This window comes from Mytilus galloprovincialis, chromosome 2, assembly GCF_965363235.1.
Source record: "Mytilus galloprovincialis chromosome 2, xbMytGall1.hap1.1, whole genome shotgun sequence".
NCBI classification, from domain to species: domain Eukaryota; kingdom Metazoa; phylum Mollusca; class Bivalvia; order Mytilida; family Mytilidae; genus Mytilus; species Mytilus galloprovincialis.
Genome location: NC_134839.1, coordinates 104,223,100 through 104,279,437, shown reverse-complemented (window position 1 = coordinate 104,279,437; position 56,338 = coordinate 104,223,100). Strand labels below are relative to the sequence as shown.

The 56,338-nt window shown below is 31.7% G+C and overlaps 1 protein-coding gene and 1 long non-coding RNA gene across 5 annotated transcripts; one reads left to right on the top strand and one right to left on the bottom strand.

Moving 5' to 3' along the window:
- Positions 1-4,391: 4,391 nt before the first annotated feature.
- On the bottom strand, positions 4,392-31,569 carry LOC143065218 (inositol hexakisphosphate kinase 1-like). 4 transcript variants are annotated; one of them, XM_076238650.1, is made up of 6 exons: positions 31,484-31,569; positions 15,712-15,895; positions 14,129-14,345; positions 12,810-12,901; positions 6,109-6,284; positions 4,392-5,694 (listed from the first exon to the last, which is right to left on the bottom strand). In XM_076238650.1, exons 2-6 carry the CDS (start codon positions 15,890-15,892, stop codon positions 5,308-5,310), a joined length of 1,053 nt encoding a protein of 350 aa, XP_076094765.1. In that variant the 5' UTR covers positions 15,893-15,895; positions 31,484-31,569; the 3' UTR covers positions 4,392-5,307. The 4 variants fall into 4 exon arrangements, with proteins under 4 accessions (XP_076094765.1, XP_076094764.1, XP_076094762.1 ...); XM_076238649.1 differs by lacking the exon at positions 31,484-31,569 and adding an exon at positions 29,719-29,800; XM_076238647.1 differs by lacking the exon at positions 31,484-31,569 and adding an exon at positions 21,260-21,542.
- An 18,939-nt stretch (positions 31,570-50,508) lies between these two features.
- LOC143065217 (uncharacterized) lies at positions 50,509-51,754 on the top strand. The gene is made up of 2 exons (XR_012975423.1): positions 50,509-50,684; positions 51,392-51,754. It is a non-coding gene; the product is annotated as an uncharacterized LOC143065217 (long non-coding RNA).
- Positions 51,755-56,338: the final 4,584 nt, after the last annotated feature.

The window sequence follows — 56,338 nt, the reverse complement described above, 5'->3', positions numbered from 1 at the left end:
TATCCCTGTTAAATTACCACTGAATACCCACGGAGAATATTCAGTAAAATTAACAAATAAAAATCATTGGTTAAAATATCTGAATACATTAATACTTGTAACAAATAGTCTCAGTGACAATGCAGCAATACAGCTTCTTTTCAACCTCTGTCGACGGTAAGTAATAATATTTTTTTTACTCTTTGAACTTGCAAGCTGCAATATGGTGCTGAATAAAAAGTGAGGCGACAGAAATCAAAAGGGAACTTCAAAATCAATTCGAAATTAGACTGACACCGCCATAGCAAATAATCTCAAAGATGAACATCAACCCCACAAAAAGCCGGGTATGATCTCAAATATCTGCTTCACAAGTTAAAAGATAAAGAGGAGACGCACATTATACTTCAAATAGTAGCATTGTAAATAAAACTTGTTATGACGGAAAAAATGTAAGAAAAATCTTCTATAGGTTACAGTACGGACTTCAACAAATTAGCAAATTCTCGAGGAACTTGTGGTTCTCGATGTTCGTCAAATTCGTACTTCAAGTTGTTTGATCTTTTAACTTGTTTGATCGAGCGTCACTGATGTGTCGCTTGTTGCTTAATTTTCACAATAATGGTGTGATCGATATCCTGTTAAACAATAAACACCACCTAGACATGCAGTAGAGTGTCTCCCCGTGCTTCAGGTTTATGCTCTTATAATATACTAGATTATGTTATTTCTCGCTACATTGAAGACCTGTTGGTGACCCTCTGCTGTTGTTTTTTATTTGGTCGGGTTGTTGTCTCTTTGACACATTCCCCATTTCCATTCTCAATTTTATTTTTTACAGAGTTTGTCTTTAGTGCCGTGTGGAGGCAGTAGAGTGCCTCCCCGTGCTTCAGGTTTATGCTCTTATAATATACTAGATTATGTTATTTCTCGCTACATTGAAGACCTGTTTGTGACCCTCTGCTGTTGTTTTTTATTTGGTCGGGTTGTTGTCTCTTTGACACATTCCCCATTTCCATTATCAATTTTATGTATATGTTCGCTTACCCATGAGCAACGAGGCAAACTGTTAGCCGGAAAAACAATATTTAAACTAGAGATAGGGAAATTATTTGATCTCAAAAACTTCCAGCATAATCAGGAACAAAAATGTTTCTGGTTAATGCGCATACATATATACGTGTAATAATATCAAGTTCATATCTATGAGAAAAAATAAAACAAGATAATACTATATTATGAATCATTTATTTTGCATTTTAGTTTCAAAAATATAATTGGTCTAAATACATTGAAACATAATTGGTCTTATATTGAACATTACAATGTAATTGCACTTTTTGACTTAATAAAAATAAAATAACACTATCTTATAAAAATAACAATGCATTTCATAACTAGAACATATGGTTATCTTTTTATGTATAAAATATATAATTTCTAATTACTTATTTGGAATCTCCCTCCCTAAAAACATATTGTGCACTTAAACTTACATATCACAAATGTTTAGATAAAACAATATTAGAGAATATATAAAAATATGTATGATTAGTAATATCAACAATTACTGATGTCATTTTGAAACGTTATAAATGTAACGTTTTGTGTCTAATCCCCTATGCTACCATTGCAAATGTAATATGTTTAAAGTAAGCAATACAAAAAAATATTGCAGAAACATACAAAGATGTTATCTTTAAATTTAACTTAATAGTTTTGTGTTTACCTTTTTTATTATTACAGAAGCTTTATATTGGTGCAACAAAAAAATCTAAAAACAGTTGTTGGCATGACACGGGTTATGTTCTTCTCATATATGTTATGATGGTATGATACTAAACCCCTAACGGGAAGGATTGTGCCTGATGTTCATATGATGAAATCATAATCTTTCAGTCAGTTTAATTGAAGTCTGGAGCTGGCATGTCAGTTAACTGCTAGTAGTCTGTTGTTATTTATGTATTATTGTCATTTTGTTTATTTTCTTTGGTTACATCTTCTGAAATCAGACTCGGACTTCTCTTGAACTGAATTTTAATGTGCGTATTGTTATGCGTTTACTTTTCTACATTGGTTAGAGGTATAGGGGGAGGGTTGAGATCTCACAAACATGTTTAACCCCGCCGCATTTTTGCGTCTGTCCCAAGTCAGGAGCCTCTGGCCTTTGTTAGTCTTGTATTATTTTAATTTTAGTTTCTTGTGTACAATTTGGAAATTAGTATGGCGTTCATTATCACTGGACTAGTATATATTTGTTAAGGGGCCAGCTGAAGGACGCCTCCGGGTGCGGGAATTTCTCGTTACATTGAAGACCTGTTGGTGACCCTCTTCTGTTGTTTTGTATTTGGTCGGGTTGTTTGTTGTCTCTTTGACACATTCCCCATTTCCATTCTCAATTTTACTTCATAATTTGTAAAGGACCACTCGATTAATGAGAAAACTTCTGTGAGATAAGATTATGTGACCGTAAAGTGTAGAGTTTCGTAAAATCGAAGGAATCATAAACAAAATGACAGAACTTCAAAAAGATGGACGCTAGGTAATATAACAGAACTCATAGTTTACTTTCATATAGAACTGAATGCGTTAAATGTATGTAAATAAAATATTTCGTTAACATTATTAAGATATAAAAAATATCACAAACATTTGGGCATTTGAATAAGAAAAAAATAAGTCGTAGAACATTATTATATTGCATTTTGTTACAAACACATATTAAATTACAATAATGATCATTAATGATTTTGAAAATAGCAACAAATCAGTATCGTCACTGATCGAGAAAATAAACTTACTTTACACTATAAAAATATTCTTTCTTCATTACTGATTCTGGATACTTCTCCTAAACGAGAGAATACAAATTCAATAGTATTCCGTTTCATTTCAAAGATAAATAAGGTTGTTTATTCCACTATCAGACACTTATGGAAGACGTTTAATACAGCAATTCTTATAACATATGCAACAATGGTTTACTTGCGTTTCTGTTAAAAGCGAGGCAACTCTACAGGAAGAGTGATATTTTAAATAATATATGACAAATGCATAAATTTTTAAATTGACAATTAATCTGCAGTGTAAAACAAGGTTAAAGTATTAGCTTTGCATGTATAACTTTCACAATAATACAAGATAAATATTCTGAAAATAAAAAAAAATAAAAATTAACAAATATATATAATTTTATAACAATACGAAAAATAATAATAAAAAAAAAGAAAATCATAATAAAACTGGTTATAAAATATAAATTATAAAATACTGAATCCCTAAATTTATTGAGTGAACTTCAACGTAGATATTTTTTACAATTAATGTTAAACATTGTGTAAAAGACAAGAAATAACAGGAAACAATGATTTTCTCATTAGAGTAAAATTTCAAGGTAAAAAGTGTTCCCTCTCTCTAAAACCATTTCCAACTAGTCCTCGAAAGATACTGGTAAAGATTATTTTTTTTTATCAATTTGCAAGTCTAAATTGACATTACTCGACTAAAATTATAAGTAAACAGTAACTTTATCTTCAAACATCAAAAAACAGAAACTTCTAATTTACTTAGGACTTCCTAACACCAGGAGTAGATCAACTTAGCAGAACTTGCGTCCTCTATGCTCTTCAACTCTGTTCTTTATATGGCCTTTTATAACTTTTATGGTCAAGGGTCACGCGCGTCCGGCGTACACAATTTTAATCCTAGTATCTATGATGAGTTTATTTCCAGTTACGATTTATAGAAGTGTCATTTATTTTTTAACTTCTTTTGGCTACATTTGTTAGAAATATCTCCAAATAATCATTATTGGATCAATTATCTTAACAAAGATAATCTTGGAATGGTTCAGTTACTTTAAAGCAATTTCATCTCCAAAGTGTTTAACCAGTCAGGACTATGATCGCAAACTGTTTTCATGATGCTCGGTCGAAAAGTTATCCCTTGAAAAGTTTGCATTCATATGCATTAATAGTTGAAATATACATTGAGGAGTTTGGTCTATTTTATGCTTATAGATTTATATTTGTTTTGGCTATTGAAGGTACAAAAGAATAATAATTGCTACACTATCCTAATTTATTGAGAAAGTACAAAAATAAATATAAAATGAGATCCATCTTTGAATAGATTGTCAAATGTCCTTAGAATGAGAAGTCCTTAAAATTTTAACAAACTAGATATCGATTGAATATGTATAATAACAAAAATGTAAAATCAAAGAAATAATACAAAGACCACATACTTTTCATCAGAGGCGGATTTAGAGGGGGGGCCCAGGGGGCCCGGGCCCCCCCTTTTTGGGAAAAAAAATGGTTGCTTATATAGGGAATCACTGAAGCGTGACTGGAGCGGGCCCCCTCTTAGCGCAGTCAGTGGGCCCCCACTTATGAAAATTTCTAGATCCGCCAGTGTTCATTAAAATGAAAGTTCATAACTTTTACCTATTTTTTACAATTTTAAAACTAACCATTGAATCATGACTGTTCTTGTATAGCATAACTATACTCTTGAGACATTTAAGGAATGACTGTAATATTTTTTCTGTCTATGAAGAAATAACATAAAAAATTTGGTGCACACTGAATAACGCGTGTAACATTTTAACATGTTATTTCGAAAAGACAGAAAAAATATTACAGTCATTTCTTATAATTTAATTCTAAATTCCATTTTAAACTGTAGAAAACCATGAAAAAACGTTGATGACGTCACGGTCACATGACTAAATAATGTCTATGGGCTCATAACAAAATAACGTCAGCCAATCAGAAGACGCGTTACATCCAAAATTAAATTATTATTTCATTGATAATATTTCAGAACACCATATGGTAAAATCTATCATAACTAGTTTGTCATTAAGTTGATAAACATAAAAACTTAAAATACAAATATATAAAAATATCAAAGTGGCAGAGTATTTCATTCTTTTTTAAACTTACGTCATTGGTCATAAAGCTAATGTAAATTTGTGCACATTTTTTTCCACATAAGCACACACGTACAGTTGAATATCTTAAAACAAATTTCACTCATAAAATTATGGATTAAAAGGAGGATTGCCGTTATATATCAATATAAGTATTATTAATGTATTGAGAAAACTTAAAACGCGTGAACATTGAAAACATTTATCAGCGGATATTATTCTAATTTAATTGTTTGTTTTTGGGTGGGCAAAAAGTTGGGAAGGGTGCTGGGTAATCAAGTTGATACATGCATATCCTTCATATTTTGAGACAAGCCTCATCAGCAAACCTTACAGAAAACATTGTCAGAAACCCATACGTATGTCTCGCAGCATTCACTGCAGGTAAGATTGATCTATGTTAAGAAACCTTGTATTATACTAATTATACTAGATAAACCAAATAAAAGGTCTGCATTACATTCCTTGTGGTGCTCATCTAAAGAAGAATCTTCTGCAACTACTGCATTGGCAAAATCAATTAGTCGAGCATCTATCTTACCATCTGCACTACTGTCATAGATAAGGAGAAGTGACACAGACATAAAACTGAACACAGTCTGTTCGGACATTGCTGTATGTATATGTTGAAGTTTTTCCACAATGTTTAGCATTTCCTTCCTTCTTTCCGTAATACCATCGTGAAAATACTGTTTTAAATTCAACTGTGCACCCTCATCGTCTAACGCTCTTCCTATGTATTTATCCTGTGATATGTATTCGCCAGTGTTTTTCTGGAAAAGCTGTTAATAATATACACAAGAGGTTAATATGCATACATCAAATTAATCATAGTATAACATTTTCAAGCAAAGAAACAAGAACGGCACATATCTTGTTGAGAACTTTTTTAAATCCACCTCTTTGGTTATACAAGTGGGAGGGTTATACAGCTGTTACATCATATTATTCCAAATATGCCCGTACTAAGTAGGGAATATCACAGTTGTTTTTTCAGTTGTGCCGTTGAATGATTAAGTTTGCTTTAGTCAGATTTCATCGATCCCCTCCCCCTTTTTTGAATTATACCTTGAATTTCAATACTTATATGTTAAACGTATTTTATTTAGGTGTCATCTTGATTGATTGTTGCTATTGCATATGACGTTCAATGGGGACATACCTGCATGATAAATAAAAGACAAATGTTGTTTTACCTGCATTCCACAGATTCGAAATCCTAATGAGGCAGATGTTGAATTTGCACATCTACTTTCTAACAGCTGACGTTTGGCCTCTGTACAATCAAATGCTCTCTGTTTACGGCCCAACTTCATATCTAATATACACGGATTGTTAAAATCAGCAAGCAAGTTCTCCAACACAATAAACTCTAGTCGTTAGTTAAGGATTTTTTGTATACGTTTTTAAATATGGTTTTCAGTTAGCGTTAAAGAATATTGTAAATGTTAAGTTTATTCTATACCACAGGTTGCATTTTATATTTCATTATTTGGTTGTCTTGGTTGCATTGTTTAAATTTTTTGGGGTCTACTTTGCGGTTACTGCAAGATCGACGATTCTGGTGTTTTTGCTGAGATGGCGCTTTTGTTCGTTTATGCATTGTATCTAATTCTATAATTTAACAAACGTCTTTCGTAATAACCTTATATGGCACACAGGGCCAATGTGAGCTGTTTTCCTCCCATGGCGTTTGTCGCCCGCTTCTATGACAAAAACCTTCTTATTTCTCCTCTGAAACTACTTGATCAATTGCAACAAAACTTAACCGCAATTAACCTTTGGGCATGTTGTTTAAGTTAGTGCCCTTTGAGACGATTTAAATTATACTTGCGTTTTTGGCTAATACACTTAAAACTATAACTATTAATGAAAAGTCTTCATAATATAAAATCTAATAGCGACTGCAAGATCCTACAAGTGTAATGTTATGTCCATCAGTTGAAATAAAAATCCAATTACTCACAATTACACTGTACACGGTCATGTTCTTGAACATGTGGACAAGGCAAAATACCTAGGCGTGACAATACAATCAGACCTAAAATGGCACAAACTCATAAACACCATCTGTAATAAGGCGAACAGTACACTAGGTTTTCTAAGAAGGAACCTTAACACCAGTTCCACCTCAGTAAAGGAACAGGCATATAAATCTTTAGTCAGACCATCACTAGAATATGCCTGTTCAGTATGGCATCCTTACTTTACTGAGGATATAAATAAAGTAGAAAAGGTACAACGAAGGGCTGCTAGGTTTGTCACTAACCGATATAGAAACACATAAAGTGTTAGTGACATGATTGATCACTTAAAATGGAGAGACCTAGTATACAGAAGAACTGATGTACGCCTTGTCATGTTCTATAAAATTACATTCCATCTCATCGCCATCACAAAAACAGACAGTCTCATATCAGATTCCATCCTGCAGAACACAAATACGCCAACAATCATTCTTTCCACGAACAATTAAAAACTGGAACAGCCTTCCTCTGAGTATTGTTATGAGCAACTCTATAGAGTCGTCCAAACAGCCATATCAACCTACACCTACAGCCAGTAAATTCATCATGTCGTGTAAATAGTTTTATCTTAAGAGATAAATAAATAAAATAAAAATATGCACTTCCACTTAGTAAATATGTTATAAACAATTTTTGTTTTTAATCAAAAAATGTTAAATTTTTTACTGTATATATGTCTCCACAAAGCAATGCGCAGTACAAGTGACATAAACTTCAACGTGTTGAAGGCAGTCACTAAATAGTAGAAGTAATAAAAATGATCACCAAACAAACCAGATGCTCCGCAGGGCGCAGCTTTATACGACCGCAGAGGTTGAACCCTGAACGGTTGGGGCAAGTATGGACACAACATTCAAGCTGGATTTAGCTCTAAATTTGGATTGTGATTAAATAGTTGACACAGCATAGGTTTCTGACACAGAATGAATGTGGTCTAATGAACTCAAAATACTTTTTTTTCCTTTGAGCAATTCACTATGCTGTTGAATATTAATCCTCTCAAAAAAATGTTTGAAGAAATTTTCTTTTTATTTATGAAATCTGAAATGAGAAAAATTTAACCCCTCCCCCCCATTTTTCCCCCTTTTTCCAAAACTAAGTACATTTTTTTCCCTTTTTCCAAAACTGATCTCAATTCAAATTTCTAATGGAGTTTGCAACAATAACTACTCATTTAAATACATCATAAAATATTAAAATGTAACAAAAGGTGCTTGTTATCACTGAATGGTAAAGATTGTTTTAATTTATCAGTTGGTAGTAAAAGTGAATATACATTGTATATTGTATAAAACAATGATTTAAGTTGATTCAACTACTATTCTGGACAAAGAAAGATAACTCCAATCAATTGAAAATTTCTTGCTATTGCACAATAATGTGCAATTAGATATTTCTTGCTATTGCGCAATACTGTGCAATTAAAAATATTTGCTATTGCACAATACTGTGCAATTGAAGATTTCTTGCTATTGCGCAATACTGTGCAATTGAAAATTTCTTGCTATTGCACAATACTGTGCAATTGAAGATTTCTTGCTATTGCTGAATACTGAGCAATTGAAAATTTCTTGCTATTGCACAATACTTAATATAATAATTTTGGATCCTGATTTGAACCAACTTGAAAACTGGGCCCATAATCAAAAATCTAAGTACTACATATTTAGATTCAGCATATCAAAAAAGCTCAAGAATTCAATTTTTGTTAAAATCAAACTTAGTTTAATTTTGGACCCTTTGGACTTTAATGTAGACCAATTTGAAAACGGGACTAAAAATTAAGAATCTACATACACAGTAAGATTTGGCATATCAAAGAACCCCAATTATTCAATTTTTGATGAAATCAAACAAAGTTTAATTTGGACCCGATTTGGACCAACTTGAAAACTGGGCCAATAATCAAAAATCTAAGTACATTTTTAGATTCAGCATATCAAAGAACCCCAAGGATTCAATTTTTGTCAAAATCAAACTAAGTTTAATTTTGGACCCTTTGGACCTTAATGTAGGCCAATTTGAAAACGGGACCAAAAATTAAGAATCTACATACACAGTTAGATTCGGCATATCAAAGAACCCCATAATTCAATTTTTGATGAAATCAAACTAAGTTCAATTTTGGGCCCTTTGGGCCCCTTATTCCTAAACTGTTGGGACCAAAACTCCCAAAATCAAACCCAACCTTCCTTTAGTGGTCATAAACCTTGTGTTTAAATTTCAAAGATTTCTATTTACTTAAACTAAAGTTATGGTGCGAAAACCAAGAATAATGCTAGCTTGGGCCCCTTTTTGGCCCCTATTTCCTAAACTGTTCAGACCTCAACTCCCAAAATCAATACCAACCTTCCTTTTGTGGTCATAAACTTTGTGTTTAAATTTCATTGATTTCTATTTACTTAAACTAAAGTTATTGTGCGAAAACCAAGAATAATGCTTATTTGGGCCCCTTTTTGGTCCCTAATTCCTAAACTGTTAGAACCAAAACTTCCAAAATCAATCCCAACCTTCCTTTTGTGGTCATAAACCTTGTGTCAAAATTTCATAGATTTCTATTTACTTAAACTTAAGTTATTGTGCGAAAACCAAGAAAATGCTTATTTGGGCCCTTTTTGGCCCCTAATTCCTAAAATGTTGGGATCAAAACTCCCAAAATCAATCCCAACCTTCCTTTATCTTTTGGTCATAAACCTTGTGTTAAGATTTCATAGATTTCTATTCACTTTTACTAAAGTTAGAGTGCGAAAACTAAAAGTATTCGGACGACGACGACGACGACGCAGACGACGACGCCAACGTGATAGCAATATACGACGAAAAATTAAAATTTTTGCGGTCGTATAAAAAGCTAGGTTCACACTGCCGATCAGATCAACTCGATCAAGCCAAATTACATGATCCGGAGACTGGTCTGACTCAATCGACAAGAATGTTCGGGATAGTCTACCATGCTCGTTATCGATCTGATTTTCTACCCGAGAGTTTTTGACATGTCAAAAACATTCGAGTAAGCCTTAGGATCGAGAAGCAAGACACTCGAGAAGAGAACGAGAACTGGTCGAGTAGCAGTCGAATTGATCGGAAAAGGATCATGTAAAGATCGAGTTTGGTCCGAATATAAAATTTTACCGATCAGTTCTCGATCATTTCGACCGAGTTCCGATCATTTCCAGATTAACTCGACCAATGCCCGATCGCTTCCAGATCACTTCGACTTGTATATTTATTTTATCCCAGACCAAATCGACCAATACCCGATCCCTTCGCGACCACATTCGACCACTCTTCGATCTCTACTCGGCCTTCATGAGAACACATGACTGCTACACGATTCTCTAAAAGTGTGTGCAGATCTGATTAACTCTTATAACTCTGCTTCCGCAAAAATATATTGACAACATTATTTTTAACTGTACAAAAATTCCTCCATGTACAGTACGTGTCTTTACTTTTGAAAAGAGGTATCATTTTAAAAGAGAGGCAAAAGACACTAAAGGAACAACCAAACGCAAAGGTCGAAAACAAACCGACAAAGCCACCTAGTGAAAAACGGTAATCGACGAGAGGACAAACAGCAGTCCACATAACATAGAAAACTAAAAACTTAGCAATACGTAACCCAACAAAACCTGAGATAATCTCAGATGCTCCGGAAGGGAAGAAAATCTTGCAATTTTGGCACCAGCGGATTGTTCAAATATTAAAATAATTGGGCAATAATATTCATTGTTATACTTCTGATGACTAAGTTATCTTTCAAAGTTGGTTTATAAGAACATCAAGATTATATTTTACCGGTTTTATGGGCTATTTTCTGTTTTGTCTGTCCGTTTTTTCCATTTGTCCAGAAATGTTTGTAGCATAAAAAAAGAACATGTGGTACAATTGCCAATGAGACACCGTTTGTCCAGAAATGTTTGTAGCATAAAAAAGGAACATGTGGTACAATTGCCAATGAGACAGCTCTTCACAGATCACCAAATGACACAGAAATTATTAATAACAACGATAGGGGTCACCTTACAGTCACTTTTTTCTTCGAACTTTTTGACGTAATTTCACACAAAAATGAGACGAAAGACAAATACTTTTTTAGTTGGTGCGAATTTCTTTCTAACATTAACAAAACAAACTGTTCAGCGAGCACACGTTTTACCATGTGTTTCTAACATATTTATGCAAGTTTAAAACTTTACACTCGCTGCAAATGCGTCTACAGTTTGTCGTTCGTCGTTTGTTAGTTCAAACGATGCATGTCTTTCTAACTTTAACATTCAATCAATTAATTTAACGTGTTCTTGCTTGTCATAACTCAAAACAGTGTCTAAAATTACTCAAAATTTCAATCCCCTCCAACCAAACGATGCATTTGTTTCTACGACTGTAACGTTTAACAAACTATAGAAAACGGCATATAACATTTACCTAACTTTGGTTGCACTATTTATCTCTTTATAGATATATGTAAAGTTGTAAACTGTTTCAGAAAAGGGTCAAATTGTGGGGAAATATATGACATCTTTGCCCTCTTTTTGCAATATCTTTTGGCAAATACATACAGGTTGTTGCCATACAGCAAAAGTAAAATAAATATCTTTAACCATTCAACTACTGGATATCAAATCTATGAAAAATATTGATTACATACTTATGCACATATATTTGACCAACAGTACGCTTTATTTGTAAGAAAGCAAGTAAATTGGGAGGGTAAAGTTTATGTATATTTCTAACATAAGTACTAATCCAGCGCCAAATCTCATTTTGTGGTAACATTTCCAAAAAAGAGCAATAAAACTACCATTACATGTCAGTGTCCACTATGAGGAAGTTTTTATAAGCATTAGATTCCTCTTTGTTGAGTAAGTGCAAGTCTCTCATACTGCCCACATAGTGGTCGTCGTGTCAGCCACTGCCTCACATAGATTTTTTGGCGCCCGTTGCTATCTACACCATCTTGTTTGCTTCTTTGTTCTCTTCAAGCTCCGTCATAGCTATTAACCTGTCTCTCTGAGCTCTTACCACCTTGCCCATATATACGATCAGGTCGATCTGGTCTGGTCCAGACAGGCTGAATCGTGAATAGTTGATTTGGTCTAGCTAATCGAGTAAAGATCGTGAATTGATCGGAATTATCGAATAAGTATTCATTGTGTTGTTGGGATGGAGTCGTGTTGGAGTCATTAAAGAGTCGTGAATGATCGAGTTAAGGTCGTGTACAGTCGGATGGGGGTCGGGTAGAAGTCGTAAACAGGCCCGATCAAGAATTAGGTTGAGCTTGGTCGTGGAAATTTGGACAATCGGGATCATCGAGTTGATCTGATCGGCAGTGTGAACCTAGCTTAAGACAACATAGCCGAGATCTTTAGTCGATTTCAGAAAAGAGTTTATATCCAAGGATGATTTTTACCTTTTTTTTCGTTTTTAGCGGAAACCATAGCAGATAAACGTCAAAAACTGTAAAATACAAAAAATATTCAACAGAATAGGATCTATTAACAAGAAAAATAACCGGAATCACCAGTCGATTCCGTATAAATCGCAACTCTTTTTATAGGAGCTATTGCCCTTCAATGACGATTAGGTTTTGTTTGATATAATCTTGAAATCCGAACATGTTTAATATGTCCGCTTTGAAACCATAATTTATGGCGGCTATGTTTAATTTAGATATCTAACACATTTATGCTTCTTAAGGAAGCCCCTCGCATACATAAGGAGTTACATGTTTGCATTAATAATATAATCTGCGTATCATCTCCAATGAAGCATGACCGCCATGATTAAACCTTTTTTAGTGGTGATTTCTGTGCGATAGTTGATAATGTTTTGATGGAAAGTAGTCTTAAATACATATGCAAGGATACGTTGTGAACAACTGGTTGACCACAATGCGTATTGCTGCATGGTTCTTTTAAGGCACTGGTTACTCCAATCACTAGTATGACATGTTTTGCAACTGAAATAGACAGAAGTATCAACTATTTGTTTCATTAATACTAAAAAATACAACAACAAAAAACAACACATTAATACTAAATTTAATTCCAACGACATCATTAAATAATTTAGTATACTCATGAAAAGAGTCTGTTACCAAATTTACATAAACAAGAACACATGGCTTTCACATCTTTCACTTTAAAATGTAAGATTTGTTTCGGCGTATAAGATCTGAAAAATCCAATAAAGGGTCATGTTGAATGACCTTATGTATACGCTGGTGTGTATCTTTTAAATGTACCTCTATGTTTTATCATGGAAGTAATATTTAGATATTACTTCCATGGTTTTATATACGTGTATGTCTATATTTTATATATATGTACACAGTTGTTAATTTCTGTTTATTTTTAGTTGTCTCATTGGCAATCATACCACATCTTCTTTTTTAATAACGTGAGAATTTAATAAACTATTTTTTGTCTTGTTTTGTAAATTTTTAATCAATTAAGCATTTTGAGTGACACCTGGTTCTTTGATTTTTTAAAATTTAACCCACAAACTAAAATAAAATTGTTCCCGTTAAAGTTTTATGGAAATTCATTATATATAACAGGAATGTGTCCACAGTACACGGATGCACGACTCGCACTATCGTTTTCTATGTTCAGTGGACCGTTCAATTGGGGTAAAATTTCTAATGTGACATTGAAATTAGAAAGATCATATCATAGGTAACATGTGCACTAAGTTTCAAGTTGATTAGACTTCAGCTTCATGAAAAACCACCTTTATCAAAAACGTTCACCTAAAGCGGGACGGACGGACAGAGGAACGAACGGGCGCACAGATCAGAAAACATAAGGGGGCATAAAAAGATACTATGTTTCAAGATTGTGTGACCTCAAATCCTTGTCAAATACTTTAACCAAACACTTTATGTCGGATTTACAACCCTTCAATGGTAGGCGGAGAAGGTAAGTGTACACACGACACAAGATTATGGTGTACGCTTCATCGGGTACGATCAAACTTCAAGGCAAGCCAATCAGTGCTGATTGATTGTTGTTTACCTAACGTCCAGTGGTAAACAGATTGTTGTTTACCTAACGTCAAGTGGTAAACAGATTGGTAAGAACAAGCGGTTAAATCAAAGAGCATGAATATATAGAGACTACGATACGTGAAGTGCGTATATACTTATATTTGTGTTTTGTTGTTGAAGTTCTAATATTAAACTTACCTTTTAGTATTTGCCTCAGACGTTCGCTTCATACTATTATTTGATGAATGTTCTAACTTAATAATATCACAAGAACACAACTTTGAAATAGCATTAATACAATGATTGTCCATTTGCATGTCGGATTCATTCTGGAAATCTTGTTGCAAATTTATTGGCAGTTTTGTACGTAGCTGGAAACCAGAGTCGTGTTCTACATATTGCACTTGAATTTCACCTGCAAGTATGGCAGAAATATAAGATAACAGTAGATACACATCTCATAATTATCCACTGTCACTCCTTCATTGTATATATATGTTATTGTAGTTAGTCTTTAATTTGTTGCCATAACCATTTATTGTCAATGTGTTAGTGCTAATAAAGTTATCTTATCTTATCATAAAAAAAAACAAAAAAAAAAAAACACAAGAGGCCCATTATAATCAGATCACGTAAAATTTAAGGAGTCAGATTATTTTTACCAGCAGATCAGTTTGTTCTCCAAGTGATGAAGTTGACGAATGCAGTTTTTTTTTTTTTTTTTTTTTTTTTTTTTTTTTTTTTTTTATAAAGTTATTCAATTGAAATTAAGACAAAAACCTTATTTTAGCCATTTTGAGGAGAGTAAATTAATATTTTCGGCCATATGAAATGTAAATTTAAAACAAATTTGATATTGCTGTTTTGCCGTTGTTTAAGGGAAACTCCTCATATTTCTCGTGCATGCTCTATTTAGTTGTTTTGAAAAATGGGCCAAATGACACGTGAACAGCCCTGGTAAAATATAGAACACAAATATCAAAGATGCGATAAAAATATATATTGCTGAAATAGGTATCGCTTTTGTAAAGTGAGTCTTCCGATATGAATGGTTTGAAATTCAGACTGTGAGTGAGGGTTAATTGGTTTGAGGGCAGAATTTGAATTTTATATAAAATAGCTCCTACGAACCCTCATAGAGTTGTTTTAATACTTATTCCGTGTGCACGGACGGGTGAAGCCCAAGGGATGACCACATTTGTATATATACACCCGTCAACCTCGTATGTCATTGATGGTAAATGTTTCATTAATGCATGGGTTGTCTGCAGCGCAGATGTTGCTTTCTTGTGTTGTTAAAAAAGATATACCGTTTTATACTCATAATTGAATATAACTTGTTATACTACATGATCATGTACAAGAGTATACTATTTCACTTCTTTGATATTTTTCAGAATAAATTCGAAATGATGAATATATAGAAAAGCAGTGGTTTTGATGGTGGTTTGTACATTTTGTTTACTAATATTCTGTTTACTGTTTTAAGATATATATCATGGATATTGTTGATTTGAAAACAACAAAGATAAAACCATTAAATATTATGTTTATCATCTCTTAAACTGCATTGCCCGTGGGTGAATTTTGTAAGGCAAAATTTCGTTCCTTATCCAACACACCCTCTTTTTCCAGTGAAAGTATATATTCTAGACCCTTCATTATGATTAACCCATTTTGCTCATTTGTTCACGTACTATATATTCATAAAATGTTTGCCACTGGACATCAGACTAAAAAACAAGTCATTTTGATCATCCAAATATATATATGAATGTTACCTTTGAAATGCGGAACACATTCTTTTAAATGTTCAGGTAGTCGTCGGTAGAATTCAACCTCGGAGTCCTCTCGAGGTTTACAAATTAACTTTTTTGAAATTTGTAGAACAACTTTATGTCCCCCAACTTGATGTTCAAATGGTGTTATCACAATTTCGTCACTCTGTAACATAGTTCCCATTTACTGAAATAAACAGACATAGAAAATGACTAGGATTGTGCTAGATTTTCATGATGATGTAGACATAATCTTTCGATCAGTTGAGGGATGGAGCTGACATGTCAGTAGCTGTTCGTATTGTTGTGTGTTTGTTTGTCCGTTTAACTGTGCGTATTGTTGTGTGTTTGTTTGTCCGTTTAATTGTGCGTATTGCTGTGTATTTGTTTATCCGTTTTACCCGTAGGGGAAGTTTAAACCAGATGCTCCGAGGGCGCAGCTTTATACGACCGCAGAGGTTTCACCCTGAACGGTTTTGGCAAGTATGGACACAACATTCAAGCTGGATTCAGCTCTAAATTTGGATTGTGATTAAATAGTTGACACAGCATAGGTTTCTGACACAGAATGAATGTGGTCTAATAAAATTTGTTTTTTGCTTTTGAGCAATTCACTATGCTGTTGAATATTAATCCTCTCAAAATAATGTTTGAAGTAATTTTCTTTTTATTTATGAAATCAGTAATGAGAAAAATTGAACCCCCTCCCCCCAATTTTTTTTCACATCCCCCTTTCCCTTATTCAAAAACTGATCTCAATTCAAATTACTAATGGAGTTTGCAACAATAACTACTCATTTAAATACTCATCATAAAATATTAAAATGTAAAAAAGTGCTTGTTATCACTGAATGGTAAAGATTGTTTTAATTTATCAGTTGGTAGTAAAAGTGAATATACATTGTAGATTGTGTAAAACAATGATTTAAGTTGATTCAATTACTATTCTGGACAAAGAAAGATAACTCCAACTGAAAATTTCTTGCTATTGCGCAATATTGTGCAATTAAATATTTCTTGCTATTGCGCAATACTGTGCAATTGAAAATACTTGCTATTGCACAATACTGTGCAATTGAAGATTTCTAGCTATTGCGCAATACTATGCAATTGAAAATTTCTTGCTATTGCTGAATACTGTGCAACTGAAAATTTCTTGCTATTGCACAATACTTAATATGATAATTTTGGATCCTGCTTTGGACCAACTTGAAAACTGGGTCCATAATCAAAAATCTAAGTACATGTTTAGATTCAGTATATCAAATTTTCCAAAACCAATCCCAACCTTCCTTTTGTGGTCATAAACATTGTGTCAAAATTTCATAGATTTCTATTTACTTAAACTTAAGTTATAGTGCAAAAACCAAGAAAATGCTTATTTGGGCCCTTTTTGGCCCCTAATTCCTAAACTGTTGGAACCAAAACTTCCAAAATCAATCCCAACCTTCCTTTTGAGGTCATAAACCTTGTGTTTAAATTTCATTGATTTCTACTTTCTTAAACTAAAGTTACAGTGCGAAAACCAACAGTATTCGGACGACGACGACGACGCTGACGCCAACGTGATACAATATACGACCAAATTTTTTTTCAATTTTTGCGGTCGTATAAATATTAGTGTTATTTTAAACTCTGAGAAGTTCAGGGCATATAAACGTTGAAAATATATGCCGCACAGCCCTATATTTTGACCTTTCAAAAAAATTGTCGTGCATATGAAGTTTCAATTCTATGATAAGAATTTTTTCAAAACTTCATAGTAAAAGTGATACAGTTTTAACCGTAAAAAGAGTTCCTATCGGAAATTGCATTGTGAATATTTACAGAAATGCAACCTATAGATTTTCATAAATGGAGTATAAAAAATACCCAGAATAAATGCACTTTATCAAACACAGATATCAAAACAACAACTTATAAAATTCTACGCTTCGTATATTATGTATATAGACATGCATCATTAACCTCAGTTAAAAAACAAATAAAAAAGCATAACTTTATTACAAAATGTACTTTATGCATGGAATATGTTAAATCATAGAAAGTTATTTACGGAGTGCAATTAAGATCCTCCCTCATCATGCTCAAAACATACAGCCCGTAACAGAGAAGTGATCGAATTGATGTTTCTTTACCGTCAAAATTAGCTACGTTATCGACAATCTTAATTGAGTAGTGACATAATTTAATTTTCTTCATTGACAAAATATTTCATGTCCAACGTGTAAGTTTTCATTGTTTAAGTCGAAGTTTTTTTAACACAGTAAAACATTTTTTATAATCAACCTCTGTCATTGGCATTTTCATTTTAACGGTAAAGGATCAAATACGGGATCTCCGAAATTTCGATCATTTGTTACGAGGAAATCATTATTCAATCGAACATATGTCTTTGTTCATGACACATATTATGAAATACAAATGAGTTGAAATGATCAAATACTTTCGAATAAAAATAATTGATGTTTTAAGGAACTGTAGAGGTCTCCACAGGTTTTCAACAAGGGTAGAATTCAAAACCTTGAATATGAAAGCCTCGAAATCCATGATACTTTTTCTGTGCGGTAGTTATATCTACAAAATTCAATCATGTACACGACATATATATACATGTATATTTATATATTGGGAATTTATGGTTGTTTCCAAACAGAATTATAAGGTTATGTATAAGTGCCTCCATTCACTGCACAATTGTAATTGTCTTTCTAAAGACCAGCAAAAATAAATGGCACAAGTTCACGTAGTCATAAAAAAAGTCGTATAATTTACGTTGTCGAACAAAAAATCAGAAATACGGAATATTATATGTGAATGGTTAGACAATCCGTTTCCCCTACATGTTTTAAAAGTCAAAGAAAAATGTTTTCCCTGATACAAACGTTTTAAGAACCAGCTTTGTGTAACCTATAAACAAATTCGACTGGATATAAGGAAGTTAATATGTTTACTCTGATTTGAAATTATCTTTTAGAACTTTTTTTTAGTAATTGAGAACCTATGTTGTTTATGGATAATAGGTGAAATGTTGCATGATCCCTCAAAATGACAGCTAGCGCAGTTTTCCGGACGATTTTCATTTGTACACTGCTAAAAACTGTCAGGTCCTGGCCATGGTATATTTTGGAGAATCTTTTTTTTACTGATTTTTACTAAAAAAAAAATATTCTCTGTGTGTGCCATTGCAAGAAATAGTTTTGCTCGTTATTTTAATTTGTCATATTAAAAAAAAATCTCAACAAAATTTTCCCGTTTAAACTTTACTAGAAAAAAGTTTGGCAGGTGAAACGGACGAAGACATTCTAACAGAAGTACAAATACCAGTCCTCCCTTTTGTGTATACATATGAGAAAACATTTAAAAGTTATTGATTGAATTCAAATCTATCACACATATAGTACACATTGTAGTCCGATAAAACCTTTTTAATTGTTTAACAGTATATTTCTTTTAGTTTTGGGTAAAATTGTAAAGGAAATAATACTATCAAGACGTCCTTCCATAAATCTTTTTTTTCTGTTCTGACTTTGAAGAAATGTCTACTTTTTGCCCAATCGAAATGGTGCATGGACATATTTTGTTTCATATTATTTGAATTATTTTCAATATTATCGGTATTAAACTTGATTATCGACACATGAAATTTTGTCAGCATTCTCAATCTTTTTAACATTAAAGTACCAATAGTTCGGTCACTACTCAATTAAGTTTGTCGATAACGTAGCTAATTTTGACGGTAAAGAAACATCAATTCGATCACTTCTCTGTTACGGGCTGTAATTTTGGATCGCTAAGATGTCGGTCCAAACACTCTATTTTGTTATGTATTGCAGTGGCGGATCCAGGGGGGGGGGGGTTCCGGGGGTGCGCACCCCCCTTTATTTTTGCCGATCAATGCATTTGTATCGGGACATATGTTTTGCACCCCCCCCCTTTGCCCTGGGTGCCCTGGGTTAGCACCCCCCCCCCCCTTCGAAAATTCCTGCATCCGCCCCTGTATTGGAGATGGTTCAAAATTAAATATATTCTATTATCTTTGAACTTGGGTTTTTCCCGTTTCTTATTTGTAGTAATTACATTACTTATAGATGTGAACTAGTATAACTAGTTCTGATACTGGTTCTGCAACAGTTTGTACTATTTATAAAGTTTGATGTTAGGTTAAGACAAGAGGAAAGTTTTTGGCGGTTTCTACCGGTGGGGTTTAACTGTTTAATGGTACTATATGAAGTTGGTACTATATGAAGTTGGTACTATATAAAGTTGGTACTATGTGAAGTCGGTACTATATGAAGTTGGTCACATTGGTATATATACGGTTGCTGTTATCTTTATTGTTCGTACAGGCGTTGGAGGTATTAGCCGAGGAAAAAGAAACGATGCGAAAGAAAGAAAAACAATGGTATATGGTCATGTATTTACATGTGGTTTGAATCGAATAAATCTGTACAATTAAGGTTTATGACCCCTTCTGTAGCCAGTTAAGTACAAATTTTTCAAACTGCAATAGTATCAAAACAACAAATAAAATGAATAATAGAGATAGGCCAATTTGTAAATATACAAAGGGGAAACCTCGTAGAAGCATAAATATTTTCTGTTTTATTGCATTTAATAGAAAAAGTGGACATTGTGGCAAATAAAACAAGATTTTTATAGAAAATCCACAGCCTTTAATACAGAGATTTTTGTTATAAAATCTTAAACATAGATTACTCACTTGCTTTTCTATGATCTAATGATGTGCTAATGTTTTGTTTTTTTTTACAAAAAGTTCTAAACAACCTTAAAGTTCCAAAAAACCTGGTGCTGAATCACTAAAGTCGAGCGCACCCATAAAGGTGTATTTGATTTGATCCATATTTATATTTGTTTTCAGCAATAACTAATTTAATAAACTTGCTTTAAGGAAATCATTGCTAGCACTGCATGCAATAATCCTATATCTATCGGTCATCAAATTGCCAAATATGATAGAACAAGGATGAAGGCTGTGGATTTTCTATAAAATTTCCATATGTTTAGCATTGAAGTAACACAAGGGTACATAATCCTTAAATTAAATAAATGTTTATTTTTTAGAAATTTGAGGATTAGCAAATATATCATCAGTGTTTAACGAGTAAATGTATGACTGTTTACCTTAATCTCTTTTAATGACATCCGACCAGTAAATACTGGATTTAGTTAGCGAAATGTCGTCTGCAGGATAAATATTCATTCATGAAAACGATTTGAACATAACCATTGATAACGTATTTAATTTTCATTAAATGTATACAATATTCACATTGATTATAGATTTAAACACACGCATGTATAATTTCATATTTGTTCTTAATAATTCAAGTGAAAAATTCGCACATGTTTGTTTATTCTTTTCAATTCAAAATCATGCACTGTATATATGTAAACATGAGTGTGTTTTGTGAAATACAATAATCAAATAGAAAGTAACTTACCATATTGAAATACGATACATACAATAATGGCAAGACCATTGATTTTAATGATTGAATGATAATAAGGTTTCATTATTTATACTCACTCATAAGTATTGTTTGTGTTTACTAATCCAATACCTTTAAACACTCAGGTCAGATTAACACTATCTTTATACACACAGCGTTTTACGTAATCATTGGTGAAATCAGAAGTTTTGTAAGGTGTTGTGTTCGGCTAAGACGCGTTTTATCTCCCAACACAAGTTTTTGTAATGGTAAAAACAGATAAAATCTTAAAATAAAAACCATGTCATTACTTCCTACTTCACATTTAATATATTAATCATCTAAACATTTCCTGCTAAAGCAAAATACCACGTGGTCTAAACAAAATAATAGTATCACGTGGGCTGATGATCAATAACTGTAAACTGGAATGCAACTATGTTAATCTAAGATCTCAGTCTAAACAAGGTCCAACTTTCAACGATTGCATTTAACCTTTGTCGTATTTTAATAACGACTTCAAAATATAAATAGTGTGACTGTATATTGACAGGAACCAAGAACTTTATATATAAATACAGGTTCCAAGTATTGATTAGATTGGTTGACAGATATTTCGAGGGGAGATAACTGTTTGTGCGATAAATGCACGTTCGTGTCTTGTTTTTTTTCTAGGTTTTTGTTATCATAATAATGGAATATAATTTTTTAACTTGAGAAATAATACAAAAATGGCACATTTTGCAAAATTGTTCGCCAAATAAGTTACATAACAATGGCTTGAAATACATTTGTGTTTTGTTAGGCTTTATTGGCATTTCAGTCGAATTTGACGTGAGACGGCGTTATTTTTTTTTTCTTCAAACGATGGAAACTGATATTTGTTCTTTTAAATAATGTAGTGAGAATAGGGTAAACACATTTTCTGATGTTATAGTTTTTATAGAACCGCGGTTACACACTTTCGATTTATTGATTTCAATCAGAAAAAAATAACACTAACCTTATAAAACTTTTAATAAAAGGTTTCAAAATGTAACAATTTTTGATAATTTGGTTTAGATAGGACAGTCGTCAAACAATTTTTTTTATAGTTCAAATATCAAGGCATATGTAACAACATGGTATATAACAAATGTTAGTGAGAATTAAATTATTTGATATGACTTTGTATTCTTTCTTCAAAAAATAATTTCCTGGAAAATATAGTCCTACAAAATTTAATTTGTTTCTAGTATAACTGTAAATGATACTGTAAACCAAGGTAACTTTTGAGGGTAAACAAATAAAATGTGAATCACGAGATTTTTTTATACCTCAGTGTCGATTTTAAAATAAAGAAATTATGAAGGTTCAATTGTAATACATAAAGCTTTTCATGAGTAATACAATTGAGAATGGAAATGGCGAATGTACCAAAGAGACAACAAACCGACCGAAGAGCAAACGAAAAACGAAATAACAACAATGGGTCTCCCGCACTCAGGTGCGAGAATCGAACATGAATTCTGAGAAATACAACACAGGAACTTTAATAACGAATGTATACAATGTATATGATAATTATTCCTCATAACTGTCCGATATTTAATATATTTTCTTTAAATGGACATAATTCATGGAAATTCTCTACAAAGTATCTATACTATTAAACGAGAAGACCTCATTTTGTGTGTCGCTTCTCTTCCTTCCCCAATAAATTAATCATCATGCCTCTGTGTCCTATAGGCAACATGCATAGTCGCATTTGTCATCCATTCTTATGATTATTCAGATTGAGTTATTTTGGGAGAAAAACGAAAAAAAGGGTGTTCGGATATTGATTCCGTCACCAGACTGACTTTTGGTCATAGATAGGTTTTCCGGTTTAAAACAAGCACATCTACAACCAATCGTATGATGGATAACAAAAATGAAAAATAAATAAGCCAATCAGAGCGTTCTCCATATTATGGTTTATGGATCAATCGTATGATGGATAACAAAAATGAAAAATAAATAAGCCAATCAGAGCGTTCTCCATATTATGGTTTTTGGATCGCAAGAACCACAACTATTATGCTTCCTTAATAGAGAGGACAATTATTTTTCGCGTTTATCTACATGTAAGCTACGATCATAATAATACTATGATATATAGAGACTTTCTGTATAATTCTGTCTACTGTTTTCTTTGAAATGACTATTTAAGGGGTCATATATATCGAAATAAGTAAAACATGTGGAAAAAAAAAATGTGTCCATAGCACACGGATGCCATATCGGCACTATCATTTTCTATGTTCAGTGGACCGTGAAATTAAGTAACATCTCTAATTTGGCATTCAAAATTAGAAAGATTGTATCATAGGGAACATAATTATTTACTAAGTTTCGAGTTGATTGAACTTCAACTTCATCAAATGACGCGATTTCGCGGGTGTGATTTAGTTGATATTTAATTCTTGCCAGTTCATTTCAATAGTTACTAGATCACACCCGCGAAATCGCGGGCATACACAGTTGTAAACTGCTTATAGACCATTATTATTCTAACAAAAATAAATATGCTTCTAGGACAATCCATCATTGTTTTTTCTTTTCTTTTGAGAGCCCTATTAACATGCCAATGGTAGGATTTGAATCTTGTATAAATAACGAAGGCTAATTTGAGGGGTCACGGGTCGGAGGGGTCCTCATCCCGAAACCCCGGGCTTAAACACATGAAATCTTGTATAACGAAGGCTAATTTGAGGGGTCACGGGTCGGAGGGGTCCTCATCCCGAAATCCCGGGCTTAAAAACATGAAATCCCGAGGTGCCGAATTTAAAGACATTCATATCCCGACATCCCAAAATTCGAAAAAAAATTATTTCCGGATCGCAAAAGGATCAATCCCTAAATCCCGAGCTTAAAAACACACGATCCTGACGTCTCGAAAAAGTCCTGCCTCCCTCAAGTCTCCATCCTACTTTCATTTTGCCAAATCGTTACTTTCACTTTCAACAATAAATTGTTATGCTCCATTTATTGGCATTGTTTCCTAGTCTGTGCGACCGTTCGTTCGTTCGTTGTTCCGTCCGTCTGTCCGGCTTCATATTTAACTTTTTGGTCGAGGTAGTTTTTGATGAAGTTCTTTTTTCCACATGTTTTACTTATTTCAATATATATGCAACTGGTATGACCCCTTAAATAGTCATTTCAAAGAAAACAGTAGACAGAATTATACAGAAAGTCTCTATATATCATAGTATTATTATGATCGTAGCTTACATGTAGATAAACGCGAAAAATAATTGTCCTCTCTATTAAGGAAGCATAATAGTTGTGGTTCTTGCGATCCAAAAACCATAATATGGAGAACGCTCTGATTGGCTTATTTATTTTTCATTTTTGTTATCCATCATACGATTGATCCATAAACCATAATATGGAGAACGCTCTGATTGGCTTATTTATTTTTCATTTTTGTTATCCATCATACGATTGGTTGTAGTTGTGCTTGTTTTAAACCGGAAAACCTATCTATGACCAAAAGTCAGTCTGGTGACGAAATCAATATCCGGACACCCTTTTTTTCGTTTTTCTCCCAAAATAACTCAATCTGAATAATCACAAGAATGGATGACAAATGCGACTATGCATGTTGCCTATAGGACACAGAGGCATGATGATTAATTTATTGTGGAAGGAAGAGAATCGACACACAAAATGAGGTCTTCTCGTTTAATAGTATAGATATTTATTATACATGTATATGCATAGCCAATAAAACATTTCAAGAAGTGGGTAAAGGCAGGCGCGTAGCTACGTTTACGTCGAAACGCCCGGGCGTACACTTGAATTTTGAGAAATGATAATTTAATCTAAAGAAAATAAAAAGAACTGGTAAGAAGCACATCAGCTTTGTAATTTTTTCTTCATTAGCTTGTAATTGCGGAAATTTACTTTTCAGCCAATGGTATCAGATACAGCCCGTAACAGAGAAGTGATCGAATTGATGTTTCTTTACCGTCAAAATTAGCTACGTTATCGACAATCTTAATTGAGTAGTGACATAATTTAATTTTCTTCATTGACAAAATATTTCATGTCCAACGTGTAAGTTTTCATTGTTTAAGTCGAAGTTTTTTTAACACAGTAAAACATTTTTTATAATCAACCTCTGTCATTGGCATTTTCATTTTAACGGTAAAGGATCAAATACGGGATCTCCGAAATTTCGATCATTTGTTACGAGGAAATCATTATTCAATCGAACATATGTCTTTGTTCATGACACATATTATGAAATACAAATGAGTTGAAATGATCAAATACTTTCGAATAAAAATAATTGATGTTTTAAGGAACTGTAGAGGTCTCCACAGGTTTTCAACAAGGGTAGAATTCAAAACCTTGAATATGAAAGCCTCGAAATCCATGATACTTTTTCTGTGCGGTAGTTATATCTACAAAATTCAATCATGTACACGACATATATATACATGTATATTTATATATTGGGAATTTATGGTTGTTTCCAAACAGAATTATAAGGTTATGTATAAGTGCCTCCATTCACTGCACAATTGTAATTGTCTTTCTAAAGACCAGCAAAAATAAATGGCACAAGTTCACGTAGTCATAAAAAAAGTCGTATAATTTACGTTGTCGAACAAAAAATCAGAAATACGGAATATTATATGTGAATGGTTAGACAATCCGTTTCCCCTACATGTTTTAAAAGTCAAAGAAAAATGTTTTCCCTGATACAAACGTTTTAAGAACCAGCTTTGTGTAACCTATAAACAAATTCGACTGGATATAAGGAAGTTAATATGTTTACTCTGATTTGAAATTATCTTTTAGAACTTTTTTTTAGTAATTGAGAACCTATGTTGTTTATGGATAATAGGTGAAATGTTGCATGATCCCTCAAAATGACAGCTAGCGCAGTTTTCCGGACGATTTTCATTTGTACACTGCTAAAAACTGTCAGGTCCTGGCCATGGTATATTTTGGAGAATCTTTTTTTTACTGATTTTTACTAAAAAAAAAATATTCTCTGTGTGTGCCATTGCAAGAAATAGTTTTGCTCGTTATTTTAATTTGTCATATTAAAAAAAAATCTCAACAAAATTTTCCCGTTTAAACTTTACTAGAAAAAAGTTTGGCAGGTGAAACGGACGAAGACATTCTAACAGAAGTACAAATACCAGTCCTCCCTTTTGTGTATACATATGAGAAAACATTTAAAAGTTATTGATTGAATTCAAATCTATCACACATATAGTACACATTGTAGTCCGATAAAACCTTTTTAATTGTTTAACAGTATATTTCTTTTAGTTTTGGGTAAAATTGTAAAGGAAATAATACTATCAAGACGTCCTTCCATAAATCTTTTTTTTCTGTTCTGACTTTGAAGAAATGTCTACTTTTTGCCCAATCGAAATGGTGCATGGACATATTTTGTTTCATATTATTTGAATTATTTTCAATATTATCGGTATTAAACTTGATTATCGACACATGAAATTTTGTCAGCATTCTCAATCTTTTTAACATTAAAGTACCAATAGTTCGGTCACTACTCAATTAAGTTTGTCGATAACGTAGCTAATTTTGACGGTAAAGAAACATCAATTCGATCACTTCTCTGTTACGGGCTGTAGTATATTTGTTCATTTTCGAATGACAGCATAATGTTGAAACTATATGCAGTTCAGTTTACCGTGTTTTACGAACAAAATTAACAGGTACTAATGTATAATTTACGATACACCACAAAACAGTCCAAAAGATATAAAATATCTATAACTTATAGGCTGGAGTTAACATTTTTTACACAACAAATTCTTTGTCAAAACTTCATCTAATTAAATGAAACTTTAGCAGAATCCAAGAATTTTTTACAAATTTTGTTTTAAGCAATTTTGAAAGTAAATTTGCTTATTCATTTTTCAGTATTATACTGACAGACTGTATGGCTTTTTAAATTCATAAATGCATAACCCTGCATATACAGTAATGAAACTTGGGCCAAAAGTAATATTCCAGATAAAAAATATCTAAAGAAAATGTTTGATTTTTTTAAAATCCTGTAATGGACTGATAAATGGAATCACTTTTGCGAGGAATATCCCAGACGAGAATCAGGGTTCTACAAAACCCTTTACCATATCTAATATTGCACTTGAACATCTCTGAAAGTTAATTATAACATGTTCATTTACGAAATTTTGACATAAAATATGTGTTGTTTGTTGGTTAAGTGATTTACCCCAACGGTTCTTTTTAAACATAATTTATTTTAAAAGTTACTGGTTTTGACATTTTCTCTAAATCCAATGACCATTATATTTCAAATTAACAAAAATGAATAATTTAACATACAAAATAATCCCTTTAGATTCTAAAGTATGTTGATACTGATGAGTCTTTGATGACAGGAATGGTATCCATTCTCGATTACTCTTTAGATTCCGGTGGCTTCGCTTCCTAGCTCTAACCCACTACAACGACTATTTGACATGGACCCGTTTTGGAATCCTTGGATTCCTTGCCAAGGTCAGGGCGTACACGTCATAATGACCTAGCTATGCCACTGAAAGGGGGTGCTTCCTCGGACTCGCTGCAATAATGAATTATCTGTAAATCATCAGATTAGTCAATCCATCTTGTATTGGAAAGAATTTGTAAACATGGTAAAGGCGTTACCTTTTTTCCATTCTTGTTGTTAAAATGTAAATTTTATATATGATCTATAACTATTATGAATTGAATAAAGTAACTATAATTCTTTAAATATCTGTTAAAAATATATTATAAAAACTTTTAAAGATAATCCCCGTGACACCATAGGTAATAGCGCTAGCCCTTGTGACCTATTGGTGTGTAAATGTACACCCATAGATCCAGGTCTTAATACTTAGCTCCTGAATCGTTGTCTTGGCCTATAATTGCGTTTTATTCATGTTTAATGTTTAACCGTCAGTATAAATCCGAAAAATACATAATGTGAGATTGTTCATTTATTGATTTTACGTGTTTTACTTTTTATTAACTGGCCTATAATGTACTAGTTTAGTAAAAATGGAAGCCCTAAACATATAAATGAACTAAACTTTTGTTGAACGAGGAATACTGCTTTCTCAAAAGTTGCTAAGACAGGACTATGAATCAATCAATATTAGGTCATCACTGAAGAAATTACGGTCGCCATCATGAGCTGATTAGCCATTATGACAAAAGTGTGTCAGAAATCATATCTGATATTCTTCCTCAGTCACCTGGTCATAATAACCTTCCATCATTTCCGAACTGAACAAAGAAATAACATGACGGGTGCCGTATACGGTGCTGGAAATGCTTACCCTTCCGGGGCACATGATTTCACTCCCGGTTTTTAGTGGAGTTTGTGTTGTTTCTTACTTATTATTTATAACTGTTGATGTATATGTCCTTTGGTTTTGTGAGTCTCTGTTTACTCCATGATTTTGATTGTTATTGTCTTAAAGAAAAACTAACAAAATACCCGACTTGTTGGTATTGACATTGTTCCTATTTATAACTACTAGTGTAAAAAGCTGTTTGTAGGGGTACGTGTGTTAATCTTCCCTAAAGATTGACACTGGAATTTCATCTTTTGTAAATTCTAAATGCACGCCTGACTAGTCCCCTATTATAAGATGATTTTAAACGAATTAATATTTATTTCGTTTAATATTTGTTTCCTATGATGGCAACTTGTGTCGCATAATGTTTCGTTTAACATTTAACCCTTAGATAAATGGGAAAACAAATCATCACAAAGTATTTTTTCCTTCTACTAAACTTTTTCAATTGTTTCTTATGCATTGTAGCATACCTGTCTGGTAAATCTTAATGATTCCTGTTGATAATTTGATGATGGTTTGCTCCTTAATATATACAATAATTTAAAATTTTGTCGTTAAATCTAGATCAGAGATACTTTTTATCATTCTGCAAAAATTTCAACTATGTTTATGGTTTCCAGCAATGGTTTAAGCCTTAATAAAATGCATGCTGGAACAATTCCCATGTAAATGCATGATTACTCTCAGCAACAGTTAAACGTATGTGGATTTTAATCTATTTTTCTTTACTTTTCAGGAATTAAATGCATGTTTTGTTTATGATTTGCTGACATTTTTAAGATGCATTTGGTTTTGAAAAGATTGCCGTTTGTCCGGATACTTCTTGTACTCTCAGTGTTATCGTAGGAGTGAAATCATTGCTCCCTTTACGTTTGTTGTTACCTTTCGCGAACATACGAAAAGCTCTATTTTGTATTATTCAACTCTTACCTTCGGACAGTCCAGTACGGTCAATTCTTATCCACCCATCCACCCACCATTTTTAAAACAATTATTTATGCTTTATCAAAGTAGTTGTTTCATTCTATTAACTATTACGTATTCATACTTGTAATTCTTGTTATGGTGAACAGATATATATTTTTTTGTTAATTCTTTAATTAATTGTATAATGATATGATGAGACATATGATAAGATCATGCAGATCAATATAAACATTAGTGCATCGTTATAACAATTAATAAATAATACATACTCTCTAGGCGAGATGATATCGTAAATAATGTTTGGTTTTATTCTATAAATGTTATTCCCTTTAAACGATAGACGAACAGGAACAAAACTAAAATTTCTTCTGTTTGTTTTTAATCCACCCACCTGTTTTTCTTTAACCTTATTTACTTACCCTGTAACTATTGTGTTAAACTTTTAGATAAATTGATGGATTAAATATTACTTAACTACGTACATATAACCTCTTCTACATGTGTATTTGGGAAATGTTATCCAAATAATCAGCCATGGGTCAATATTAATGTTCAATCATCATAAAACATCTTCTTTACGTTTTCAGTTTTATGGTTACTTGTTAGATATTCAAGAAGATATTGTATTACATAACTTAGCCTTAGTTAGCGAGATTGTTATTCAGAAGGGTCTGGATGCCGCTTTGGCCGCTAGAAGCTGAGCATGTCATGGTGCAAAAACTGATTTTAAGAAACTCCAAGACATATTTTTTGTCTTGATGTAAAAGAGATTTAGAAATAAATGAATGGAAGTAAAAATAGAAACTAATGGTAATTCATTGTACAAAAACGAAATTGCGCAGTTAGCAAACATTCAGTCATTTTTCAACCGTTCACTTTGACATTTTCAAAACCAAGAGCGATCTCCGCGTATTAGGTATGAATTCATTCGTTTAAATTTCACCTTAGTTTACTGGTTTACAGACTGTATAAAGTGACATGAAGAGCACTAACATACTTTCTATTAATAATTAACTTGAAGTAAAAGATATTCAATTCAAAGCATATAAAAGTAAAGAGATATGTGGTACGAATGCAAGCGAGACAACTATCCATAAACAAAGGGACAAATATGTAACAATAACAGCTTCTCGTACGGCTTACGACATCGAGCAGAGTCCCTACCGGGTAAAAAGTTTGTCAAAGACAAAGTATGATTAAATTAAAACAAATCAATTGAAACAATCAACATATTGATACATATACTAAACATATATACTAGTGACCCTCATAATCCAATTGACCCGAAAAATTAAACATTGACAAAAAAGCAAAGTTATTGGACAGGTATCGTTTTTTTCAAATAGCCATTGATAAAATGCATACCTTAGTAACTCTATGAACTGTCCTAATCAGTTCTACTAGTTTTGCTAAAATTACTGGTTGTTATGCATTTTGAACAAGACGGATCGATCGCAAATATCGGCCGTATCTGACACATTTTATTTTTGAAGTAATAGGGATAATACCACAATAATTACAAAAAAAAAATATTTCAATTTAAAACAGACGATGCCTATATGAACTGGAACTGTGCACACGCTTAATGAGTTTTCTTTATCAAATAGAGTACACACAAAAGCCAGCAATTTTTTCAAAAACTTATTTCACCGGAAGTGTTTCTTACAAAATGGTCGAACATAGAATTATGATTATCTCCAACTTAAATAATCTTTCAACTTGCATTAATCATTTTTGTTATAAAATTGAAGAAAGCAAATTTGTAAAATAATATTGTCATTTCAAAATAATATGTGAAATAAAGAAAACATGTTTCTTATGTAACCTAACGTTTTGACTTTAAGTTTATTTACTTTCTGTTCATTAACCAAAAAAGAGTTGTATGGTTGTAGATTTGTTCAGGATGACTTTTGAATTCATGTTTCATTGTTTTGCCATATTGGGCTATGCTCTCTATGTGTAATACAAAAACTTGCATAAGTAATCAATTAAGGTATTAAGCTATTATATGTAACGATCATTTTTAACACTTACCAGTAGTTGATTCTTTTTAACAATAATTTGTCCTTTAAAAACGGGTAATTTGTTTCGTGTCTTGTAAAGAACTTTAAAACTGACAAATATATAAAAAACAAAGTTCATACAAAAAGTACTTCGGTCAACGCTTTTACACCCAAATGAATTTACAAAAAGAACATTCAATACTTAAATGAAGGTTAATTTCAGAACGCGGGATTGCTGTTAGCCAATCAAATTAACGTATCACACATGCAATGCAATTATAGGATATTAATTCTTTCTTCAAAAAATAATTTCTTGGAAAATGAAGTCCCACAAAATTGTACTGTAGACTGATGTTTAAAGGTTTAAAGATAAATGAATATCACGAGGTTATTTAAACCTCATACTATTGTAGTGAACTGTCAATGATCACTGATAATTATCTATTCTCTATGCATACGTAATAAATATTTCATGAAGTGGAGGGGCGTTGCCTTCTTAACTCAATGCAATAATGAATGATTTATAATTGATCGGAAATATATTATATACTACCAGCGTTTGCAATCCATGGTGAAGGAGTTGTATAGGTTTTTACTTTTTGTCCAATCCCTCCGTTTACATGTACGTTTGATATTTGAACAAAAAATATTTTGATTTGAACAAAAATCTTTAAATTACCTTTGAAATACTTAGTCCAGAAATATCATTTACGCAATGATTATTCCTATGACTTCTCGTATATAATTATAATTTCTGGGAGTTTTGGTACATACTGAATATTCCGATTCAGAATATGTCTATTTACGACTACGTTAGAAAATAGTTATGTCGCCATTGCATTTTGTCCGTTTAATAATTTTGATGTAGAATTTATTCAATTCATTTTCGGTTTCCGTTAGTCACACAATTTACATAAATTCTGCCAATTCCCGGTAAAAACGTATCAAAACTTATTGATTTTTGAGTGTTATAGTGTCATGAAATTTTCGCCGGTTATAAATCATTTTCCTTGGCAAAATATTTGATAAACTTACAGCATTATTGAATTTAAACCATTTATTCCGACTAACATTTCTTCTGTTTGTTTTGAATGGTGATTAACTATAACTTAATGTTTTATGTAAATATCTTTTATTAATAATTAATACGACAAAAAAATACGGTTTAAAAAGTACCAACAAGCTATTGGCTACGAGACCGATTATACATATACATCTAATTGAAAAAGTCAAAATAAATAATTAACAATGCGTGAACTCGATAATATGTAATAGCATTTAGTGTGTATTTTTGTCTATGCCCCTTCTTATTTATCATGGAAATGATCCCCAACAGTCATATTACCCGGAATTAACAGACATATTAATAAGATAGATAGCTAGAACGTAATATTGAACTTTTCTAGGTCTGTATCATTTGATGTTTTAGGTTATAAAAAAAACATATAAACCGTCGTGTTAACCTGTATACGAATTATTTTGTGTAGATCGACGAAATGGTTAACCCTTGTTTAACTTTCTTTGTTCACATTATATTCCTATTGATAGCTGAACACACCTAGTATATGCGTAACTCATATTCAGCTGACGAGTTTAATAAAAGGTCACATGAATATAGGTTAATAATACGAATTGTATGGGGTTAATACATTATCAATGTATTTGAACTTATTTTGAAGAAGAAAAAGAAAACTGAACACTGACTGCTTTTTATTTCAAAATTCCGGATTTAAAAAAATAATAATACTTAAAACAAAAAGAATCGTAATTTAATCGTAGCTTATGTCCCTTCAAGTACACATTTAATTCATATTTTTACAATCGTCATCTTCACATTTTCAGTACCAGTATCATACTTAATTGATGAATATTGAAATGAAATTTAAAAAAAGAAGATGTGGTATGATTGCCAAGGAGACCACTCTCCACAAGAGACCAAAATGACACAGAAATTAACAACTATAGTTCACCGTACGGCCTTCAACAATGAAGAAAGCCCATATCGCTTATAACAAGTCTTATGTATGAACGAGACAGTTTTTTTCGGCAGGGCCTGGCACCACCTCGACCCTCAGAAGTTGTTGTCTAATTCCTTACACCACAGTGCCTATTTTAAATAGTAAAGGTTTATACATACATGAATTTTTTAAAGAATAAATATTGATTCTGGGAAATAAAACAAAAGAACTTAAATGACGAATGCATATATGATTATTGAACATATAACTTTTTTTTAATATAATGTAACCATTTTATGATTTTGTACATGAATTGAATTAATTGAAATTCCATAATAAGAAACTTTTTAAGTGAACTGGCAAGGATTCACTGATAACTATTTAGTATATATGCATACACAATAAAATATTTGAATATAGGGTTAAGTTTGCTCCCCTGACTCACTACAATAATGAATGATCTACAATTTATCAGAAATATATTATAATGTACTATAAGATTATTCAATCCATCGTGTATAGGAACGTATTTTAAAAAAGGCATTGCCTTTTGTCCAATCCCGTTGTTTAAATGTACATTAGGTATTTGAACTATAAAATATTTCGAATTGAACAAAGTATATATATAACTATTATTTAAATATCCGTTAAAAAGAATTTGAGCAGGACTATCCATTACGAAATAATTATTTATAAAACTTCTTCTGCATAATGATCATTTCTGAAAAATATTAAACTGTCAAAAACAAAAGCGATATTTGGCTGTTTAAAAAACAATCGTATGAAGATACGCATGGACATTGTGTATTTCACACTGGTTTAATCGTTGCATTGTGACTTGAAGAACCCAAAAGTGCTATATTTATGATAAATTTGGAGTACAATATATAATGCACCTCATTGAAGTGTAAAGATATTTCATTGATCCAAATTACAAATGGATAAAATTAAAGAGATGTGATATGCAGGCCAATAAGACACATCTCTACGAAAACCAAAGGACAAAGAAGTAGAAATTTATCAAAGGTACCATGATTATAATTGAGTACGCCAGACGTCAGTTATAAAGCCAAACAAGTACAAAGTTAAAGAACATTGATAATCTAAAATTCCAAAATTGTGCCATACACGGCTAAGGGAATCAATGCCCTTGATAAGAAAATCCTTAGTTTACTGTACGGCCTTTAGCATGATTAGCACCTGTTTGGCAGAACAAATATACGTTCACAACATAATATTAGATCCAAAGTATAATGGAACTTTTATTTCGTCACAATAACATCCTGCTGTAAAATTAAAATTTCTAAATATTATATCAGCCCAAAAAGAAGAATTATTCTGTAATACTTTTTCCTCTTGATGAAATATATCAGAACTTGTTCCGGACGGATAAAAGGATATCGCATATTTGTTCATATAGGTACATATTATAGAAGAATTATTACAACAAATGTTTTAAAGGAACTTTGGTTAGGAGAGGAAAATATGGGAGCAACTTTAGCAGATTTTGATATATTAGGAAATATTCCTGTACATAAACTAAAGTTTATTATGTGACCAAGGAAGCATGTTAAAATCGACCTTGATAATTTTAAAATGCCTGGTCCAACTCCATCAGTTCCGGTTGATTTAGTTATGTCTAGATTTTTTAGACCTTGTAGAACCTCATATCATTTGTGACAGTATATAATGAAAATTGAGTATCATGAATTATTTTTTATTTGACATAGTAATTAATTTTCTCAGATTTAAAACTTTTGTGAGGATTTAATATAAGCTTCTCACCTACTGTGCTAAAATGGTCATGAAAAAACTACGGTTACCTTCATTGTTTCATGAAGCTGCTTATTTCAATATGAATTTTAACGTTTTATCAAATAATGAAAAGTTCATTTTCTTTTTCAAATAATGATAGGTTTTGAAAGTGTCACTAAAACTTGCTTTACCATTTTTATCAGAAGAAATTGTTTTTTTATTATATAACTGATTATCCTGTATTTTAATGATATTCTTAAACAAATATATATTATATATAATATGTACATTATCGATTGTTTTTAAATTGCTAGCACAGTCTCTCAAAAATCTTTTAAGATTGGTGCATACAATGTTAATTTAAAGTATTTTGTTATGCATGTGTTTTGTATAAAAATATTTTATTGTGTAAATATATGTAATTGGAAGAGGCTATAATAAAATATTGAATCTACACACATTTAGTAACTATTGGATAAACAAGGTAACATTTCCTTAAAGGAGAAGGTTCACGAAGGGTTAAAATTGGCCCTGAATTTTTTATGTTTTTTAAATCGGGCCAAAAAATTACGAATTTCACATAGAAATACTTGTGATAATACTACTAAGACAAAAACATTTTTTCTGGCACTTTCCTTTACTATTTATGGAGCAGTGACCCCTTAAATGAGCATAATTTGTATTAAAAGGTTAATTTTGGTACTTTTTGTCCATGATTTCAACTTTTTTGGCATAGTTAACCTAGGCCTCCATCTACGATCCAAAAAGTTTTAATATTGATGACATCTATATCAGAATTGGAATCTTTTGGTTACAACACATTTTGAATCGTAAGTTTCGGCCAATGTGTTTCAAAAGCTTTTAGGTCTGAAAAATGCACAAAATCATCATATTTTGACAAAATGTCCAAAATGGGCTTACTTTTGGCGAATATCTTGTACTCTTATGAAAAGAACTGATATATTGAGCATATATACTTTTGAAATAGACCCATTTACGAACCAAATTGAGACCTTTTTGGTGTTTTATGATGAAGTTGATATTTTAGGCCATTTTGTGCCATTAGTGAACCTTGTCCTTTGTTCGTAAATATGTGTTATTAATAATAAATACGGCAACAATTCATGATTAAAAAAATACCATCAAACGATTTATACCATGACCCATTCTATAGGTGTATTTGGAATATGTTATCTAACAAATATCCATGGGTCAACATTGAAGATGTTTTTGAGTCATCGCTTAATAGATTCAGAAATTTATCAAAGAAAATGGAAATTAAGCTAATGATTATACATATTTAAAAAAAAATAAACACTGAATTATCAGGCCTAGTCCGACTGTGTATTCACTTATTTGACGTTGCAAAAACCTAAAGCGAAATATAAGTGTTAAATATACATTGAATAGTTTGGAGTTCAGCACTGAAATTCTGTATAACAATTGATAATGGCTGCGGAGTGATTTAAAGAACCTCAAAATGCTCATCTATCAATAACTTATTTTGAGTAAAAGATGTGGAATTCGTCTTTATGTAGTTTTCTACATAAGAAAATGCCTGTACCAAGTCAGGAATATGACAGATGTTATCCATTCGTTTGATGTGTTTGAGCTTTTGATTTTGTCATTTTAGTAGGGACTTTACTTTTCGAATTTTTTTCGAATTTTTTTTGTTTTTTTTTTAGTGATTTGACTTTTCACTATTTTTGTTCGTTAATATATTTTTAACCGCGTGTAAATGATCTTTTTAGATAATATTTTAACACATTTTCAGGAAAAATTATTTAATTAATTTATTGGTTTCAATCAGAAAGATACACGATCCTTGTAAATCTTTTCATCAAAAGCGTCCAAAATTTACCAATTTTTGACGAGTTGGTTTTGAAAGTTTTGAATTCTTATGTACGAAACTCCTAATACATGAATACTAAATTTAGAGCCTCATTTTTCTCAACAAAAACACACTGACTATGTTTCAATTATTTTAGAGTTCAAAAATCTCACCGTTCCACATGATATATGTCCTTATGGAACAATATTTTAAATAACAAAAGATCGTGAATATTAAACCTATATGATATTTATTCTTTCTTCATAAATTCTAACACAATTTGTTCCTAGAATGACTGTAAATTGTAATGTAGACAGATTTCTAAAGGTAATAATAAAAGATAAATGTATACCACGAAGTTGTTAACACTTTAGTGCCAATTTTAAATAGTAAAGGTTCATACGTATGCATGAAACTTTTAAAGAATAAACATGATTTCTGATAAATACAACAAAGGAACTTTAATTCTGAATGTATAAACTTTCCTATAAAATTTTCCTATATTTGATATAACCATTATATATTTCTTTCTTTAAATGGATAGAATTCATGGAAATTCCTTACAAAGTAACCATTGTGAAGAACTGACAAGCGTTCACTGATAAATATACGTTTTATATATGCACACCAAATACATATCAGTTAAACATAATTTTTCCAGGAATATCCATTACTCCATTATAATTCGTATTACCTCTTTTACATAATTATGATTCAGCACTGAAATTGTGAATTTAACACTGGTTTAGTGGGTTCAAATTGAATTAAAGAACTCAGAAATACTCATTTGGAGTAAACTATGTTAATCAAATTAATGTATTTTATTGTTCAAAATGACAAATGGATATGTATATTAAATTGAAGGGATGCGGTATGTGTGCGAATGGGACATATCTATCTATAAACCAAAGGACACATATATTATACTTGCAGCTTACTGTGTGGCCTATACAGAAATTAAATGTTGATAAGGACAACACCACACTTAGTTGATTCTATAAGCATTCGAAGGTGATCGAAAAAATGATTTGTCCTATTAAAACAAATATTTCATTTTGTATCTTTTTATGTACTTTAAAGACTGGCAAAGGTATAAAAAAAGATTAATAAAGATTTTGAACACCTAACGTTTACCTAACTATAGTAATTACGAGGCAACATCAATGACGTAATGTAATTTTTTATTTTTTTTTTATATTGATTCATTTAAGTAAGCAACTGCCAAATCAGATGATATATTAAGTATAAATGAAAGGAGAGGATATCAGTTAATACAATCAGAGATATGACATTTTGACACGACTGTTGGCCTCGGTGAATATCAAATATCTAGGATCGATAATCATTGTATCAACATAAATAACACCTAAAAGGCAATGAACTCTGAGGAAAATTCAAAATGGAAAGTCTCTAATATGTATTGCAAAATCAAAAGCTCAATACACATCATACGAACGGATAACAACTGCCTTATTCCTGACTTGGTAAATGCATGTTCAAATGAAGTTAATGGTTGATTAAACCTGGTTTATACTCTCACTTGTATGACAGTCGCATAAAAATCCATTATATTGTCAAAGATATGTGAAAAAACAAACAGACATACCAGGTAAACATGTCTAAAAATAGGGATACAGCAGTCAACATTGTGTAACCATTTGAATCACTATAAAAAAAATGTGTAACTAAGAAGCACAAAAAGGCATATATACTAAGCACATTAGCAGAAATGAAATACAAATGTCAATATTTTATAATCTAAGATACTTTTTTAAATGCACATTTTGATAAACTTTATGCCTTCATTTTTCTTTCTTAATATGTTTGCAAAACATGTATGCTGTAGTGGTTTGAGAGTATGTTTGGAAAGGGATATTGATGACAGTATTTTGCTTTATCCTGCAATTGGGTGTTCTACTATACAGATACAGCCTTACAGATATCGTTATGCTGTATCTGTATACTATAGATATATCGCTTTAAAGCTCCACCCACTGCCGGACTGAGTATTGTATGAACCTGCGTGACCTCAGAATGTGTATTGCAGTCGTATTCCACTGACGTACAAATTGCGAATTAACAATTACTTTTATACGTTCTGTTTGTTTTCAAACATTTCTTTAGAGCAATAAGAATCACACCAATTTTCTGATAACATACACACATGAACATCAGTCTTTTCTACGATGACAACTATCGATTTAAGAAAAAGGGAATGTCGAGTCTGAAGCGTAGGACACTTCGTACACTCCTGTTTCAAATTGGACAATGTTTTGTTATTAGTTTGTACTGTTGAAATTAGTTGTTATGTTAAAATAGATAGTTAATCACCTTGAGCGACGTATTATTGTTGACCATTCAAGACTCTTTTTTGCGAACCCGTCTTCAGCTGAATGTATGATTACTGTATCGTATTACTACACGGGCCTCAAGGAATTTCAAATCGAAAATAAATGCAAAACATGTGTCTTTGTGTCTTTCAAAACACAAATAATATACAGAAGAAATTGCAGGATAAAGACAATAACTGTTAAGGGTCTTTGAATATCAGCTGTATTTGTACTCGGCTCGAAACAGGTGTAATAGCTAGCTAAAATTTAGCTCGCATACACCTTGTTTCCTAGCCTCGTACAAATACAGATGATATTTAAAGACACTAAACAGTTATTGTCTATGTATTAATATTAAAAAATTGTTGCACTCGTACATATACTGGAAATAGATATTAAAGTTTAGTTTGCATGAAGTGTCAAAAGTAAAAATACTTCCATTGTTTGAACAATATTTAACAGCAATGCTTTTTTTTTTAAACTATAATATAATCAAATTTTCTGGTCTTTTTTTACTGGAAACAATCTGAAAGTCATCAATCAAACAATGCTTTATTATAGTATGTGCTGCACTATTGGAAAATTGACCGACACAACTGGTGATTGTCTAGCCTTTATACTTATTTGTGTTATCTATATCGCTACTTTTCTCAGTGAAGAAAATGTCACTTGTCCTATACTATTAACTTCGATAAAAAAAAATGCATTTGCATTGTGTTATACAAATTACAACTTATTTCAATTTATAATATGTGAAATAGTTAAACAACTTCTAGAAATACAGTCCAAATAAAGTAGAAGACTGGCGAAAGATACCAGAGCGAAAGGCAAACCCATACATAAAAAAAAACTGACAACGCAATGGTTAAAAAACAAAAAGACAAACAGACAAATAATAGTACGAAAGACACAACATAAAAAAATAAAGACTGAGCAACACGAACCCCACCAATCACTGGGAAGATCTCATGTGCTCCGGAAGGGTAAGCAGACCTTGCTCCACATGTATAAATACAACGGTGAACAAAATAAAACATAAAAATAAAAGCTAAATGCGTTTGAATAGCACGTCTGAAAATTACTGCACAACGGTCAAAACCAACAAAAAACCCAAAGGTGTGATGTTCACATCCAGAGCCACTTCATGTGTCATTCGACGTAAAAGGTACAAAAAAGAGAAAAATAATTAGAAATTATTAAGTAAATAAAACTCAAGACAATCTTGTCAAAGTGTTTTTGAATTTTAGACTTAATAGTTATCAAAGGTACCAGAATTATAATTTAGTACGCCAGACGCGCGTTTCGTCTACATAAGACTCATCAGTGACGTTCATATCAAAATATTTTCGATTTTCGATTAAATATTTTGAGAAAAAGGACAAAATGTTCTTAAACAAAACCCGGTCTAACTTATTTTTTCCTGGTATTGTTTAAGGTCTGAGTAGCAACTGCAAGCTTTTGGATAATGTATGAGTTGAGAACTGTACACGCAATAGGCGGGTAAAGTTAAAATGTCGGTACTCAGGTGATAAAAATAATCATTTCAATATTTTTCCTCTCGATTGTGGGATTTTCTATCTCAGGAACAGATTATTTAAGCTGTTCTTGCAAATCCTATTTGGAAATTTGCCCTCAATCGTATGCAATTTCGTACTTTATTCAGGCATTTTAAACTCGTCTGATTCGGATGTTAATGGTGAGTTTCTTGTAGACGAAACGCGCGTCTGGCGCAAATTCACAAATTTCAATCCTTGTATCTATGAGGAATTTATTTGATCTATAGGGAATTATGAATACACTATGATATGACCTATCAGATTCAATAATATTTTCATTATGAAACAAGTTTGATTTTCTTATTTCTTTCCAACAAAATTCATTTGCTGTGAAAAATATTGAATATACTAATGCAACAACGTTTGTAACATTCATTTTGATTGAATAACGTCACTTATTTTCATGGCATCAATTGACAACTGATGCTACCGGACGTATGCGCATGCGCAGACAGCATATGACAGATTTCAAATACATGGTTTAACGTTGTTTTCTGTCAGTTTCATTAGAATGGAAATAACAATATTGTATTTTAAGCTTCGATGGCATCAATTGGGGACTTGATGCCGTCGGAGTTTAAAATACAATACAGTTATCCCAGATGCTTGTTAAAACCCAACAACGAATTGGCAGTATTTGGCCACAGCCTTTAATATTATATTTAGATTTATACATATTGTATATAAGTAATCTCAATATAAATGTATGTATGTGCCGCAGGTCGCTGTCAATTTAACCGTCACTTGTATATCTTAAAATATATGGTTACCGGCATATCGCTGATTATGTCAACCGTACTATCAAATATATATATAAATTAAAAACCAATTGTTCAGAGAACAATTGAAGGTCTTTCCACCAGTTAATATCTATTTTGATATTAAAATATTAAAAATCAGTCTAAAATGTCAGTTCATATGACTTTATGATGTATAGATATGAATTTAAAGCAAAGGTCAAAATCTAGAACGTCAAATTAACCTATGACCTTGACCTCAATTTCAAGGTCACAAACTGAGGATCTCAAATCAAAAGACCCTAAGTCTCTAATATGTATGGTTAATAAGTTATATCACTTTACACATAATTTTAAATATGATAGGGGCAAAAACTCCCATTCATTGTCTACGCACCCTTTCAACTAAAATTATTAAGTTACGACATGTCGCAACTAACAATTTAGTCAAAATAATTTGTCGATATCTTATATGGTTTCTGGAAATGAGTGGAAATAAACCTAATTCAAAAAATAGAATATGACCTTGACCTTTGACCTTGACCTAATTTTCATTTTTTTGGACCAAGGACCTCAAATCAAAAGATCCTAGGTCTCTATCACTTATGGTGTTCCAGTTTAAAGTACATTTCAAAATTTCAAATACAAAAGGGGAAATAACTCTCATATGGAGCGTTCATTTTGCTTTGGTCGAAATTGGACAAATCATGCGAAAGATATAACGAGCAATTTTATAAAATAAATTTGTCGTAATCTTTTACAGTTGCGAAGGAGTCGTGGACACAAGAAAAACAGTGTTTGGGGAGATAACTCCTACAAAGAAAAGTATTCGGTTACGCCGGGTAAATTTCAAAAGCGCATGAACTGTTCGATATCATATACCAAATATCTAAGCGACATATTGAGAAACCATGCGCGTAGCTACGTTTACGTCAAAACGCCCGGGCGTACACTTGAAGTTGGTAAAAAAAATCATCTAAATGAAATTAAAAGAATTGGTAACAAGTACATCAACCGGCTTCTTAGTCTTTCTTCAATGGCATGTAATTTCGAATGAAACTGGCGAAAATCAGTATCATATTTTAAATTTATTCATTTTCTGTCAAAGTCTAAATCTATCGTGAATTCTAAACTCGCTTTCATTTTTATTTTTAAAGCAATCCATTAAGTACTAAGTTTCGATATGTGGTTTGCATTTTTTGTCGCGCCATTGACATTTATGTCGGAAAACTAGACATTTCGGTTCTTAATTTCGGCGGCGGTGCCAATATTATAACTATGTACATGCAGGTTCAGTATGTGGATAACGTTTTAAGATATCATTAACTTTGTCAAAACTTCGAAAAATTCTACGGAAGCTGGACGAAAATTGTGTTTATGGTCAAAAGTAAATCCAGAGCATAATGACGAAATTATGTATGATGAGTTTTCCCGTATTTCATGGATAAAAGGAATTTCTTTTTGCATTTACAGCTTAAAATTTGTTACATATCATTTACTTTGTTAAACCTTCGTCGAATTTAATTAAACTTTCTTGAAGTTTTTATTTGCATGGCTAAATTCTGAAGCAAAGTTTTTTTCGTTCATTTTTCAGCTTTATATTGAGATACTGCAATTTAAGTCCGACGATCTGAAATTTTTGTAACGTTTGTTTCGAGCTACATTGATGTGTCTTTTGTAGACGAAACGCGCGTCTGACACAAGTACAAAATTTCAATCCTGGTATCTATGATGAGTTAATTTACATTGATAAATTTATAACCTCAATATTTTGTTATGAATCTTGAGCAGAAATTAATATTCCAGACCAAGAAAAAATATCTAATGACAAAATTTGATTTGTTTAAAATCCTATATAATGGGCTGATAAATGAATATACTTTTCGCGGAAAGAAATCCCAGGCGAGAACCAGGGTTGCATAGAGAATCCTTTACAAATTTTAATATTGCACCTGAACAACTCAGAAAATTGATTATTTCATGTTCATCTACGAAAATTGCACATTCAAATGTGTTTTTGTACATTGAGTGCTTTACCATGGTTCCCTTTAATCATATTTTAAAGTAACTGGTTTGGACGTTTACTCCAAATCCAATGACCGTCATTAGATTCAAAATAAACACAACGAAAAGATTAAACATAAAAAATAAACCATTTTGAATGTAAAGAATATTGTTATTGATGAGTTTTCAATGACAGTAATGTTATGTCATTCTCGATAACTCTTTAAACTTCTTGTGGTTTCAGTCCGTTAATCCACTACCATGCAGCAGATTCTTTGGCCTGGACCCGCTTTTGACAGCTTCAGGCCTTTCACTGAAGTTCGGGCGTACACGTAAACATGATCTAGCTACGCCACTGGAAACAAATGTTTATCGCAAGAACAAAATTTGGCGGAAGAAAAAAAAATAATCAGAAGAAAAACAATGGATCTTTCCTCAGAAAAGTGGAAAGACTTAATTACTACCACAGATTGTGGTAACTGCATATAATATTAGAACAATTTGGATCACCGTGGAAACACAGGTGAGGTATGAAAACCCTTACATTGTTCATCTGTAGTTAAATGATACTATTTATAAAAGGAAATGTGTTTTGATGCCGCGAATTCTCCAAAATGAGTATATTTCTAAGTCATTCTTTGACAACAGTTGTTTTCACATCAAGCGGAATTCTTCATATAACACTGGACACTTTAAATTTGCAAAACACTCATTTGCAAATCCGCCGCCGCCTCAAATAAGAGCTACAGTGTCATGTATATAACCAAAATGTGCGGAATTACATGGGATTCAATAATTTCATTAGTTTTCTACTGTTACTATTATATTTATTTTGCTATTTGATTTATAAAAACATGGGATTTTCAATATCCCATGGGACAGGGCAAAACCCCATGGGATTTACCATTATCCCATGGGATTTTGGTTAAATCCCATGGGATTTTTTTTGGTCCCATGGGATAATTGTAGTCCCATGGGATATTTGTTGTCCCATGGGATTATTATTATCCCATGGGATTTTTAATATCCCATGGGACAAAATAAAATCCTATGGGATTCAAATTATAAATATATAGATATAAATATACAGTATGTGTATGTTGCAATGAAAGCTGTTTGGTAGTAAAAAGTTTTAAATGTATACAAGTTTTTTTTATATTTTATTATATATATATATATATAATTTTTTTTTCATTTTGTCAAAAACATTTTTTTTATTTGTTAATATGACAATAAAGATTATAATTCTGATTTTGGAATGTATAATAAAATTTAAGGTCAAAGAGTAAAGTTCTTTCACTGAAACAAAATGATGACATGTTTGAATAAATGAAAAAATATTGTTTTGAAATCTTTGTCTTGTTTATTTTATAATGAAAAATAGAACTGAAAAAAATATTTCATATTCTGACTGAATAGTTTACTTTTTTCATGAAGTAATGTTTTCTTTGTTATAGTTTCATTGCAATACATGAATATGCAAACAATTTGAATTATATACCTTTGTGGTGTACATAATATTATGCTTATATTTGCAAATTTATAATTTAAACACTTTTTGTGTTAAAGTTTTAGTTTTCTTTTTCGCTGCTTGCTATGTACAATTATTCAGTCCACTATATAAGAGTCAAGTCAATAAATTAATTCATCCACTAGAATATTCCTGCAATTCTTAGACAAAACATTTTTCAATCTGTTCTTCAAAGATCCTCCTTGGTACATCTTTATTGGATGGAGCGATTCAAATGAGAAGACAAAGCAGGTTTATTTGGACAACAACATACTAATATTTTTTCATTCGTTCCTTCTTTCAATTGATAATTACATTGTTGCATTTACATGATCAAGTTCTTGAGCATCTATGATCGTGATGATATGACTCCTTTTTTTTTATAGTCATTATGTTGAAATTTCCTTTTTCTATTAAATGTAGAAAAAAACATTCCATTTCAAATTAATAAAAAAAGTCGCACTGTTGAGAAAAATATCATCTTCCAAGTTTTCTGTTCAGTATTGATCTGTTGAATGATGACCATGAAAACCGAGATGTCTGACCTACAAATACACAAAACTCAAAAATTATCAGTGAAGAGAAATACAGCAATAAAATGACTATTTTATCATGTTTATGAACATTTTAATAAACTTTCATTTAAATATCTATTGTTAGTACTCTTATTTCAGTGCTTTGTGTCTATGATTTACATATTACTGGTTATTGTTTGGTTCCTTGTTGCAGTCTTTTGAGTTAAGCCCATTGCAACAAATTTTTACAATTTGTTCAAATGTTGTGCTGTTATTAAAAACCACTGTCCAGTATAGCGTTTGCTCATTGTCAAAGGCTGTACATTGAACTATTTTTGTTAAATTAAGGGGGCTCACAGGTTTCAATCATTTTTTTTTCTTAATACATGTAATATAGGGTTACGCTATATTTTTCTATAAATGAACTTTATCTTATACTTTATAGAAAAATAGAAAAATTAGATTAAAAAAATGAGGACACCATTCATTCACACTCACAATCTGCCTTTGAAAGAAGCATATATATACATTTTTGTAAAGGTACTTTTTTTTCTGTTGAACTAATAGGAGAAATAAAGGTAATTTTGAAATGAAAAAAGAACTTAATTACAGAAATCGCTTAAATTTTACAATAGTTTAAGGAGGCTCGAGGGTATAAAAATTTCAGAAAAAAATTAAACATTTGTTTTTCATCACAAATTTTATTTATTACCTTTTGTAGTTGTTACTTTATCATATGGTACAAAAAACATTCAAAAAAAATAATTCGTCTTGGTGCCAGATGACTTTTAAAATGTAAACATCATTTAACAAGTTCCAAATTATCTCCCTTTGGTGGAAAAATGATATTTTTTGGCTTTAAAATTGAAATATCTTTTTTAACTCATCGGTGACCTATATTGTTTAATATAATTTCGATATATGCTGTACTTAAACTAAATTTTTGTAAAATTTGAGCGATTTCTGTAATAAATTTCTTTTTTTATTTCCATATTACCTTTTTTTCTCCTATTAGTTCAACAGAAAAAAAACACTTTTACAAAGATGTATGCTTCTTTCGAAGGCAGATTGTGAGCGCAAATGAACGGTGACCCAATTTTTTTATTTTATTTTTCTCTAACTATAAGATAAAGTTCATTTATAGAAAAATATAGAGAAATCCTATATAAATGATTTAGACCCGCGAACCCCCTTAAGTAAAGTTAGTTGAAAATGATAATAAAAAATATAGGTCACTGATGAGCTAAAAAAGATATTACAATTCTCATGCCAAAAAATGGCATTTCTTCACCAAAGGAAGATAATTTGGAGCTTTTTCAATGATATATACATTTTAAAAGTTGTCTAGGGCCAAAACAAATTGATTTTTTAGAATGATTTCTGTACCATATGAAAAAATAAAAAACTAATAAAGTTATAAAAAAAATTAGTTATGAAAAAAAAATATTTAATATTTTTCTGAAATTTTTATACTCTCGAGCCTCCTTAAACATTGTTAAATGTCATTTTATCTCTATTGGAGAAAAGTCTTATTTGAAATCAGACTGCTTCTTATTTTTATATCAACCCAGCCATATTATGCCTGTCCAATATCAGGAGCTTGTACATAGTTCAGTGGTTGATGTTGGTTCATATCCGTCATTTTTGTTTTTCATAATATTTTGTTTTTTTATAAATTAGTCTGGTATATTTGAAGTTTGAATTGCTTTGTTTCAATTTTGTTAGCGTTGTCTTTTATAGATTACTATATCATGTATAGGGTATGAGTTTTTTCATTACTAACAGGTCATCATTGGCCTCTAATAAGTAATTACAATGCTTACATCCACTTAATTGAACTCTGATGGATAGTTTTCTCATTTATCGTACCACATCTTATTTTAATAAATATTTAATCATTACTCAAGGGCTAAAACTTTTTTCAACAGTGGACTTACCATTTAGCATGTTTAGGCTTTGTTGACCTTTGTAAATCTATTTTTGTTGATAATTTCTTCTGTTTATAGTTTCCCTTTTATATCTTTAATATTCTTGCCCTACACATAAAAGGGTAAATAATATCATTTAATGACAAAAATAACTACTAATACATAAAAAGTAGGTAACTGAAAATTTTGCCTCATTTGTATATAACTTTGACTTGATTCTCATTCTTGCTGTTTAATATTATCATTGTTTTATGAAAATGAGGTCTTAGTAAAATTAACCTTGGCAAACAGATATCTTCTTTTTTTATATGACACCTTCCATTCATTTCGTACAACAAGTAGACCTATGCTTATAATATCTGATAAAATGACAAAACCAAGAAAACTTAGCATTGACCAAAGAACCATAAAATGCGGTCATGGTTTTATGAATCTGCCAGAGAGACATGCACACCTTACAATTGTTACATATCCTACAAATATAATCTACCTGGAACTTTAAGCTTAATTATGATAAACAATGCAGTGTTTCATTGACCAATGAAAATGAGGTCACGGTCATATAAAATATGACAGACAGACATGTGCATCTTACAATCATTCCGTTCACTAAATAAAGTGACCTTATTGCTTACAGTATCTGGAAAATAAACCAAACCACAAAAGCTAAACATTTTCATAGTTCCTTATACCCTGTCACATTCATAATATATGTGCCTGTTCCAAGTCAGGAGCCTATAATTAAGTGATTGTCCTTTGTTTATGTGTAACATTTAACTGTTTTTCCATTTTTTGTACATAAATTAGGTTGTTAGTTTTCTGGTTTGAATTGTTTTCATTGTCATTTCTGGACCTTTTATAGCTGACTATGCAGTATAACTGGGAGTACTCTCAGATCTGTTCATTGTGTCTTTTTGTGTACATGGTGTAGGGATGTACAAGTACCCGGCCACGTCCACTTGTATTTTTGTCCATCTGATGAGTTAAGCCTTTTTCAACTGATTTTTATAGTTTATTCTTATGTTGTACTGTTATACCACTGTCGCAGGTTAGGGGTAGGGTTGGGATCCCACTAACATGTTTAACCCCGCCAAGTCAGGAGTCTGTAATTCAGTGGTTGTCGTTTGTTTATGTGTTACATATTTGTTTTTCGTTCATTTATTTATATAAATAAGGCCGTTAGTTTTCTCGTTTGAGTTGTGTTACATTGTCTTATCGGGGCCTTTTATAGCTGACTATGCGGTATGGGCTTTGCTCATTGTTGAAGGCCGTACGGCGACGTTTAGTTGTTAATGTCTGAGTCATTTTGGTCTCTTGTGGACAGTTGTCTCATTGGCAATCATACCACATCTTCTTTTTTTATATTTGTTCATTGTTAAGGCTGTAGGATGACCTTGAGTTGTTAATTTCTGTTTCATTTGGTCTCTCATGGGGAGTTGTCCAATCATACCCCATCTTCTTTTTTTATATTGTCCTATGTACTATGAAAATAAAGTAAGATGAAACTTCTCAGTCAGACATATGCACCTAGTTGACCTTTTGCTAATTTGAAAATAATAAAATAGAGAAACTGGCCAAAAAAACCAAAAAGGGAACATTAAGCAATGAACCATAAAAATGAGGTCAAGATTGAATAAAACATGCCAGTCTAACATGTACATCCCTAAAAATTGTCATACAACAAATATACTTGACATGTTGCATACAATATTAGAAAACCCGACCAAAACACAAAAACTTAACAATAACCACTGAACCATGAAAATGAGGTCAGAGGATAGAAAACCAGATAAATTGACACAAATCCCTGTGGTAAGACAAAATGTGCCATAATATTACCGGTAGTCCAAATGATAATAAAGTCTTGCATGGCTATTCTGTTCTGTTCTGGTTTAGAAAATCCCTCCTTCAAAGGAGCACTTCGCACAATGACGAATAAATGTTTATATATATATATATATATATATACCTAAAAAGACATACTAGGTACGCCTTGTGAGATAAGTGTTGGTTACTGTCAAAGACCCTTACGCTTGCTTGGCTGAAGGTTTTTAATTATGAAGACGAGTTCGTACCCCATGAAGAGCAAAGCAAAGCTTCCTTGTTATGTATTCTATAGTGTAGCAGGCATCCATGCATTTACATTTGCAACCACAAGCACATATAAAGCTACTACATGTACTAGGGTCCAATATAAAGTTAGTGTCTAGCTATTTCAACTTTTTTCTTGGACGCTGTCATAGTAAAAAAAAATCCTTTCAAGGTGTAATAATTGTTTGTATTACAAAAAGAAGAAACCTAAATCTTACTTGTTAGTTGTTATGGGCTAACAAAAAAGATTTATTTAAAGTTTGTTATACATACAATACAACATAAGCTCTAGAGCTTTTATCCAACATACATATATGACAAGCACAATACATAAAACATTAAGTTCATCACTGAGATACATTGTAGTAGTCTCAGATAGAGGGAGACGGGGTCAACCAAACCCCTATTCAATCTGAATGTAGGACAGAAAGTCACAGGACAAAAAGTCACGGTCAACAAGTCACAGACAAAAAGTCACAATTCAGTTTAGAGATTATTTTTCTTTGAACAAGAAAACACTTTTTTTTGTATTTTTCTTGAAGTTTTATATAAGAAGCAACTTAGTAATTAAAATTTATTCAATAAATATCAATAATAATCAAATAATTGTTATGAAAACAAAATTTCAAAGTGGCTCGGTACAATGTACTTAAATGGCTTCAATTTGCCAATAAATATGGCCCCATAAATATATCCTTTGCAAGATTAAAATCTAATACATTTCCATTTATCATGTTTATCGTGTTTATCAAGCTCTATGAGCAATTTCCTTAAATTAAAAATGAATATATGTAATAAAAAGAAAATATTTCAAGATCTTTTTCTTATATATTCAAACCAATTCAGTGCGTGAACTGGTGACAAAATATTATCGCCCCTGTAAACAGTGGGCTCTTCTGACTAGAGGTAATCGGTAAAGAATAGCGGAAAATGGTGTACATTGTTTACGAGCTTGAAATGAGCTAACACAGACGAACTGAGACGTGTCAACGTAATGTGAATATGATAATGCACCAGGTAAATTATTAATTGTTAAGTTTATCACATCATCGTATCTCCATATGATAGGTAAATAAGTGAATTTTCGATTTTAAGTGTCGTCAGGGTTCAAACCTGGAATCATGCCAACCTTTCATTATTTTTTTTTAATACTAACCTATAGTCGGAACATCTTGATTTTCTCCCAATTTGTAAAGTTAATTATGCTGCTTGACATATATTTTTTTTGGGGAAAAAAATTGATATGCAGTCAAATGTGGCAGTTTTTAATATTTGTTGCTATGTGAAATAAAGGGAAGTAAATTAAAGTAAAAGAAGGCGCGCTTTTTCAAATAGTAAACAATAAACAATTTAATTTAGATGCATAGTATTTTGTCAAATGATAAAGAATATCGTAGAAACTTGCTAGAAATTCATCTAATTTATAAAAGATATACAACATGACATACTGAAATCTGAAAAGGGGTAAAACCACCATACCTTGAACAAATTCAGTTAAAAAAGGGGGGGGGGGGTAAAATGCTACGAAATTTAGATTTTATTTATTTTTTGTCGACAGCCAAAAGATGATTTGACATGTAACTAACTACTTTTTCAATTTCATTGTAAAGTAAAATTGGCTTTTTTTGGGGTCTCTGTTTATTGTGGTCTGATGTTTTCAGGTTCTCTTTGGATTGCCAAATAATATTATAATCATCTAATTGAATGTTCAAATTATTTTGCAGCGATGGTGTGTATGGAAGGAAGACTGTCATAAAACCCAACAGTTCCGGATGGCCCTTTAAATAATTGCTTAACATCAATAGCGATGTAAGATTTAAGTGTTTGATTTAGCACAAGTTTAGCCAGGTTTTCCTTGTAATTGTGGCAGAAAAACCACTAGACAGTGTCATGCATTGAAAGGATATCAAACGGATATTTTATGGAATGATTCTCATACATATAAAATCATATGCATAGGAATGTGGAGCTAGTGTCTTTCATGCAGCAATTTTTAATTTCTCATATAAACTCTGAAAAGACAAGAGCATAGAAATGTATACCAATGAGAAACATTCTTTGTGAATAAAATCATTCCAAAACTTAAATGTGTCATTAGTGTTGCATTATCTATCAGTAGAGATAATCAGATTCCAGTAAGATTGTCCAACTGATGGTTTTTGTTTGTAATCATTTTTGTAAATCTTAGTTGTTTTGACAATCCGGGCTGTGCATGTTGCCCGACTGCCCCTTTCAGTGTGAGACAATATTTTGTTTATGATAAACAAAATCACTGATTCAAGACTGGAGCGGACCCCTTTTGGGCAGTTAGTGCGAATCCTTTAGGTTTAAACCATTACATGTAATACGGGGGAGGGGGAAGATTTTTTTTTACAGAGTCAAACATTTTTCCTAATAATAATACATTGAGATTTAATATATACTTTGTTATATGTAGTGTGTATATTAAAGTATTGCCAACAAAATTCATCAAATTTGGGATCATAATATTGTTTAAGAAAAACCCTTAAATCATAAAAGTTCATAATCTTCTGTAACACACGTGCATGGTTAATTCGGATCACATATTTTCTATTCCGATGTTATAAGAGTTCGAAGGTTCATATCATTTACAATATCATTCAAAAAAATTCTGGGATTTTTTTTCAACTATCAACGTTGAACCTCGAGGTTACATTGTAGTAAAAAAAATCCAATAAAAACGTTGAATGTAAATGATATGCACCTTTAAATCTTATATTGTAGGACTCATGTTGTTCAAACATAATGTGTTGATCAATTATGTTATGATGATTTTGATAAACTTCACATTAGGTAATCTTTCACGTATATTGATTACATTATATCGAGTTGTCCCAACGATATACTTGTCGGTGTGCTCGATCATACGAATTTACCGACATTCATATAGACAAAATGACACAACTTTGAAAAATTCTTGTGACGAAACTACATTTCGGAACACGTTAAAAAGTGGATACCCAGAAAGCTACATTATTAAGGTTTGATATATATTTTTTTCAAAAAAAAAGAAAAATATGCAGTCAAATGTGGCAGTTTTTTTACACACCCCTATGTTGAACAATAGGTTGTTCAATTAACAGCATGTTTGGCAATTAAAAAATCATATATTAACACATTTAGCTTTAACATATACTTTATTTATAGTGGTTGTATAAAAGTTATATAATGGTTTTGTGTTTTAAGAGATATTCATCCCTATGCATATCGGGTTTTATGCGTAAATTGTCTCTCCTGTTTTTAGACCTTTTCTATCTCTTTCATAAGAAGAGTGACTTTTCTATTGTTCTAGTGTCACTGGAAATCCCACTGAATTGTCAACAATTTGTTTGTGACTTTTTGTCCTAACAAATTTGTGACTTCATGTCCTGTGACTTTTTGTCTTGCGACTTTCTGTCCGTTTACCTTCCATCTAAATCAGTAAACTGAATAATTGTTTTTTGCAGTAGTCCGGGTAACGAGTCGATATCTGTTATTAATCATGCAAATTGCGAGTCAACACTTACACACCTTTTTTCAGAATGTCAGCTAAAAACAAAGAATCACTGGTGATAGGGGAGTGTAACCGATGAATTGATCCTGAATCAGATAAGATTTCCCAAGTATTGATTACGGAGAACCTCTTTATTTGATCACACTCACCGGGAGATTTAATAATGAGGCTACTAAAAACATTTCATTTTCCCATGTTCGCTGTTTTTCGCTATAATTATTTAAAGCTGAATAAAGCTATTTGAAAAATACATTAATTTGTGTTTTTTACTGCTACAAGATATTTGAATAAAATCCTCAATAAAATCACGTGAATAAAATGCTAATTACGCACCAGTTGCTGAGCAGAGAATCATTCTAAGCCAGGAACAGTATATACTAACCTGTTAACAGTAAGAATAGAAATTCCCTGTAAAAAGACAGTCAATTCTTAACAGAACTGTAACTTAATGATACATGTATATCAAGTTCCAACACCTCACCCAGCACCCTGGCCCAGCACACTGAGTTAGCAAACTGGTGTGTGTCAGTCTTATAAAATAAAACTGTGTAGGTTCATATCGTTAGATTTATCGTTTGTTTGGATATTTTTAAGATCGTTGTAAAATTATATATCTTAAACTTTGTTAAAATACTATTTTAAATTGTTCAATTCGCATGCGCGGATCCAAAAGGGGGGGGGGGGATTCCGGGGGTTGGAACCCCCCTTTTTTTGGACGATCAATGCATTTGAATGGGGACATGTAATTGGAAACCCCCCCCCTTTGTCCTGGGTTAGGAACCCCCCTTTTTAAAATGGCTGGATCCGCCCCTGATTCGTTATATTTCATAATTTTGTCAAAGTGTACTTTTTAAAGTTTTAAATTTTAAAGATGTAAAAATGAATATATATATATATATATATATATATATATATATATATATATATATATATATATATATATATATATATATATATATATATAATATTCCATTTTGATTTGAGGAAAATCTGTTTGAACTGTAATGACATGGTCAGTCAACTGATTTGTTGCAAAGCTGATTACAGGTAATTATAACATACAGCAATTTTCCATTACGACAGTGCGTGTACTCTCCGGTGTGTATAACGTAAAGTTTCTAGAGAACATCCTGTCTACGTGTAATACAGATTGATGACATTACACAAAATTTCTTTTGTTAAATGTGCTTAGGTATCTGTGTCTATTCCCTATTTCAACACCACAAATTTTTCGAAGAAAAAAAATCAAAAAATCAATTATATGAAATAAAGAAGAAAAGTAGCAAATATCAACTTCAGTAACTAGTAACTGCGCATTGAGTAATCATAATTTCAATATTGCATGAACCAACAAATGGAAGTTTTTAACGACCTTGACTGGCTATACAGCCCTTGCACGGTCGGTAATGAACCAACCCTTGACAAAACGTATACATGTAGGCCTATGTAAAAGTGTAAAAAGACCAATTCCTATTGGTTATATTTCACACTAGGACCTTAAATAACTAGAACTAAGCCCTTGATCGGTGTGTAGAAGTACCGCAAAGGACTTCTTAGTGCACTAAGAAGAAAGTTTTTGCACTAAGGACACTAAAACGATGTTTTAAGACCACAAAGAACATGGATATAAGAGGATATGAGTATATAACTAAGAAATAAAAAGTTTGGTATCAATAGATATTATAATTTTGAAGTAAAATTACTTTTTCCGCCAGAAATACAAAAAACACCATATAACTGCATTGATCATGTCTATAAAAATATTTCAGGTCTGTTAAATCATCACTATCAATCAAGCAAATAAAAAAAAAAAATCTTCTACTTAGAATATTTCATCAGGTCTTGTCAACCACACCAAAGCAGTACTTTTAAAAAGATCTATAAACTTATCATCATCAGATAAAATACTAAAATCACCATTACTTCTTTTAACTTCATAAAATAAACTTTCACGTAAATCTGCACATAAAGGACAGTCTAATATAACATGTTTCACATCTTCAATTTTACATGTGTAATCAGTATACAAAGTGGATTCGGTCATGGTTGAGCAAACATGAATTTCTATCGATTACACAGGTGACAGTCATCTGATTGAGGCGCGTGTCGATAAAACATAAAATAACTTTCTAATTACAAAAGATATGATCATAAAATTTGAAATTATGTATTTTTACAAAGTCTATTTCTATATGTCATGTCCTTTGTGACAGTTATATCATTCCATCAGGTTCCTAGTGCACATTTTTCTTCTTAGTGCACTAAGGAGGTCCTTTGCGGTATTTCTACGGACCCAGAAATTTTCACAAGTGGGGACCCATTGACTGCCTAAGAGGGGGTCCCTGCCAGTCATGCTTCAGTGATTCCCTATAATTATAATCTCCCATTTTCCAAGATTAGTGTGTGGGGGGTTGGGCTGGAAAAAACCTAAATCCGCCTCTGCTAATTGGGAAGTCATTTTGTCACACACATATAAATGGGTCTCTAAAAATACCGCAAAGGACCTCCTTTGTGCACAAAGGAGCACATAGAAGCACTAAGGACCCCAAAGAAGTTTGATAAGAGCACAAAGGACCTAAAATTCCCTTTAAAGCGTAAAAATATTATGAATCCTGAAGAAAAATGTAAAAAAAATAAAATAATTTCAATAAAAATTGCGATTTGTATTATGTAAGATTTGGTGTTATCACCGGTATTGGTTAGGAACCGACTTTATATCCGGGCTATGTGATAGCTCATGAATGTGATATTTTTAGATAGTTTTAATAAGATATTATTGATAAAAAAAAAAATATATTATTCTTAATATTTTCTTGTTGTTATATTCTTTAAAATAAGAGACTTTACCAAAACTTCGAAAATTATGTAAGGATACCGATGTTTCTGGGTTTTTTTTGTGTCTCGTATTTCATCATCAGCTTGTTTTCTTATGTATGGTTATATGTATTGCTATGACAAAAAACGTTTCTAAAGGCACAAAGGGAAAGGTATGACAATAATTCTAAAGGTACGAAATCAGTTTGAATTTGTCAATCCGTATTACATGTACATCAATTTCAACATACACTTTGTTTTATAAAATTTTATTCTGCACAAAAAACAAAGTATGTACAGAAATTTTCTAACATGACGATTCTTAAATTGCTTTATCGAAAAC

Bases quoted from the DNA above. Each gene is read 5' to 3' on its own strand.
- LOC143065218 (XM_076238650.1), bottom strand. From the start codon at position 15,892: ATGGGAACTATGTTACAGAGTGACGAAATTGTGATAACACCATTTGAA. The intron at 12,902-14,128 runs GTAAGTTTAATA...TGTCTATTTCAG, and splicing joins TCTGAGGCAAATACTAAAAG to TTGCAAAACATGTCATACTA. The intron at 6,285-12,809 runs GTATCCTTGCAT...ACTAACGACTAG, and splicing joins GTCAACCAGTTGTTCACAAC to AGTTTATTGTGTTGGAGAAC.